Raw genomic sequence first — 72,089 nt, 5'->3', positions numbered from 1 at the left:
CCACCTTATAGTCCATTCATCCAGCCCATACTTCTTTAACTTGCCAGCAAGAATACTCTGGGAGCAGGAGCGCCGCCAGCTTTTCTGCCGCCCTAGGCGGCGGAAGGTCCCGCCCCGAAATGCCGCCCCCCACAGAGGCGGCGGAAGGTCCCGCCGCCGAAATACCGCCGCGGTCGCCGCCCCCCAAATTGTAGTGCCCTAGGTGACTGCCTAGGTCGCCTACTGGGTTGCGCCGGTCCTGTCTGGGAGACCTTATCAAAAGCTTTGCTAAAGTCAAGGAATAACATGTCCACTGCTTTCCCCTCATCCACAGAGCCAGTTATCTCATCATAGAAGGCAATTAGGTTAGTCAGGCATGATTTGCCCCTGGTCAATCCATGCTGACTGTTTCTGATCACTTTCCTCTCCTCTAAGTGCATCAGAATTGATTCCTTGAGGACCTGCTCCATGACTTTTCCAGGGACAGAGGTGAGGCTGACTGGCCTGTAGTTCCCCGGATCCTCCTCCTTCCCTTTTTAAAAGATGGGCACTACATTAGCCTTTTTCCAGTCATCCGGGACCTCCCCCGATCACCATGAGTTTTCAAAGATAATGGCCAATGGCTCTGCAATCACATCCGCTAACTCCTTTAGCACCCTCGGATGCAGCGTATCTGGCCCCATGGACTTGTGCTCATCCGGCTTTTCTAAATAGTCCTGAACCACTTCTTTCTCCACAGAGGGCTGGTCACCTCCTCCCCATACTGTGCTGCCCAGTGCAGTAGTCTGGGAGCTGACCTTGTTCATGAATATAGAGGCAAAAAAAGCACTGAGTACATTAGCTTTTTCCACATCCTCTGTCACTAAGTTGCCTCCCTCATTCAGTAAGGGGCCCACACTTTCCTTGACCTTCTTCTTGTTGCTAACATACCTGAAGAAACCCTTCTTGTTACTCTTAACATCTCTTGCTAGCTGCAACTCCGAGTGTGATTTGGCCTTCCTGATTTCACTCCTGCATGCCTGAGCAATATTTTTATACTCCTCCCTGGTCATTTGTCCAATATTCCACTTCTCGTAAGCGTCTTTTTTGTGTTTAAGATCAGCAAGGATTTCACTGTTAAGCCAAGCTGGTCGCCTGACATATTTACTATTCTTTCTACACATCGGGATGGTTTGTTCCTGCAACCTCAATAAGGATTCTTTAAAATACTGCCAGCTCTCCTAGACTCCTTTCCCCCTCATGTTATTCTCCCAGGGGATCCTGCCCATCAGTTCCCTGAGGGAGTCAAAGTCTGCTTTTCTGAAGTCCAGGGTCCGTATTTTGCTGCTCTCCTTTCTTCCTTGTGTCAGGATCCTGAACTCGACCATCTCATGGTCACTGCCTCCCAGGTTCCCACCCACTTTTGCTTCCCCTACTAATTCTTCCCTGTTTGTGAGCAGCAGGTCAAGAAGAGCTCTGCCCCTAGTTGGTTCCTCCAGCACTTACACCAGGAAATTGTCCCCTACACTTTCCAAAAACTTCCTGGATTGTCTGTGCATTGCTCTCCCAGCAGATATTGAGGTGATTGAAGTCCCCCATGAGAACCAGGGCCTGTGATCTAGTAACTTCTGTTAGGTGCCGGAAGAAAGCCTCGTCCACCTCATCCCCCTGGTCTGGTGGTCTATAGCACACTCCCACCACAACATCACCCTTGTTGCTCACACTTCTAAACTTAATCCAGAGACTCTCAGGTTTTTCTGCAGTTTTATACTGGAGCTCTGAGCAGTTGTACTGCTCTCTTACATACAATGCAACTCCTCCACCTTTTCTGCCCTGCCTGTCCTTCCTGAACAGTTTATATCCATCCATGACAGTACTCCAGTCGTGATTTATCCCACCAGGTTTCTGTTATTCCAATCACATCATAATTCCTTGACTGTGCCAGGACTTCCAGTTCTCCCTGCTTGTTTCCTGGGCTTCTTGCATTTGTGTATAGGCACTTAAGATATTCAAGGGACACCATCATAGGACCTAACCGCATCAGCCATACCATCAGGGGTTCGTTCACCTGCACATCTACCAATGTGATATATGACATTATGTGCCAACAATGCCCCTATGCCATGTACATTGGCCAAACTGGACAGTCTCTACACAAAAGAATAAATGGACACAAATCAGACATCAAGAATTGTAACATTCAAAAACCAGTAGGAGAGCACTTCTATCTCCCTGGACACACAATAACAGACTTAAAAGTGGCAATTCTTCAACAAAAAAGCTTCAAAAACAGACTTCAATGAGAAACTGCATAAATGGAATTAATTTGCAAACTGCACACCGTCAAATTAGGCCTGAATAAAGACTGGGAGTGGATGGGTCACTACAAAAAGTAATTTTCCCTCTGCTGATACTCACACCTTCTTGTCAACTGTTGGAAATGGGCGACGTCCACCTTGATTTCATTGGCCTCGTTAGCACTACAAAAGTAATCAACTGTTGAGAATAGGCCACTTCCACCTTAATTGAATTGGCCTCGTTAGCGCTGACCCCCCCACTTGGTAAGGCAACTCCCATCTTTTCATATATATACTGCTTACTGTGTTTTTCACTGCATGCATCTGATGAAGTGGGTTTTAGCCCACAAAAGCTTATGCCCAATTAAATGTGATAGTTTCTAAAGTGCCACAAGAACTCCTCATTGTTTTTGCAGATACAGACTAATGCGGCTACCACTCTGAAACCTGTCACATTAAACCAGTTTCCAAAAGGGCATGGAAAGATAAACTGGTTAGTTTGCACTTATATGGCAGCTTTCATCAAAAGGATCTCACATCACTTTACAATTAAAGCTGAGCAAAATTTGGAATTTCTATCCCTCAGGAAATTCTGACTGTTCAATATTGTTTTCACCCTAAATTGGGATGAAAAGTTGAAATTTTGCACAGAATGAAAATTCCAAAAATATGTATTTGGAATTATTGAAATGTTTTGTATCAACATTTTTGATCAAAATGAAATATTTTGACATTCCCAGAATTGAAATATTTCATTTTGGTTTGTCCAACCAAAAGGCTTAATTTTGAATCATTTCAACATTAAATTGCATTTTCCTATTATGGCGTGTGGTCTTATAGGCATTGTAGTCTGGCCAGAGAGGCTGGCCCTGAGGCCTGGTCTACACTACGACTTTAATTCGGATTTAGCTGCTTTAATTCGAATTAACGCTTGACCCGTCCACACAACGAAGCCATTTAATTTGAATTAAAGGGCTCTTTAATTCGATTTCTGTACTCCTCCTCGACGAGAGGAGTAGCGTCAAAATCGGTATTGTTAATCCGAATTAAGGTTAGTGTGGCCGCAATTCGATGTTATTGGCAATTCAATGTTATTGGCTACCCATAATGCAACGCTCTGGAAATCGATGCTACTACGGTAGCTTGGACGCACACCACCGAATTAATGGTGCCTAGTGTGGCCGAATACATTCGAATTTATAAAATCGGTTTCCTAAATTCGAATTATATAAATTCGGATTAATCCCATAGTGTAGACATACCCTGAGGAGAATGGGAGCATCAAGTGCTCAAACTAGAACTTCCATAATGCACCTGAGTCATGTGACTCCCATGATGCACTATGTAGTTCAATCAAAGGGAAATCAGTATATTACTTTATGGAAGATGTAGTCCTCCAGGGAACTCAGCCCATTGGGAAAAATGGGAACAAGAACTGCAAATCCCATAAGTAAATGCACCATTTAATATTTTGTTGAATTGATTTAAATAGAATGTTTCAGGTCAGAAAATTGAAATTTTTTGGCAAAAATCTACATTTTCCTGTAGAAATTCAGTTTTGCAGAACTGCATTTTCCACTGGAAAATTGTGATGGAAAATTCCCAACCAGCTTTATTTACACTTATTAAGGGCTAGACTGTACTCTTGTCTTACTTGACCAAGCCCACGAGTAAGGTGGAGTATGTTCAAGCTTGGTGGGTGAAGTAATATCTTTTATTGGATTAACTTCTTTTAGTTAGAGAGACAAGCTTTTGAGCTACACAGATCTCTTCTTCAGGTCTGGGACAGGTATACAGAGTGTCACAGTTAAATACAAAGTCAAACAGATAGTTTAGCATAAGTAGTTAACACATATTGTAAGGGGCCATTCAAGGTAGCATGACCTGTAAAAACTTCTGCAGTCATAGGACAAAAAGAGGGGATTAGTGGGTTACAGATTGTCGTAATAAACCATAAATCCAGTGTCTTATTCATACCATGATATCTAGCGTGTAGAAAAGTTATGAATTTCAGCTCCTATAACTTTGCTAGTTAGTTGTGACACTCTGAGTACCTGTCCCACACCTGAGGAAGAGCTTTGTGTAGCTCAAAAGCTTGTCTCTCACCAATAGAAGTTGGTCCAATAAAATATATTATCTCATCCTCCTTGTCTCCTAATATCCTGGGACAGAGCTACAATAGTACTGCATATGTTTAGGCTTGGCAGAATTAGATTTTTATTTTTTAATAATTGTAATGGATAATATCAATATTCACTTTTAAGCATCTTTTTAGAATTGTGTCTATTTAAATTTTCACAGTTGCATGAAATTGTGGGTTTTAAGCAATTTTGTTATTTTTATCTATTTAAATTTTCAGTCATGGGAAATTATGGTGGGGGGATCAGACATTACTTATTTAATGACAGTAGATGTTGAGATTCAAAATGTTAAAGTTTTATAGCCATTAAAATACAAATGGTCAACATCACATGTCAAAATATATAAAGTAAATATCCTTAATGCAAACTCTAAGAAGTTCTCAAGCAGCATTTTTTTTTAACTTTGCCTATTTGTAAATTTAGATTATTATCAATGGAAATACTTTTTCACTGGTTTGTGTGTGTATGGTGAAATCTATCTTTATTGAGACCTACCGATAAAAATCAAATCCTCCCAAGCCTAAGTATGTTCAGCTCAATAAGATCTATCCAGATATTGAGTCTGGGTCAAGTTCTAGGTCTGAGGTGGAGTACAGCCCTTGTTCTTCCCTCTGGGAGCAAGTGGGGGCAGAGACGGATGGACAGTGGGTACAGCCTTGACTCCAAGCCCACCCTGCCTACTCACTGACCAAAACAACCAGTCAGGCACAAGGGAGGAAATAAACTATGTCCTGAAGTAACATAGCTTCCCCAGGAGCAAGAAGAGACCCAGAGAGAAACTGTATCTCAGGGGAATGTCCCTGAGACAGAGCAGTACCTCTTGGGGCTACTCTTGGGATGATGCAGCTTGCACACCAGCCAGTGTTTAGGGCTGTGCCTAAAGAAACAATCTACCTCTAATTAAATATGCCTCATAAAACTCTTCTGGGGTGGGCACAGTAAGTAGTCCCATTTTATAGACAGGTAAACTGAAATACCGAAAGATTTAATAACTTCCTAAGGATCATACAGTAAGTCAATGGCAGCAAGAATAACACAGGAATCCTGAATAAATAATAATAATGTACTATTTAACAAAAAACAAGAGTGAAGCTGACTATACACGATTTTGTGCAGTCTGAAATATTCTACTTGCAAAAGTGGTTTCCTCACAGGAAGGCAATTTACACTGTTTGTATGGAAAGCTCACTTTGCTATAACTATCTTTGAAGCAAGATTGGTGTAATGAATTGAGTTTTGTTTAACTGCCACCTGGGGAAGATGAAGAGGATGGAATAAAGACCGATGACCAGCAAGATAGCTTTTTGCTGGTGTCATAAATATTACAGATTCCATTTCAAATTTAGTTCTCATATTGTGCTCAGAGGTTGCATAATTCACTAATCAATTATCATATCTATTTATTTCTTTATCTAGGTACTCCTGCTATGATCATGATTGTCATATATGCGTGCCTTACAAAATCCAGATAAGAACAAACCAAATGTGCTGTGAATCCCAGGCATAATAGAGTGAGTTATAGATCTCTGATTTCGTTACTAATGTGAGTACTGTAATCTTTTGAAGTCAATAACCCAAATTCTCCTGACCTGGCAAGTGTACTATGTTGCTGTACCAGCCCAGTCTTACGCCTAAAACAAAGAAGCCTGAAGGCTGCTCTATTTTATACCAATTACCAATACCCTCAGCTGCAGCTCTAGCAGCTGGTGATCAGCTCAGTACTGGGGTGTCCTGGTCATACCCCTATTTTCCCTGGCTACTTTCCTGGGTCTCGGGGGACCAGGTAAGGTGTGACATAGGAATTACTACAGTGGTCTTATGCATGGGGGAAATTCCACTGGACAGTTACTATGCAGAGGGGATGCTCAATTGACCAGTTGCCTACCTTAAGGCAGTTTAGCTCCACTGGTACGGCACAAAGCTGGCTTAATGAGCCCAAGAATCCAGTCCAAGGGAACTAACCTCATGAGTAAGGTGAGGAGTATTTAAGCCTTGTTCTATGGAATTAAGCACTTATTTTAACTCTCTCTCTCTCTCTCTCTCTGTTTCAGTATATTTTGGTTTGGCAGAGTGAAAATGTATTCTTTGAACGATATTCTGCCTTCTATGGGACAATCTTCAAGCCTGATCCTGAAAAGTACTGAGTGCTGTTCTTTCTCATAGAAGTCAATAGGTGCTAAGGGCCCTTGACAGATTGCAGGATCAGGTCCTTATTTACCACTCTGCATGCCAACATTTCATCTGAGAGAGAAATATAAACAAATCAACTTTTCCATTATATACTATTCTAGTCCATTCAGGTTCTTATACCGTGCTCATCACTGTAGTATCTGGGCACCTTCCAGTTATGCATTAAATGATGAGACTAATATCTGTTATGTGTTGTTTGTTCTCTCATCTTCTCCCCAGGGGGAGAAGTGTACACGGAGGAATGTTTTGTTTTGGTAGGTTTTTTATATATATATATATATATATATATATATATATATATATATATATATATATATATATATATATATATATATAATACACATGTTGTTGTGCATTTATGTTAGAGAAAGCTAAATCAAAGAAATGTGCCTTGCACTTGGAGCGGAAGGTGGTGAGGTTTTTGATGGTCCTTAGTTCCCAGGGTTGTCCATAGTCTCCGACTGCCCTGGTGAAGGTTCTATCTCCCACACATTTGTCCTCTACCCTTATTTACTCCTGAGGGGAAAACACCCGCTGCCCCCACAGAATTCCTGTGCTTCCCTGCAGAAAACAGCAGAGAAGCAAATGGAAGGCGTGTGGGGGAGGGGGCGACAATGGCCACAGTTTTTTTGCGGGGGGTTCTCTCCTCCAAACATAGGCAAGGCATTGGGGGCACATGGGGTTACATGCCACTACCCCCCCCCTAATTCTGCAAGTGCAGAGCTTCCCAGCCGAAGGAGGTTGTGCCTTGGCTTCACTGACTTTGCATCTGAACGCCATCTCCTGGGTCCTAGTGCCAGTTGTGCTTCCTTCTGTGTGCTGGGAGCCTTCCTGTTTTCTATTCTGTGCAACAGTGAGTGCCCGCAATGGGGCTGGGTAAGGGGAGGTGGGGGAAATAAGGGAAAGGGGCTGAGGGGGTAGGGGAAGAGGCAGTGGGGAAGGAGGGGGTGGCATAGGACAGGGAGAGGGGAATGTGGGAATGAGGGGAGGGGGATGGAGAAGAAAAGGGGATAGGGGAATCGCAATGGGAAGTGGGAGCCAAGCATGCAGCGTCCCCTCGGCATCAGCTGGGGCTCCCCAGTTAAGCAGGCCCATTGAACCCTCACCCTGACAAGCCCTACCCCCCTACACCTGGACCCCCACCCCCACTGATCCCCAACCAGCTGCACCTGGACCCGCACCCCATCAAGTCCCACTTCCCTGGCACCTGGACCTCCCCACTAAGCCCCTCACACCCAGACCCCCTGCCGAGCCCCCCCGTTGAGCCCCAACCACCTTCACCTGGATCCTCTGCAGAGTCCCATTACCCCTGCATCCAGAACCCACCAACAAACCCCTGTACATCCAGATCTCCCACTGAGCCACCCACACCCAGATTGCCCCACACAGAAACCTCTCATCCCACACCTGGATCCCCCCACACTAAGCCCCTCCACATTTGGATCCTGCTGGACTGAGCCTGCCCACCCACACCTGGTGCACCTAGCGCAGAGGGGCAGGAGTCCGGGATGTTTCTGGGGCAGGTGCAGCCCTTGCACTGTGTCAGGGTCAGGTGCAGCCTCACTGACGAGTCCCTGTACTGGGGGATGTGGGGGCTTCAGGGTGAGCTCCCACCTCAATGCAGCCAGTGGCCTGGCTCCCCACTGCCATGCTGGAGCCACATTTATTTATTGACAAATAAAATTTGAAGAATTTTAAAATATTGTGTGCATAATTTTTAATTTTTTGGTGCAGAATTCCCTCAGGAATACCTTATTGTCGATCCAGAGAAGCAAAGTTGTTGACCGTGTTCTTCATCCCGGAGCTTTTGGCAGTCTTTGAGATATCCTGGGCCCAGGCCTTGGTCCTTATCTTCAAAGCACTCCAAGACCTTGGATTTGATTTGATATTCTGTAGGAAGCCAGCATAATAAGCAGAGTACAGGTTTGATATGCTTGCAGTAACCTGTGTTGCTGTAGAGATCTACTGCAGTTTTCTGTATTAGCAGGAGTTTGGCTTTATGCCCAAGTGCATCACATTGCTGTAGTTCAATCAAGACATGATGAAGATGAGAATGTCTGAGGCCAGATCATCGTCTGCCAGAATGTGGTGGAGTCTCCTAGCCAACTTGAGATGATAGAAAGTGTACTTGCAGATGCTGCTATGTGAGAGTTTAGTGTCAGCAAGGAATCCAAGAATACTCCTAACTTTGGACTGATCTGACCAATTGTGGTTGTGTGCCTTCAAACAAAGATGCTGTACTTTGGCTTCAGAATGCTTTCCTACACCCACCAACATGACCTCTGTCTTGCTTGGGTTCAGCTTCAGCCAGCTGTTCTTCATCCACAAGCTGATTTCAAGCACTGAGGTATCTTGGTGGTAACTGTATGGTCGTATTTGGTGATGGATAGCTACAGCTGTGTGGCATCTGCATATTGCTTGCACTTGAATTTGTTTCATCTGACCATTTCACCTACTGGCTCTATATAGGTGTTGAAAAGTACCGGAGAGAGAATTTATCCTGCGGGACTCCACAAGTGAGGAGGCTAATAGTGGAGTGTGGCAGGGTCCTCGCGGTGCAACCTGGACTGTGGGACCGCTGAACCCTCCAAACCCCCAACCTGGGATGGCCCTCACACTGTGATGCTGCTGTCAAGCTACAAGCCTCTGACAGGTTTTGCATTTACACAGACATCCACAGGCAATGACACACCCAACTGAGTTACATGAATGATCTCCCAGCCACTCATGAACCATCAATAAGGAATCTTCAGCCAATTCCCCCAAGCTTCCCAATCTTGCATCCCAGAATTGTACCATCTTACACTGGTCAGAAGCCTCACCAGTGTAAGCTCGTTACCTAGTTTGCCACTCCCTCAGTGTGGAATAGACATACACTAGCCTTTATAGTCTGAGCTGAGATTTCCCAAGCACTTCAACTAAAACACACTGTTTTAGTAAAATATAAAACAGATTTATTAACTACAGAAAGATAGATTTTAAGTGATTAGAAGTAGCAGGCATAGAGATCAAAGTTGGTTACCTAAGAAACAAAAATAAATCTGCAGCCTAAATTCTAACTTAAACAGACTAAGCAAGATTTGAATCAACTCTCTCACCCTAACAGATGGTACAAGCAGGTTACAGTTCCTCAATACACAGACTGGACCACTTTCCAGCCTGGGACCAAACTTCCCCTGTTCAAAGTCTTTTTCTTGCAGAGGTTCTTCCAGATGTTGAGATGGAGGGCGGGGAGAAAGAGATCAAGTGATGCTGTCACTCTCCCTCTTTTATACTTTCTTCCAGCTGCTAGAAAAATCCGTGCTGAGACGTGGGGGTCAGGCAGTCTCCATTGGTCAAGCCATTTCCCTTTCATGCCTTCTCTAAGGAGTCTCTGGGATAGTGGATTCTTTTCTTGATGGGCCATCAATGCCTGTCTGACCCTCCTTTATTGCAACTGAAAGGCTGGCTGTGGGCATTTCCCAACCTCGCAACATATTTAAGTAGCACATATAGCAATACTTCATAACTTCACACACAATGATAGTACAGTACATACAATCCAAAACATAACTGATTCATGTCTTTCATGATCACACCACTATAGGAGGCTTTGGAAAGGATTAGTCTCATTATTCTTTGGGATACACCCCAAACTCAAGTAACTCGTTTTACAGAAAAATTGTGCCTCTGTGTATGTTGGGATTCTCATTTATATTTTTATTTCCCTCAAACTGAAGTGGAGAAGCTTTGCGGTGCCCAAAAGCCAGTTCCTTCCATTGAGAATGTCCTGCTATTGCCCCCAAAGTACAACTCTAAGTCTATGACTACATTAGGAAAAATAGGTGTGTTTTTCTAATGAGATAGCTAACACGTAAAATCCTAGTGTTCACCTGGACCAGCTATGTCCAAGTTAAACTACAACTGCTCTGTCTAGGATTTTACAAAGTGTTAGCTATCTTGTAAAAATACACCCGTTTGCCTAGAGTAAATATGACCTAAGAACTGTCACTCTGAACACTCTCAGCTGACCTCAACTATCAGATTAACATATTAGGAGAGAAGTGGTTTCTGTGTTCAAGCAAGAAAGGATTTATTAGGTCAAGGCCAACAAGCTGAATTGCATCGAGAAACAAATTGTAAGACTGTTAAATTCTCATTGCTGTTAAATGAGAACCAGTGCAAATGGAACTCAAAGTCCCATTGATACTTTTTCTGCAACTTCTTGAACTCCCAGGGCTAAAATCAGTGGTGACACCAATGGTGGTGCAAGTGAAATACCATTGGTCTAGATTCACTACTCTGTAATTCCAGTTTTATGCTGGTATACGTCAACTGATTTCAATATAGTTGCACCAGCTTAAAAAAGAAGCAATGTAGTGGTGAAACAGGCCAACTAAATCTGCATAAGTGAATGTAGGTTGGTGTAACCTACATTCTGAGGGAGAGGAAGTTCAAGGTTGTAGCAAGAAAAGCAAACAATAGAAGATTTTAGACACTTAAAAGAACTACATACCCTGAAGATGGTGTTGCCTTGCCTGACAGCTCTGTTTGAGCTCAGCTACGGAGAGGAAAGAGATCTATTGGGTGGAAGAATTTGTCACTCTCCCCAAGTAAAATGGTCATTTTTATTTATCTATTTATTTATTTCAATTTTTATCTCCCCCCCCAATACCTTATTCAAAATGACTAAACCAAGGTCTAGGTTCTTCTTTGCAGAAATTTTAAATATAATCATGCTAAGACATACACACGTACTTCACTGATTGAGAAGTTAGTCAGTAATAGCGTGAGGGCACTCCGCAACCTCCAGAGAACGGACACAGAAGTCTTTCCCAACTGCCCTTCTCCAGAGACTAGGAATGCCACTGCAACTGAAGGCTGGTATTTTCTTTTTTAATTAATGAAATGGAAGCTAAGCCTGGGACCTGTTCATCTGTCCCACTAGGGGTATATGCAGTCAGAGTTATTGTAGACCTGATAGCCCCTGTGGAAAGTGTGGCCTCAGTTGGGGCACATGCACAGATTCAGCAAAGATAGTTATTGTGCATGGGAGACATGAACTTTCCTCGCACCCAAGTTGGAATTTATGGGCCAGGTTCGCTGGTATGTTCTGGTTGCTTTTTGCCACTCCAATGATGCAAACAGCCATAAACCTGGCTTAGCCAGAATGTATGAGTGAATCTAGTCCTATTTATTTAGCCATTTCACACAGCTGGTCAGCCTTTTCCCCGAGTAGGTCAGCCCACTTCACAGCCAGCAATTCCCAAGGCCACAAATATTTTCTTCTGAATAGGATCATGGATTGTTTATTAATTATGATTATAGTATTACTCTAATGCAGCAAGTATGGAGCCCTTTAACTTGTGCCTCCGGGCTGGGAATCCCTGTTGGCATTCCATGTTGGGCAAGGACACAGTGACTAGCTTGGAGAGTTCCATGACAGTTGGGAAATGGCAGTTGGGGAGAGGGATTGTATCAGGGTATGTCTGCACTACAAGTGCTCCAGTGACAAAGCTGCAGCTATGCCACTGTAGCGTAGACACTTACTACAGTGATGGAAGGGGTTTTTCCATCATTGTAGTAAATCCACCCCCCCGAGAGGCAATAGCTAGGTCAATGGAAAAATTCTTCCGTTGGCCTACCTGCATCTATAGTGGGGGTTAGGTTGACCTAATTACGTCGCACAGGGCATGAAACTTTTCACAGCCCTGAGCGATTTAGCTAAGTTTACCTATGTTTTAGGTGTAGACCAGGCCAAGATCCAAGGAACCAGGCTTTGTTGTGGCTCCTCTTCCAGGATGTAGGAGCCTTGTTTGAGGCTTAGGAGGGGAGGAAAAGAAAGTGAAGTGGGTAGAGAGATTAGGGGAGGACAAGCTTGAGCAGAGAGAAACAAAGCTATTCAACAAAATTATTGTAACATGGAAACAGAATTTGGTTCCCTGCTCAAGGGTAGTGGAAAGGGAAATGAGAGGAGCCTTTGGAATAAGACAGCTTCAGACACAGGAGTAGTAAAGAGGAATATCATTAGCTCTGGCTACATTAGATATGGGGTAAGTGGGATGTGGGGAGAGAGGATGTGTTTCCAAACACCACAGATGGATTTTGAAAACTGTTTTGAACCCAGTTTGGCCTTATGTATGTCAACAACCAAACCAGCTTCCAAACTTGGGCAGGAGGAAGCCAGGTTTGAAATGTGCTATCTGACAACGTGGGTCTTTTCTACAGTATGGATATGACCAAATATCCCTGGGAAGGGGAGATTTGGTAAAAGGCATCACCTGCAGAGGATTTTGAGAATGAAAGAGGAGAAAAGAACTACAGCTGCCATGGCTGAGGTGGTGGCAGCAGCAGCAGCACCAGCTATGAGAAGGATATCATTGTGCTATCTATCATATACATGGGTGAGTACTGACATAGCTCCTTATTGGCCAGGCATCTGCATCTCTGGTAACATACTTCACCCAACAAACCAGGGATTTGTTAAACCTGTTTTGATTTTCTGAGTGACAGTAAAATATATTGTTAAAATACAGTTATTTTAAGAAATGTTAATGCTTCTGCAGAACAGAGATAGTTATAGTTAAGCTGTGTTATTGGATTCAATAATGAACAAAATGGCCCAGATCCACAGAGGTATTTAGGGTCCTAATTTCCATTTCCATTAGGAAAAAAGTGGCCAGCACATCCCTCGGCCCGCGCCGCTTCCCACATCCCTCGGCCCGCACCGCTTCCCGCAGTCCCCATTGGCCTGGAACGGCAAACCGTGGCCAGTGGGATTTGCGATCGGCCGAACCTGTGGAAGCTGCAGGTAAACAAACCGGCCCGGCCCGCCGGCGGATTTCCCTGACGGGCTGTATGCCAAAGGTTGCCGATCCCTGCCTTAGAATCTGTCATTTTTCCAAGATACCACAGAACTGAGCATTTTTGCTGCAGAATTCATTATTTTGCAGCAGACAGTCATCCAGCATTTTTTTCTGTCTCCCTGCTCTGCTGAGACCTGCCTGCAATTTTCCCACAAATGGAGATTAATTGGTTTAAAGTGGATGCTCTCTCTAGAGTTCTGTTGTATAGAACCTGGCCAAAGATGAATTAGGAAGCTAGAGTCCACTTTGCAGGGAGCAAGGGGAGATGGATGTTAACCCTTGGCAGCTAGGTTGCCTAGAGAGTAGAAGTAGCATCTGAGGCCTGAGGTGCTGAGAAGATGAACCACTGAAACTTACATCCTCCTTCCTTCTCTGGTATGTATGGGATGAAGGAAGGAGATTCTGAACTGTATCACCCAGACAATGGTTTAATTACTGAAGCCCAACTAGCTTGGCTGGCTAGAGAACACATAGAAAAAATACATAATCAGAAATAATCTTTGCTGAAAATAATCATTGACCGATTTTACATCAATGAGTGTTTTCAACTATGAACCATAGTTGTGTGTATGTCTCGCGTGGGAAGAATGGAAATGAAGGGTATCTCATGGAGACATTTAATGGAAAAATAATCATTTAACATTATCACAGAATTTAGGAGTCCTGCAGAATTATAGGGTGCTTGCAGCGGAATTTGGTCCCTTTATGCCATGAAGCACACAGTGTCCTTTTGATAGTTCTTCCATCTTGTCCCAGTTCCCTGGGGGTACTGAGAATTGTTTCCACATTGTAACTTATGTTTGAACCATTTTTTGAACTGTGTTGGGACTTGGCCTATATGGTACAATTAGAGCTATGTGGGAACCAGAATTTCCATTTCATGGGAAATTCCACAATTTCAAAAATTGTTTTTGTTTTGAATCAGAATGAAACGTTGAATTCTGAAATTTCCTGCAAAATTAAATTTTTGAATTATTTTTGTTTTGGGTCAAACAAAATGTTTCATTTCAATGTTGACTTTTTATTATATATTATAATTTATAAAGTAATATAAAATAAATTTGGAATTTGTTTCAAAATTAAAAAATGAACATTCCATTCTGAAAATGTCAAAATGTGATGTTTTCTCATTATCAAAATGCTTCATTTTTTATTTTATTTTTTTTTCAAAAAAAATTTTTTTGTCAAGACTCATATGTTCCCATGGAAAGTTTTGAATTCAATTAAATAGTATTTTCTGACAGAAAAACATTCTGGTTAGTATACGTGGAGGTTATTGTCTTCTATGTATCTGCCTTGCAATACAAACCTTATGTTTCTTCATCCTGGGGTCCATATGTGGCCCTGCCTTGCCTCTCTCTGACTGTTTGTCACCTGTTCAATATTTTCCACCACTCTCCTATCTCCTCTTATAGATTCAAATAGTCTCCACAATTCTCGTGGATGTATGACAATGCATTGTACGATTTCTTTGTTTCCTCCAGAGAATCTATGGAATTATAGTGAGACCTCTTAAGCTTTTAACCTCCAATACTAAGAATACAGTCAATACAGTGCCTTTCTGAATTCAATTGTACTACTACTTCTGAGGACAATGTTAAACTAATTTTCTACTTGAATCCTCTCAGAGTTGGGATGGGGAGTTAGTATTTTCAATTACTGATTTTTCTCATGCTCTCACCTTAACATATGAATATTATTTAGGCAACTATTACATTTAGAATTTGGGCAGTGCTCTGCTTCCCATTCATCAACTAATTAAAATACAACTCCCATTTATTTTGGTTTGCCTATGCTGGAACCTCTTCCTTAGTTTTCATACTTAATGCTACCCTTTTTCAACCCTATCATTTGTGAACTGATCCATTTTGTTGGCTGGGAGATCTGACTTGAGGGCCACTGAATTGTCTTTTATACCAGATTCCTTGATGCTGTTTGAGTTTGCATAATTTAGCTAAATTGATTCTTTTGGACTGAATTTTAATTATTTTGCCTCTTTAATTTTAATTAATTGCCTATTTAAGTATTTTACCTTTTAGTATAAAATGTTTAATACTAAAATGTCTTGTGATAGTGCCCTATAAGCAAAGACTTAAAGCAAAAACTCTGTTCTAGAACACTGTACCATGTGTTGCAGAACTTTGTACTAAAAACATAACTGCATTATAGAAAGTTGGGGGGGGGGGGGAAGAGGAATAGGAGGTTTTTGCAGCTGGGGAGAAGACAATTGGGTTTCTGGCACCTGGGAAGGTCTGGAAGTCAGTTTGGAACAAGCACATTAGTTGGATGTTTCTGCTAAAATGATTACCTTTAGTGTGATATTTGGATGGTCATAGGTGTTATCTACACTACAGACCTGTATCAGTATAACTATGTTGCTCAGGGATGTGAAAAATCCACACCACTGAATGATGTCGTTATACTGACTTAACCCCACCATGCAGATGCTATGTCAGCGAGAGAGCTTCTCCTGCCAACATAGCTACCACCTCTTGGGGAGGTAGATTAACTACACTGTCAGGAAAACTCTCCCATCAGCATCTTCTTTAAAGCGCTGCAGCTGCAATGATGCAGCGTTTTAAAGGCATGTTTACACTTAAAACACTGCAGTGGCTGTGCCGCTACAGCGCTTTAATAAAGATCCTCTAAGCTGTTGTGGTCAAAGACCCCCACACAGTCATTTTAGTTTAAAGACTCAAGCCTGAGGCCAGTTTATTGACATACATACCAGTGCACTGGGGTGCAGTCCGGAGACTGACACCCCGAGCCCCACACACAGGCGGGTTTTTATTTCATTAAACCGCAAGCAAAGCACAAACAATACATCATGAGTTAAGAAACTGGGGTTGGGGTCAGTCATGAGTTGAGGAACTGGGGCCGGGGTTAGTCATGAGCTGGTCATGAGTTAAGAAACTGGGGTTGGGGTCAGCCCCCCCCTCCCCCCCCCCCCCCCGCACCTCCCTCATTATTTTCCGAGAAGTGGTTGTGTATTTCGGTAAAGGGGCGCTTGGCGGTTTTCCGCAGGGGTGGCGCTTGGCCCCAGCTTGGGTACATTTCTCAAGACACGGCACATGTTATTTTCCGGGGGTTTTCGGTGAGGGGTTAAGGGGGGTTTACCAGGGGACGTTTAAAGAAGAGCTATCATTGGTTAATTTTGCAGATAGCTGGAATTGGAAAATGTTGCAAATAGCTGCAGCAGCAAGGATGATTAACTCTCTGCAAAGACAATTTCTTAATGTAAGCGGATATTCTATTTTTCAAGCAGTTTCATAAACTTGCGGTTATCATATTACTAAAGCAGTTTCTTCAGCTTTTAGCATTATTTTGTATTTCTTTCTTCCCCCCCTTTCCCTCCCTCCTCTGTTCATTACTTTTGACCGAGTTTGGCAGAGAATTGTGTTGTTCAGTTTTGTTCAGGCTTTAGGCCTGCCCTACTCTGTGTAAAGGCCATCAGCATAACAGATCTCTGTTGGAGGGTTTATTTCGGGGCCCACAGATTTAAAGCTCTAGCTATCAAAAAGAAGGCCCCCCTGTTCTATTTCCCCACAAAGCCGAGAGGAGAGAGCTTTCCTGTCATAGAATCATAGAATAGAATCAGAATATCAGGGTTGGAAGGGACCTCAGGAGGTCATCTAGGTCAACCCCCTGCTCAAAGCAGGACCAACCTAGCGTGACCAGATGTCCCGATTTTATAGGGACAGTCCCGATTTTTGGGTCTTTTTCTTATATAGGCTACTATTACCCCCCCACCCCATCTCGATTTTTCACATTTGCTGTCTGGTCACCCTAGACCAACCCCAACTAAATCATCCCAGCCAGGGTTTTGTCAAGCCTGACCTTAAAAACCTCTAAGGAAGGAGATTCCACCACCTCTGTAGGTAATCCATTCCAGTGCTTCACCACCCTCCTAGTGTAAAAGTTTTTCCTAATATCCAACCTAAATCTCCCCCACTGCAACTTGAGACCATTACTCCTTGTTCTGTCATCTGGTACCACTGAGAACAGTCTAGATCTATCCTCTTTGGAACCTCCTTTCAGGTAGTTGAAAGCAGCTATCAAATCCCCCCTCATTCTTCTCTTCTGCAGACTAAACAATCCCAGTTCCCTCAGCCTCTCCTCATAAGTCATGTGCTCCAGCCCCCTAATCATTTTTGTTGCCTTCCGCTGGACTCTTTCCAATTTTTCCACATCCTTCTTGTAGTGTGGGGCCCAAAACTGGACACACTACCTCAGATGAGGCCTCACCAATGTTGAATAGAGGGGAATGATCACGTCCCTCGATCTGCTGGCAATACCCCTATTTATACAGCCCAAAATGCCGTTAGCCTTCTTGGCAACAAGGGCACACTGTCGACTCATATCTAGCTTCTTGTCCACTGTAACCCCTACGTCTTTTCTGCAGAACTGCTGCCTAGTAGTCTGTAGCAGTGCATGGGATTCTTATGTCCTAAGTGCAGGACTCTGCACTTGTCCTTGTTGAACCTCACCAGATTTCTTTTGGCCCAATCCTCTAATTTGTCTAGGTCTCTCTGTATCCTATCCCTACCCTCCAGCGTATCTACCACTCCTCCCAGTTTAGTGTCATCTGCAAACTTGCTGAGGGTGCAGTCCACGCCATCCTCCAGATCATTAATGAAGATATTGAACAAAACTGGCCCCAGGACCGACCCTTGGGGCACTCCGCTTGATACCAGCTGCCAACTAGACATGGAGCCATTGATCACTACCCGTCAGCGTAGTTAATCCTCCTCCCCAAGAGGAGATAGTTATGTCCATATGGGGATGTTAGGTTGGTATAACTACATCACCCTGAGTGATGTAGTTATACTGATGTAGGTCTGTAGTGTAGACCAGACCTAAGTGTACACTTGCCCATGATTAAGCAAAGTTAACACCCCACTGCAATGAACCGTGCTATTCAGAGCTATTGTTTCAGGTACAGATGCCAATTTTGGTTGGGACCTCTTCCTGGAGGTTTCATCACTTGACATAATAAAATTAATGTTTAATTCCTAGAGACTCTAGGACAATCCTGGAGGTTTGGCTATGCTTTCAGGCCACATGCAGTATCAAGCAAATTTCACAATATCGGCTTATTTTGGTTTGTTTTCAAGGTTTCCCCCCCACAATTATGAAGTCTAGAAATGATTTTTCCCTGCAAAAGTGTTTAAATTCTGAGCAAAAAACAGAATATGCTACAAATTCAGTGACTATGGTATTGCAGAATAGATAGGGCCCTGACTATTTTACAGGGTGAACTTTAGGTCTGTGACAATAAATATAGCACCCAAATGGAAAGGAATTAAGAAATGCTAGCTCAATTTTGGGTGAGGTTAGAAAAAAAATGCAGCAGGGACTGCTATGAATGCTACAAGACCATTATTATAACCAATATAACCTGTGTTTTCAGATTTGTTAATGATTACTGCCTGTAATGCACACTGAGACCATTGACCCGCACACCCCTCCCTCCCTTCCCCTCTACTGGATTATGGAACCCAGGTAATCTATGTCATTAGAGTGTATGGCTGCGCAGGTATAAACACGCAGGGCGCTCTGTAATTGGCGGTGCATGATGTAAGAGACATGGCAATCATCCCTACTCAGTTCAGCACGTGTGTGACCTTTTCTTTGAATTCCCATTTCACAACAAGCGCAAGTAGCTTAGGCACTCGGGGCAGTGCATTTCGGAGCAATTACCCGCGCCTGGCACACTGTACCGCGGAGGCGGGCGGTGTGTCGCCATCATCGCCCACAATGAGAAGTCAGAGCCCCGCAGGCACCCTTTCTGAAACACAACATGGGGCTCGGGATGCATAGGCCACCCTAGGTGGGCTACAGCTCTATGGGCAGCTCCTGGCTAGTATGGCAACATAAGGAAAAAGAGAGAGTTGCGTTGTCGCGGGTGGGGGGGAGGCAGAGGCTTGCGCTGTGCTCTGGGGGGTGGGGAGCTGCGCTGTGCTCTAGGGTGGGGTGCGCCGCGCGGGGAGGGGGGGAAGGAGGTGCAGGGAGCGCTGACTAGAACCTGACACTCACCAGCTGTTCGGCCTCCCGCTCTCTCTTTCTCTCTCCCTCCCCCGCCCGCTCTACCCCCCTCCCCCTTCGGTGGCTGCCCCGGTGCATTGTGGGAGTAGTCCGTTGTTCATTTGCCATTCGACCTGGGCCGTGGCCTGTCGGGACGGAAGCGCTGCCGAGCCGGATCCATTGTGGGGAGCCTGCGGCGGTACAGGCCAGACCCGGGGCCGGACTCGCCCCTTTGTCTCTCTTTGTTCCCTGGGCAGGCCGGGTCCCAGTTTCCCCGTCAGCGGGCAGAACAGTCGGTCGGGGAGCGGCGGTCGCGAGTCAGAGCGCGAGGCGGGGGGCGCGAGGCGGACGGGGGGCGCGCGCGCGCGCGCCATGTTCGCGGAGATGAACCGCAGGACGCTGGCGTTCCGGGCTGGCGGCCTGGTCACCGCGGCGGCTGCAGCAGCGGCCGGGGGAGCCGCCGGAGGTGGCTCCTCGAACAATAACAACGGGGGTAACCCGGCCGAGGCCTGGGCCCGGCAAGACCCCGAGCAGCTGAATGGGCGGGGGGCGGACGAGGAAGTGGAGCTGGAGGGGCTGGAGGCCGAGGAGCTGGAGGCCGCCGCTGAGGGGAAGGAGTTGCTGTTGTTGCCCCCGCCCCAGGACGCAGTCTCCCCTGCGGCCGCCAGCGGCCCCATGTTCGCCGAGAGGAACCGCAGGACTCTGGCTTTTCGGGGGGGCGGCGGAGGGCTCCTCTCCGGCCCCTCCGCCGCTAACAATGGCTGCGAGGCCCCTGCCTGGCCGCGGAGGCACTTCAATGGGCGGGGGCCGGACGAGGAGCTGGAGTTGGAGGGTGCCGAAGGCCTGGAGCCCGAGGGCCTGCTGGAGGGCAAGGAGCTGGTCCAGGACGGGGGCTCCCTGAGCGACAGCAGTGACGACGAAGAGGACGGCGAGGGGGGCAGCCTGGGCGACGGCAGCGGCGCTGAGGGCGGCAGCTGTAGCAGCAGCAGGCGGTCTGGAGGCGATGGGGGGGACGAGGCGGAGGGCAGCAGCGTGGGCGCGGGGGAGGGGGAGAGCATCAAGCATTTCCCGCTAGCGGCCAGGCCCAAGTCCCTGCTGCAGAAGCTGCACGTCTCCTTCCAGGGCTCCTGGCTCAAGGAGTTCCCATGGCTGCACTACTGCCAGGAGACCGGCCTCATGTCCTGCGCCTGGTGCACCGCCGCCTCCGCCCCCACCGACATCAGTATGGCTGGCGGAGGCGGCGCAGGGGGCCACGACGAGCTCTGCAAGGGCACCCGCAACTACAAACGAGCCCTACTTCTCAGACACCACCTCTCCGCCGAGCACCGCCTCAACGAACCGGTCACTGCAGAGCAGGTACGGCGCCACAAGGGTTGGGGGGGTATTCGGGATTGGGGGTGGTGGCACCCTCCCGGCCAGGGTACTGTTGGGTGGGGGTATCGCAGTTCCCTGGTGGAGACTAACTCTTTCACATGTCTGCATGCCCACGTGTGTAGTTTAAATGGTTTCCTCGGTCTCTCACTGTTCGTAGGGGTGCGGGGCACATTCTGCTCCAGTATGCAGATTACCCTGCGTTCTGTTTCAGGCTGAAGCATCTAATAGGCCTCTCCAGCCGAGGGGTGCTGGAACAATTTTTATAGTGGGGGTGTGGAGAGCCATTGAATCAAACTGTAAACCCAGTATATAATGGAATCCACTTCAAGCCAGGGCCCCTAGTTCCAGCACCTATAGTCCAGACACGTTAGCTGGGGGTGTATATATAATAGTTTTAGTAGTCATATAGTTAGTTGTAGTTATACCTGGTTAACATAACTTAAGTGCTCAGGGATGGGTGACTGCTATTTTCATTTGTTAATTTTGTGATGATAAATTGGTGTCCTTAGGAGAAGAAAATTGTATGCACTTAAATGTGTTAATGCACTGATATAAAAAACTACTTACAGCTTCCTTTTTTTGGGGAAAACTACAAGTGCCCCAAAAACAGCTATGTGCAAAATCCTCTAGACACGAGCACAAAATCTGAGGGAATATTCGTTTTAGTATCTAGGGTGCTCATATACGCTTTCGGATGTAATTCTTTTTTCCCAACATAGGTAACTTAGATTTCATCTGCTACTTTGCATAAAGAGTCTGCAATTGCATCAAGATAAACATGTGGTTTCCTGAAAGCATAGTTAATATGCCATCTAACCCCTTTAATGCTTTGAAACTAGTGAGCTGTGTGCATCCCCAACCACCCTGAAAGCAAAAGCTGTTATATCTCTTATTGGCAAGGCCACTGACAACATTACTCTTTTACTATATCTACCAAGTGTCTAAAGGGTGTTTGAAATGTCAACAAATACATGTGCTTGACATAAAAGCTGTATTTTTTTTTATTGGACCTAGTACTTAATTAACTGTCTACAATGAGAACTTAATTTCCTTTGTCACTATTGGTTTCTGACCGTATCCTACACTGTGGCTAAATTAACAAGATAGTGAAGTAAATTGATCACAAAATGTAAGTCAAGCATAAGGAAAATGGTTTCTATTCTATAGACTTCTCTAAAGGCACATCTGAAAAAATGGAAAGCCTTCAGCTATATTGTTTCTGCCTTTGATCTTGATTAGAGCTCTCAAAGCTAGGCAAGGTTAACTTTGGTCCATAGGTGAATGAGACACTAAAGGAATGCCTAATCCTGCTGAATCACTAACTTCTCTGCAGTACTACTTTTCTACCTGAGTTAGAGCTGAATTGGTTTGATGATTAAAATTTAGCTGACTGCTTAGGCTCTTTAAAGAGCCTGTGGCACTTCTGGCAAGACCAGGTGTTCTAAATTTGGGCAGGATGTCAGGGTTTAAAGACAGGTATGGTAAGCAAATCTAGATGCCCCTGCAGTTTCAGTTGGATAGGATATGCAAGTTTCACTTCAGGTGAAACTTCCTATGCCCTGCTGTTGTGTTGCAGTCCACTTTAGAAGTGGGTAAAGTGACTTCAGTTATCTGAGCATTTTTGAATTATATACTATAAACTTCACCTTTAGTTGAAGTATTTTTTTATCTTCCTAGTAAAAGCATTCTCAGAAACTTGATGCTTTGAGATTGCTAATGTGATCTGTCATGTAATTCTCAAACATACTTTGTTCCTTGTCCTGTAATTTGAGGCTCGTTCCTCTGTCTCCATTGTCTTGTCCTGGTGTGTGTTAAATGACTAAAATTTCTATTTCTTTTCTGACAGTTTCCTTTGCTTTATTTCCTTACTCCTTGTGTTAACCTCTTTAGCAATCCTACAACCATTCCTATCCCTTCTTGTTTATATTTTAAAATTGTTTTTGGATGATTATCTTGTAATGGTAAGTCTGGTGTAATTTATGGAAGTGGTATCTCTGTTCATTCTTGATATGTCACTGGATTTTGCCGCTTTAATATGTTAGGCTTTTTAAATTTTTCATATAAAGGAAAACGTTTCTGCTATTGTCACCTTACCCAGGTGCACATGAAGTATATTTTAAGTAGTCATGTATCTTACAGACTTCTTACTGCTTTACTTCAGATTTGAACACTTTTTCTGTATGCTATAGAAAGACCTTTAAATACTAAGGACAGATCCTCAACTGGTGTAGACTGTCATAGCTTCTGTTGAAGTTCTTTCAAGCTGTTTACACCAGCGAAAGATCTGCACTTCGGTGTGCTGGGGATTTTCATAACATGAATCAGCCTGATCTGTTGTTTCTTCTGTACACGGTCAGTCAGTGCTTGTCCACAAACTCTAAACATGGAGTAGATGGGATACAGTAACACTTCAATATTCTAAATAGAGGGAGCAAACTGATCTTTCAAACACTTCTAAATATAACAAGACCTAAAATAAAAGTAGATTGCTTAATACATTTGAAATCTTCCATGTTCCATACCTCCTCATTCAAATGAAAACACTTGCATTATGGTGTAACATTGGATTTTTCTTCTTTTGTACTATTGCTGAGTAAGTGGGAACCCCTGCAGGGTAGCATTGGGTTAAACTTTCAAATGGAAGGTACTGATCTCTGTATCCTTGAACCACTGTTGTGATTCTCTCCCTTTTTTCTGCTGCAAGTTTTTGACTTGTATGAATGTTCAAAAGAATAAATATGGTTTTACTGGGTAGTCAGATCTCTTAAATCACATTTGCCATTAATCCCAAACTTAATTAACAAACTGTGGGGTTTTTTTCTGTTATGTTTCCATTCCCATGTGTTATCGCATCCCTGTTGTGTTTGCATTTCTCTCCACCTCTAAATTTAATCTGGTAATACCAAAACAATACGCCTTTAAAAAAAATCCCTGATACCAAATTTTTAGAACATTGGAATATTAAGTAGGTAATTTGTGTTCCTTAGCATGTTTTCCCTAAATTTTTGAGGAAACATCATTGGGGGGGGGAGGTGAAGCCTTTTAAGAGTTAGTTAAAAGCTAGGAGAGATCTTTCAGTCATTGTCCTAGAGATAGTACACATGTATTCTTCACTTGACAAGCTTCAACTGCAGGGCATGTTTAACAGCTGCTAATAACAAACACATGGCATAATGCCATTGTTCAAGTGAGAAAAGGAAATTGTGGGTATTAGACACTAAAGCAGTGGAAACATCTATAGATCTGTTGTGCAATAGACTCTCAAATAAGAGCAGTGACTTCAATTTTTAGAGATATACAGTTCACTTGGAATGCCAAAATACATCACAAGTGGTTGTCGCAGCTATAAATTCAAGGGTATTAAGATTAGGCCTCACTAAAAGGCACGGAATCATAAGTCTTTTTTTCCCCCCTTTGTAAACTAGTTTTAAATAGACAGTTACTATAGACCAAAATTATGGCCTGCCTTTAAATTAGAGTATGTGGTAGACCTGGGTGGATTGATCTAAATCAAAGCGATTTAAATCACTAAGTGGGAAGCCTCAAATTAAATAATTGATTTTGATCAGCTTTTCCATTTGTATTTCAATTTTCTATAGAAGAGTGCATTCTCATATAAGCATTAAAACATGTTGATTTACAACTAAATAGAGCCTTTACACTAGATTGGTATATCTTTTTTGCTATTTAGGAGGGTAGGCTGTAACTATACATTTATTTAAGAAATTATGTAGCTTAATATTTTTAGATTCTTATTGTACCTTTGATTATATTAGAAAATAGTGAATGATATATTGCTTGTTTACTAGATAATTACGTTTTTACTCATGATCAGTGTCAAGCTACATTAGGATGGAAACTGAAATTTAATTAAATACACAAACGGCATATAACACTTTAAAACAAGCCCGTAATAAAGTACATGACCTATTTTGTGCCATGTTTATAAAGAAAAAAAGTTAGAATCAGTGGAAATTATCTTTATATAGGAAAGCAATTTTTAACTCAGAGTTTTTAATAGAGGCTCATGGAGTCAGCATTATTTCTTATTTAAATGTTTTAAGAAATTATAAGTTTAGCCCTTAACACATTTTGTATTTGTTTCAGATTTCATTTTAAACAGATTAATAGTTAGAAAGAAAAATGTACTATAATTTAAATAATGAAATAAGTCTGAAATGAAATAAAAAAAATCACTGATTTTTATCTGCCCTGGGGTAGACCGACTGTCTCCAAGTTTTTAAAATTTGGACTCTTGTACTAGGACAGATTTATTTAGTTAATAAGTTTTGCAAAAATGCTATACTGTGGTCTGTGTTTCTTTTGCTGCTGTCAGTAAATGCATGTGGTAGGGGTGCCAGTTTTCTTTCCCCTCCACCTAACACTTTTTAAAGTTAGGGCTTTGCAGGTAACACCGCAAAAGCTCCCTTTCAGTCTGAAATACGTTTTTGGTTAAAGGCAGAAGTTCGCTGAAAGCAGAAGAACAGTTGATGTAGTATAATTCTTCTACATGAACCATAATTGCCTTGGATGTCATGCAGTCATGAATAGGAAGTGGTGTTTCATTCATAAATATGTTTGAGTATCCCTGTTTTAAGGATTACTTCCCTACCTTTACTTGCTGATTTAAAAGTAAGCTCTTTGAAGTAGGGATTGTCTTATATCTTCTATAGCGTTTGCCACTGTAGGGCCCTATTTGATTGTCTGTTCAGCGCTACTGCAATATAAATGTTAAATAATAAGGCAAGGTCTGTGTGTAGGTGATGCTCCAGCTCATGGCAGCTGACAGAAAACATTTCAGAATGTTTTGCTAGAAAACGGTGGCCAGGAAATTACTACTCTCTTACTCTTCTGAAAGGGCTTGTTTACGGGCAGTGTTTACCTGATGGGGAAAGAACTAACTAATTGGATAGAGGAGGAAAGATGCTGCAAGGCAAATGAAGCAACATATGGAGGATTCTGAAAGGATAACTACTTCTCCATTACTCTTCATACACACATGCAAGAAGTGGCGCAAGAGTCTTTGGTTCTTTCCTGCTCCCAGGAGACAGCAGAAACTGATGCCAAACAAGGATCTCTGTGTTAGTTCAAGATCTCTCACTAACTTACTGCATTTTAAGAACATGTTACTTTGGAATTGCAGTCATCTGCATTTTGAGGAGTGGCTGCATGTTAGTTCATCATATCTTATTTTGAATTAATCTGAAATGCCTTTGCATCTTCCTTCATTTTTTTTTTTTATAAACTAATAGATGAATAGAGACCACATTAAGCACAATGTGGTGTGGGTATACATTGTGACAAATGGTTTCTTGACCACCGTTTCTTTGCTGTAACTCCTAGACTCAAAATCCTTTGAGGACTTAGTTGCTGCAAGAAGTTGGGTACTCTGAGTGGGGAGTATGGCATGTTTCTGATAGGTTTTGGGGTATTACTGAGTGGATGTACCAAGGGTGTTCTAAGGTGTGGCTGAGAAAACCACATCCATTTCCAGTTATCACATCCATATTTCACTATTCTGCTTTTCTTTACACATCTTGCATGAGGTCAGCTGTGAGGAGGGTGGTGATTTAGGAAAGTATAGAGTTGGTTGAGTGCTATACCCGCCAGGGAGACAGAGGCCTGACCGCTGCTGCAGATAAATCTTTCTTCCATTTCTGCCCCACTGGGGTAATAGCTGCTACCTAAAGAGAAGCAGCTAAAACTTGATTTATGAGAAGATTTGATCAGTCTTGCAGCCATCCTCTTCATGATCCACATTGGATTGAGTTTGAGAGCTACTAACAAAATACACACGTTATTTTAGTGTTGTGGGAAATGATTTCTTAGTTACGGTGCTAACTGACTATATCTCTTGATGTCTTCCAGGCATCAGTTTTGATTTGAAGATCTGTTTTAGTCAATCACAAGTTATTGGGTTCAATACAGGGGTAACTGGGTGAAATTTGGTATGTGTTGCATAGGTCCAGTCTAGATGATATAATTGTTCCTTCTGGCATTAAAAAGTGTGAATTATAGTTGGCAACGATAGCGTGTTTTTTCTCTTCACACTTTGATTACTGAAATTCTAGCCTGTGGCCTCCTAAACAACTTATCCAGAGTCCAGCCTGTTCTGAAACATCTGTGGCCCTTTCCTAACTGATAAACAGAAATAGAGTTGCATTAACCATGTCCTGAAAGACCATCTCTGACTGATTTGCTACAAAATTTCCGCTGCCTTCTTAGTATTCTTCATGGCAATACTCCATCTAAATTAGTGCCACCCCGAATATTCCAGTCTGCCAACTCTGCCCTTTCCAATTTTCTCTCCAGTTCCTCCTTGTTCAGAGGATACTCCTTTGCCTTTGCCACATCATCTGTTGACTTCACCATCCCTTTTGAAAATTCAGCTCAAAACTCTCCTGTCTGCTACTTACTGGTTTCCACTATCTGCATTGATCTATAGTAGTAATACTTCACTGCCTGGTGCCTCTTTGTCTGTCATTGTTCTTCAGGAATTGTTACAAGCCACTTTGAGATACCCTGATGAAAAATACTATATAAATGCAAAGCATGTAGTAATTCCCTTGATAACACTTGTTACACATTTAAACACTACTATAATGGCAAATCCTTGTGCAACTTTTTTAAGGTGTTTCCTGGTTTAGTAATTCAAGCTTTTGTGGTATTTTAACACTTGCAGTAATCACCTTCAGTACTCTCTCCGCTTGTTTTTCTGAACTAATGTCTAATGGTGAAGGCTGCCACTGTAGAATCATAGGACCGGAAGGGACCTGGAGAGGTCTACTAGTCCAATCCCCTGCACTCATGGTGGGACCAAGTATTATCTAGACTATTCCTGACAGGTGTTTGTCTAACCTTTTAAGAACCTCCAATGATGGAGATTCCACAACCTCCCTAGGCAGTTTATTCCAGGAAGTTTGTCCTAATGTCCAAACTAAACCACCCTTTCTGCAATTTAAGCCCATTGCTGTCCTAGGTTCAGAGGTTTAAAGCAGGGGTGGGCAAACTATGGCCCATGGGCCGTTTTAAGCCGGACTGCGAGCTGCACCACGCGGCTCGGCCCTGCTCCGGCCGGGGCGCTGGGTCAGAGGTTGCACCATGCAGCTAGGACCTGCTCTTATGCTCTGGACAGGGCGCGGGTTGGGGGCTGCACCACACGGCTCCCGCAAGCTGCACCACGCAGCTTCTGCAAGCTGCGGCATGGCCCTGCTCCAGCTCCTACATGCTCCAATGGCCCCCTCTGGTGCTCCAATGGGAGCTGCAGCAGTTGTGCCTGCAGATGGGGCTGAGTGCAGAGCCACCTGGCCACACCTCCGCGTAGGATTTGGGGAAGGGACATGCCACTGCTTCTGGGAGCCACCTGAGGTAAGCGCCGCTTGGAGCCTGCACCCCTGAGCCTCTCCCCACGCCCCTGCCCCAGCCCTGATCCCCCTCCTGCCCTCTGAACCCCTCAGTCCCAGCCCAGAGCACCCTCCTACACCTCAAACTCCTCATCCTTCGCCCCACCCCAGAGCCTGCACCCCAACCCCAATTTTGTGAGCATTCATGGCCTCCCATCCAATTTCTATTCCCCGGTGTGGCCCTCGGGCTAAAAAGTTTGCCCATCCCTGGGTTAAAGAGAATAATTAATTTACCTTCCTCTTCCTTGTAAAAACCGTTTATGTACTTGAACACTGTTACCATGTACTCTCTGCGCCATTATCTAAATAATTGATGAAGAAATTGAATAGAACCAGACCCAGAACTGATCCCTGTGGGACCCCACTTGAATATGCCTTTCCAGCTTAACTACTGTCTGGGAACAGTTTTTTCCAACCAGTTATGCACCCATGTTATAGCACTTCTATCTAGGTTGTATTTCCATAGTTTGTTTTGGAGAAGGTCATGCAAGACATTATCAGGTACCTAACTAAAGTTAAGATATGCCACATCTACTGCTTTTCCCCATCCACAAAGCTAGTTACCCTGTCAAAGAAAGGCATTAGGTTGGTTTGCCATCATTATTTGTTGACAAATCCATGCTGACTGTTACTTATCACCTTATTATCTGCTAGGTGTCTGCAAATTGATTGCTCCATTATCTTTCCAGGTACTGAAGTTCAGGTGACTGGTCTGTAATTTCCTGGGTTGTCCTTATTCCCCTTTTTATAGATTGGCACCGTATTTGCCATTTTCCAGTTCTCTGGAGTCTCACCATGATTTTTTTGAAGATAATCACTAATGGCTCATATCTCTTCAGTCAGCTCCTTGAGTATTCTAGGATGTTTCACCAGGCCCTGGTAACGTGAAAACCTCTAACCTGTCTAACTTGTAACTTTTTCTTTCCCTATTTTAGCATCTGGTCTTACCCTCATTTTCACTGGCATTCACTCTGTTAAATGTCCAATCACTGCTAACCTTTTTGGTGAAAACTGAAACAACACGCCCCCCCCTCGCCCCCCCCCCCCCCTGGTAACATGCTTATCCTGTCTTTGGTCTTTCTAATTTTGTGCCTTGGCCTTTGTCCCTGCATACTTGTTTATATTAATCCTTTGCAGTTTGACCTAGTTTCCGTTTTTTTAGGATTCTTTTTTGAGTTTCAAATAATTGAAGAGCTCCTTGTTAAGACAGGGAGGTCTCTTGCCATACTTCCTGTCTTTCCTACACAGTTGGATAATTTGCTCTTGTGCCCTTAATAATGTCTCTTTGAAAAACTGCCAGCTCTCTTGAACTGTTTTTCCCCTTAGACTTGCTTCCTATGGGATCTTACCTACCACCTCTCTGAGATTGCTGAAGTCTGCCTTCTTGAAATCCTTTACCTTTATTGTGCTGTTTTCCTTCTTACCATTCTGTAGAATCATGAACTCTATCATATCGTGATCACTTTCACCCAAGCTGCCTTCCACTTTCAAATTCTCAACCAGTTCCTCTCTATTTATCAAAATCTATTCTAGAACAGCTTCTCCCCTGATGGCTTTCTCCACTTTCCGAAATAAAAAGTTGTCTCCAATATATTCCAAGAACTTGTTGGATAATCTGTGCCCTGCTGTGTTGTTTTCCCATCACCACCAAGTCTGTGCTTTGGATGATTTTTGTTAGCTCTTTATAAACAAGCCTCATCCATCTCCTCTTCCTGGTTAGGTGGTCTGTAGTAGACCCCTAGCATGACATCACCCTTGCTTTTTACCCCTTTTATCCTTACCCAGAGACTTTCAACAAGTCTGTGTCCTATTTCCCTCTCAACCTCATTTTTGAGATACAAGGCAAGACCTCCTCCCTTTTTTCCCTGCCTGTCCTTCTGGAGCAAGCCGAAACCTTCTATACCAATATTCCAGTCGTGTATTACCCCACCAAGTCTCTCTGATGCCACCTGTCATAGTTGAAAATTAAGTACTTGTTAAAATATTATCTTTAGAGTTTAAAAATATGCCCAGTAGTGCACCAACTTTTATAAATTTTCATTAGAATATAGTTTATTACTAAATGTGATCTGCAAAGGAGGCAGGGTGGCATTTGTATTCATTTTGCTTCCATTTGTTTGTGGAAGGCTGATAAGGAGGGAGGAAGGATATATTGGGAATTTGTTAAAGTCCTGTCTCCCCATTTTTACTTGAGGCCCTCTATGGAAGACCAGAGAAGTGGTGTGAGGGAGTTTTCATAGCTCTTACCTGAACAGGTTGGTGGTTGAATCTTTAATGACAGGTTTCAGAGTAGCAGCCGTGTTAGTCTGTATCCGCAAAAAGAACAGGAGTACTTGTGACACCTTAAAGACTAACGAATTTATTTGAGCATAAGCTTTCGTGGGCTACAGCCTACTTCATCGGATGCATAGAATGGAACACACAGAAAAAAGATATTTATACATACAGAGAACATGAAAAGGTGGGAGTAGCCATACCAACTGTAAAAGGCCAATCAATTGAGATGAGCTATCAGCAGGAGAGAGAAAAATACCTTTGAAGTGATAATCGAGATGACCCATAGAAGGTGTGAGGATATTTTAACATATTTTAACTTGAGGAAATAGATTCAAATAGTGTAATGACCCAACCATTCCCAGTCTGTTCAAACCTAAGTTAATTGTATCTAATTTGCATATTAATTCAAGTTCAGCAGTCTCTCTTTGGAGTCTGTTTTTGAAGTTTTTTTGTTGCAAAATTGCCACCTTCAGGTCTGTCACTGAGTGGTTAGAGAGATTGAAGTGTTCTCCCACTGGTTTTTGAATGTTATGATTCCTGATGTCAGATTTGTGTCCATTTATTCTTTTGTGTAGAGACTGTCCGGTTTGGCCTACGCAAAACAACAAATGGACACAAATCTGACATCAGGAATCATAACATTACACTGATTGAATCTATTTCCTCATGTTAAAATATCCTCACACCTTCTATGGGTCATCTCGATTATCACTTCAAAGGTATTTTTCTCTCTCCTGCTGATGATAGACCAATCAATTGAGATGAGCTCTTACAGTTGGTATGGCTACTCCCACCTTTTCATGTTCTCTGTATGTATAAATATCTTCTTTCTGTGTGTTCCATTCTATGCATCCAATGAAATAGGCTGTAGCCCACGAAAGCTTATGCTCAAATAAATTCATTGGTGTCTAAGGTGCCACAAGTACTCCTGAATCTTTAATGTAAATCTCTTCTAACTTCTAGTTCAGGCATTTGTGTTAACAAAAATGAACACTTTAAACACCCAAACTAAATATCTTTCCATCAGTGGCTTACATTTAACTTCTGTGGTACTTAAAGCTCATCTACCCCCTTTTTCCTGAAACTGGAAAAACAGTAGAACTGGCCTGAGTTTCTAATACACAAGGAAACTTTCTGGAAACTTGTATTTTATGTTGCCTTTATGACATAAACAAAGGATATAAACCCCATTTTCCTCTGTATTACATATTTAACGTAAGTTTATTTTCATATCCTGTTGGCAGCAGTGGGAAAACTAAGAAGGAAACTAACTGAGTTAACTTTTTTTTTCTTTCCTCTAATTGCAGGAGTCAGAAATACCGTCGGAATTGACTAATGAGGGGTACTGCGACTACAACAGTAGGCCAAATGAGAACTCTTATTGCTATCAGCTGCTGCAAGAACTAAATGAACAGAGGAAGAAAGGCATTCTTTGTGATGTCAATATTGTGGTGAGTGGGAGGGTCTTCAGAGCTCATAAGAACATCCTGGTTGCCGGCAGCCGTTTCTTTAAGACTCTGTACTGCTTTACAAACAAAGAAAGCCGTAACCAAACCACTGTTACCTATTTAGATGTTGTTGCTGTTCAAGGTTTTTCTGTCATATTGGACTTCTTATATTCCGGTAACCTTGTCCTTACAAGCCAAAATGCCATTGAAGTGATGTCAGTGGCCAGCTATCTTCAAATGACTGAGGTTGTCCAGTCCTGTCGCAATTTCATTAAAGATGCCTTAAATATAAGCATTAAATCAGAAGCTCCAGAGGCTGTAGTAGTGGATTATAACAGAAGATCTGTTAGTCGGGATGGTCTGCCTTCATCAAGGGATCAGAAAGTTGCCAGTTTCTGGGCAACACGGAATCTTACTAACTTGGCAAGCAGTATAAAAACTGAAAATGATGGTTACTGTATTGATGAGGGCCAAATAGAAAACTATCAAATGAATGACTGTAGTTGGGTCCAGGACAGCTCACCTGAAATGGCTGAAAATGAATCTCAAGGAGAAGGAAAAGTGTTTGTGTGGAATGACATGGCCTCACAGGGACAATCAGTTCAAGAACCAGGAAAAGCAAGAAGGAAAAACCAAACTACAAAGAGATTTATTTATAATATACCACCTAATAATGAAGAGAATTTAGAAGATTGCTCAGTGATGCAGCCGTCAGTCCCATATCCAGAAGATTTGCAGTTTATTAAGGAAGAACCAGGTAAATTATTTCACTAATATATTGGATTATCCAAGTGTTACTGTTGTATCCATTCTAGGATAACTTCACTTCTATAAACATGTATTAGCTAAGATCCTGCAACAAGTAGTAAATCCGTAGACAAAATGAATTGCAAATATCTGACAATGTTGCAGTGATTCTTATCTAATGTAAACATGCCTACTGTTTCTATTAATAAAAAAAAAGGCTGAATGTCTGTTTCGTGTGCAGATGTACACTATTGCCAAAACTGTATTAAAACTTACAGTTCACATTGAATACCTACTTCCTATAATCCTCAAGAGCCAGTTATCAAATAAACCAAACAAGGTAACATCAACTGGTGAAAACTTTCAAAAAATTTTTATTTTGCTTATATAAATGTTTAATTCTCTTGGCTAGCACATTTCAACTATCCACACCATGTGTAACTTAATCTGTACTATGCTTTAAAATCAGCAGTTGGCTTTTAACTTGAAAATAACTGAGTTTAATTGCCTGGCCAGATGCTCTCCTGTGGTGGGAAGGTTGATGTCTGTAAATTTGCGTCTGCTAGTGACTTATCTTTTGAATGATCCATCCCTTTGTTCAGTGTATAGAGAAGCTGCATTTTGACTTCACACCAGTGGTGTTCAACATATGGCCCTTGAAGAGATGTCTCACTTTTATTGTGAATTGAAAGTGTTCCTTGAGCCACACTTGCAGTGTGGGTGGTGTGGTGTGCCAGTCCCATTGGTATGGGCTGGTGTTGGATGGGATCACCTCCAGCTGTGTGCCATTTCTCAGGAGTAGTTGTAATGTGAGCCAGGAGTGCTCTGAACAGCTCCTTAGTAGCTCTCCAGCTGGCTGCCTGCTGTATTACATGAGGGAGGAGAGTTGCTTTGGATGCTCTGTTGTCTGTTTCCTTGTTGAGCTGCAGGTGCTTCATGGTGAACAGGATAGAAACTTGACTGATCCTGCCTAAATTTAAGGGATTGACTTGCAAAAGAGGGCTTCTCCTTCCTCATGCAGCCAGATAGGGCAGCCTAAGAAAAGGGTAAAGAAGCTAAGAATCAGTGAGTTATAGGTCTCCCAGTTGTCTGTCCAGCCCATGGCAGCTCCAATTTGTTTCAGCTAGTAATGGTCCCTAAGCAACCATATGCCAGCTGGGGATAGCTGGAGCACAGCATGCTCAAACTATTCCTCTCCTTGCTCCAACCTATCCTCTGTTCAGGGCACTGCACTGGGGTGTGTAGGAGCCAGTTATGCTGGATCTGTGCTGTTATGGACTGTCCCCATATTAGGATACCCACAAATGCCCTGCTGTGGACGACTTCCATTCCCCTTGTATTGCCGGAATGAGGGAGAACAGCAACATTGCTTGATTAATATTAGGGAATTCAACAAGCACATTTTTATTCTCAATTCTCAGATCCTGCTGAGTCTGCTTTGTAGTGTCACCTTCAGGTAGACCATGCTTACTGACTTCGCTCAGAATGAGAATGGACTCGTGTCAAAATTCCCAGTAGTAACCTATAAAGAGTTGGCTAAGAATGATTTTTCCAGAAAGAGCAGTAGAACCCATGCTACTGAAGGAAGTATGAGTGTGTTTTATTAAAAGTATTTCCTGGCATAAGTTTTCAGTATCTTTCATCCCATTTTTGTGTGTATATACTAATACATATTTTGTTTGCTTTATCAACTGCTGCTGCACAACGAGCAGCCTTTTTTTTTTTTTTTAGCTGCTCACAAGGATGTCTGTCCTTTTTCCTCTCTTCACCCCCACCCTGCCCTGAGTAGTTAGAGATTTCAAATTATTCCACAAATGTGAGGTAATGTGCATTGGAAAAACATTGAATTTGATCTGCCATTATACTACTTACTTATTCAGCCCTTCTAAGTCCCTCTAAAGCCTTCACTAGTCTTAACTGCACTAACCAAAATAACTTAGTCATCTTTAAATGTTTCTACCTCATTGTTTACCCCTCCTTTAGATAATCAATAAATATTTTAAACAATACCAGTCTTAAGACGTCCCAAGGTTGAATATTGCAATTAACCTCTTGCCATGTTGAAAACAAACCATCTACTTATCCTATTTGTTTTTCTCCCAGCTAGTTTTCAGTTCATTTTAGCACTTTGCTCCTTACCCCAATGAGTGCTTAACTTCCTGTGATAGCCTTTTATGAGAAATTTGATAAAATACTAGTTTTTAGGAAAGTCCACATAAACTTCAGCTGTTTCTCCTTTGAACTGGTCAAAGAAATAGTGGATAAAGGATTAATTAATCCAGGGTGATTAAGCCTGTAGGACAGGCATAGACACTTGTGGCCCTTAAGGGCAACTGTTAACAATATACCCGACCCTTGCTAGAAGGTGGGATTTGGGATCCATGCACAGTACTGCGTTAACGCAGGGACCACGTTAAAACTAATTGCAATTAAAGTAATTAAATTTGGAATCCATGGCCGCAACCTCGTTATATGGTAATTCTAGCGGGGGTTGGGTGTATTTGTACTTGATTGTGAGTTGAAAATGTTCCCTGAGCTTCACCCCCACTCTTTAAAACAGAAGTGGTTTTGAATTAGCTTTGTTACAAGGAGGAAGAAAGGAGCACAACTTCCCCCAGTGGCCGCTGCGTGGTATGAGCCAAGAGTGCTCTAAGCAGCTGCTGTCCCGTCTCTTCCGGGCAGTTTCCCTGGTGGCCGTGTGCTCTGTTGCAGTGGAGGGACCAGAGTGCCTGTGGTTTTCCTTTATTTGATTCCCTGCTCAGGCCTGTGGGAGCCTAGGAGAGTGCCCACAGAGACACCTAGGATAGCTCAGAAGAGGAAAGGAGGTAGAGCAGAGAATCATCAACCAGTTGTAGTTCCTTCATCCAGCTTTAAACAGCCAAGGGGCTGCTCTAACTTGTACCAGCTGCAGTGGTCCCATGGATGTCATATCTTAGCTGAAAATAACTGCAGTGTAATGCACTTAAAATACTTTTTCCTTGCTCTTAACTTTCCACATGCTGGCACTACTGCCACATCTCCTCTGGGGATGTACCCAGCAGGGAACTTTAGGGCGACTTCTGTTCCCTTTGTGCTGCTTTGTGGCACGGGACAGTCTGGTCCAAAGCATTATGGGAGGCAGTTCATGGCCAAGCTCCCATATTAAGAGCTGACCTTTCAAAGTGCTCTAAACTCCATATGCATACTCAGTTGTCTTGAAAAGTGGTATGCCTCATTGGGGCGCAAAGTAGGCTTCAGTGGTGCAAATTTGGGATCATTTGATCCCAGCCCAGAGAGAGAGTTCTCAGGAAAAAAGGGCTGGTGAATAGACTTGGACTGTTTTAACTTGTGTGCGCACACCTGATTTAAACTGACACTGCTCTGCACCAAATAGAGCTACCTGCTCCGATTCGACCTGAGCTAGTGTGCAGCAACTGAGTTCTAAGTTGGGAGAGCAATATTTAAAAAGTTGGATTTGATCTCGCTCAGTAAACGGGTACATATAGGGAATCTGCACCAGAGAAAATGACTTTTGTGAACAAAACACTCCACTGCTTACACTTCTCCCTGGGGAGAATTAGTGAACAAACATCATGATGATAGTCATGTTGCTTAGTGCACTACTGAAAGGTACTCAGATACTGTGCTAATGAGCCTGGTATAAAAACTTATATAAAATAGTGTGCTCTGGCAGCCTTTATGCTCGCTGGCCCTAGAGCTGATATAGTACATAACGGTTTTGGGAGGAAAGGTAGCACGGATGACCCATAACCTCATGCACAATCCATTGATCTGATTGTATCAAAGGAGTAGATGAAAGTATCTTCTGCTTAGGAAATCCATCAGCTATACCTTGTGTAAGAAAGCCTGGTGGTGAACGTTGCCATGACCAGAGGCAACATTGGCCAGCCACACCTCTGACTTCATATGCTAGTATATTGTCAGTCAAAAGCAGTGGCAGATTTAGAGTTAGTGGGGCCCTGTGCGCAGCTTCATTTTTGGGGGCCCTCCTCGGGACCCAGCCAAGAAAAAGAGCATTTTCTCTCTTCCCCTTCCCCTCCCCTGTTTTTCATTCTTTTTCTTCCATCTTCCTTCTATATTATAAGTAATGGAACGTAAATGAAAATAGTGAGGTACTTTGATTGGGGTTGGGGTGCAGGCGGCAGGCTATGTGAGGAAGTTTGGATGCGGGCGCTGGGCTGGGGTTGGGGTGAGGAGTGCAGGCTCTCGGAGGAAGTTTGAGTGCAGGGGTGCAGCCTTGGGTTTGGGGTGTGGGAGAGGACGGGGGGGTTGTACTTACCTCGGGTGGCATGGCTCCCAAAGTGACCAGCGCACACACCCCTATGGCAGCGGCTCGGGGGCAGAGGATCTCTGCATGCTGCTGCCCACAGGTGCCGCCTCTCCCGCAGCTCCCATTGGCTGCAGCTCCTGGCCAATGGGAGCTGTAGAGTCGGCGCTGGGGGCAGGGGCAGCGCCTGGAGACACAGGCCCCCTCCGCCCCAGGGGCCACATGGACATGCCAGCTGCTTCTGGGAGTGGTGCAGAAGGAGGGGGGCAGGGAGCTGCCTCAGCATTAGCCCACGCCACTCCCAGAGGTGTCCGGCTGCTGGCACGTCTCTGCGTGCCCATTGAGGGGAGGGGGGCAGCGGGTCTCTGTGAGCTGCCCAGGGGGCAGCAGTACGCAGAGCCGCCTCCCCCCTCCAGGGGCGTGCAGAGACATGCCAGCAGCCGGACGCCTCTGGGAGTGGCGTGGGGCCACCGGCCACAGTATGCCTGACTGAGTCCTGCTGCGCTGCCAGCCTGGACTCAGGGGCAGATTGTCATATATTTGTCCTGCATTTTGGGGGGCCCCTTGTCATTGGGTGGTCCAGTTCCACTGCACTGTTTGTTTCATGGTAAATCCACTCTTTAGTATAACCTTTTGGCCAATCTTTATCTGTCACATATGCCTATTCATGGGTAAATACCAATTCAACTGTAGAAGGACACTTGTGTGGATGATAGTTTCCATAGGGAGCCATGGGTAATTCAACAAGGTAATACATGAGGGTACTGAGGCTGCCAGATGTTGGGCGTAGGTATTAGTTTTAGTAAATGGTAGCAACAGCAGCTCCTCTCTGGCTGTGATGCTGGAAGACACTCGTGACTGCACTGTTCATAAGACCTTCGTAGGGCTCGATAAAAGCATGGCGATTTGCCATGTTATGGGAGATATCATTTTTCTCCCAAAAGAAAAAGGATGGCTTCCCTCAAAGACTAAGAAAATGGAAGCCACTCTTTGTTTCCTTGGGTTTGTTGTCCAGTTATCATTGACCAAAGAGGTTAAATAGTACATCCAGAATCTGGGTGTTTTGCCTTTCTCTTCACACAAGGTCAAGGGACGCAAGCCTCCTAAATACAAACAGCAAAAGCTTCTTGGTCTTCTAAAGGTTTCAGAAAGACTAGCAAGTCTGTGGTGTCTGCCTTAGAGGACCTATCTCTCTTAAAGGGATATTAAGAGTCTTGTACATCAAAAGGCTCTGCGTTGTTGGGATATGGAATCTTGAATTGCCTCCAAAATGGCTCTATAGAGCCCTTCTCAGGGAAGTTCCCAGGTTTACATGCTTTAAAAGAAATCCTTTCTGTCAAAAGCTACACTGACCCATAACTCTGGGCTAGGAAAACTTTATGGTCTAAAAGATGGCTAGGGCATTTGATTTGCCAGGAAAATCTGCATGTTCTGGGTGGTTCTGAATGCACTGAGGAGCTTCAGGTAATCTCAAGGTGGTCCTGATTCAGGTGGACGGTAAGGTCACAGTCTTCTAAATAAATAGACTAACTGTGCCAGAAAGTCTTGAGATTAGGCAGTATTCTGTAGATTTTCCTAGTTTGCTTGACAGCAAAACTTGATCACTGACTGAAGCCAATTTGTGACAGAACTACATGAACCCTCATTTGGGGTAGTGAATCAGTGTTGTGTATGGGGTGTGTGTGCTTTTTTTTTTTTTTTTTTTAATGAATGGGGATACAGTAAAGATTGTTTATAACGGGGGTCAGCAACCTTTCAGAAGTGGTGTGCCAACTCTTCATTTATTTAGGTTTCGCGTGCCAGTAATACATTTTAACGTTTTTAGAAGATCTCTTTCTAGAAGTCTTTAATATATAACTAAACTATTGTATGTAAAGTAAATAAGGTTTTTAAAATGTTTAAGAAGCTTCATTTAAAATTAAATTAAAATGCAGAGCCCCCTGCACCGGTGGCCAGGATCTGGGCAGTGTGAGGTGCCACTGAAAAACAGCTTGCGTGCCGCAGGTTGCCTACTCCTGGTTTATAACAACCTAGAATTGCTCTACACCTGACACCAGAAAGATTGGACTGGCAAGATTCCTTCTGTCAACTAGAGATGGGTTACATACATTCCTTTGCTAAACTACCTCTAGTACAAAAATCCTGACCAACCTCTGAGACAAAGGCTTCATGATCAGAACTAATGTTCCAGCCAAACACCAATGTGACCTCCATTCTTTCCTCTTCTCTTCCCCCCCCTCCCCAACCCCCCATCCATCCAGATCTCTGTCCCTGACAATGCCATTTTATCTGCCACTATAGCATATAACTGGGATGTTTTCAACTCTATGCTTGACACCAAGTCTGCATCAGTAGCTTGCTCTTGGAGTGTTGTGAAGGAACAAAGTTCTGACCCTTTCTGGCATTCGTCATCTAGGAATTTATTTCTTATTTTAACTACAGCAAACTCCTTCTCTCGGGCTTTCCTGACATCCATCTCTCCTCCTTAGGTCTATTCAAAAAGCTGTTGATTAAAAGTAGCTTTCCTGACCCTTTGCTTTTGACCATGTCACCCCTCTTTTTCCAGTATCTCTGACTCTCCCCTGCTCCACTGTATCAAACTTCTGGTCTTTATGCTGTTTAGGCCCTCCAGTTTAGCTGCTACCTATCCTTTCTTTCAGAGGGGTAGCCATGTTAGTCTGTATCAGCAAAAACGAGGAGTCCTTGTGACACCTTAGAGACTAACACATTTATTTGGGCATAAGCTTTCGTGGGCTATAACCCACTTCATCAGATGCATGCAGCGAAAAATACAGTAAGCAGGTATAAATATACAGCACATGAAAAGATGGGAGTATTGAATTGGCCTTGTTAGCACTAAAAAAAGTAATTTCCCCTCTGTTAATATTCACGACTTCTTGTCAACTGTTGGGAATGGGCCACATCGACCCTAATTGAATTGGCCTCGTTAGCACTGATCTCCTCCTCCTCCTCCCCCCCCCCCCCCCACATACTTGGTAAGGCAACTCCCATCTTTTCATGTGCTGTATATTTATACCTGCTTACTGTATTTTCCACTCCATGCATCTGGTGAAGTGAGTTAAAGCCCACGAAAGCTTATGCCCAAATAAATTTTAGTCTCTAAGGTACCACAAGGACTCCTCATTGTTCTATCCTTTCTTGTATCTTTACTGTGTTGTTCTATCAACAAAGCTAGCCTGTCTCCCCTCTCCAAATGGCTTTAATGCATATAATATTCTTACTGACCCTCTCATTAAATTACTTCTAAGTCACTTTCAAAAAGCCACCTCCATGATACCTACAGTAAACTGTAACTGATAGCTGCTAGGTAAGTTGCGTCTTCATTTAACTCAGTTGCTGTTTTCAAGTTAAAATGAACTATGCATAATGGCTGCTCTGGGTGCATAATGTTGCCTGTCTCGCCTTTCTTGTCTGCTGCCCACTTATTTCCTCTTGTGTTAAATGTGATTGTAAAATCTTTGGACAGTTATTCTCCTACTAAATACTTGGTCACACCCTGTACCAAGTGACCCTGTTCCTTGTTGTGTAGGGGCCTGAGCGCTACTGTGTTAGTAGCAGTAAGAATCCTAATTGCTGCTTATTGGCTGAGGCAAAGATAGTTCTCTGTCCTTTCAGTGTTCTGGTTGCCCACTATATCTTCCAAAAGTCTCTCCATATCTGGTGACAGAGAACCATTAAAACTTTCTATAATACAACTGAGAATGTCTCTGTCTATATCAGGGGTCGGCAACCTATGGCACGTGTGCCGATTCTGAGTGGCACGCTGCTGCCCACTGAGAGGAGGGGCGGAGGGGCCGGAATGCACCACGCTGTGGGAAGAAGGGGGAGGGGGAAGCTTGGCTGCCGCAGGATCAAGCTTCTGCCCCCGCAGGGGAGAGGGGTGGGGAGGGAGTCCCGGCCCCCCGCCCCACTCAGCCCCCCTGCCCTCCGCTCTCCCCTGCGGGGGCAGAAGCTTGATCCTGCGGCAGCCAAGCTTCCCCCTCCCCCTTCTTCCCACAGCGTGGTGCATTCCGGCCCCTCCTCCTCCCAGAGGAGCAGAGCTGAGCACAGCGTGCTGGCTGCTCCGTAGAGCAGGCAGAGAGAGGTAGGGACGGGCCTGGGGGAAGGGGGTGGAACAGGTCATATCCCTCCCAGCCCCCTGCCATGAGCCGCTCAGGGCAGGGGGCTGGGAGCACCCCCACGAGCCCAGCACCCCAGCCTTCTGCCCTGCACCTCCCCACCCCAACACACACCCATCCCTCTGCCCTTCATCTCCACACACACCGCAGCCCACTGCCCTGAACCCCCCCTCACCCAGCCTTCTGCCCTGAACCTCCACACCCCCCAGCCCTCTGCCCTGACCTCGAGTTGCCCAACACCCAGCCTTCTGCCCTGCATCTCCACACACACACCCCAGCCCTCTGCCCTGAACCCCCCCCACACCCAGCCTTCTGCCCTGCACCTCCACACCCCCAGCCCTCTGCCCTGACCTCAAGTCCCCCCACACACCCAGCCTTGTGCCCTGCACGTCCCCACACCCCAGCCCTCTGCCCTGACCTTGAGTCCCCCCACACACCCAGCCTTCTGCCCTGCACCCCCCACCCAGCGGGCTGAGCAGGCTGGCGGCGTAAGATCAGCATTTTAATTTAATTTTAAATGAAGCTTCTTAAACATTTTGAAAACCTTGTTTACTTTACATACAACAATAGTTTAGTTATATAATATACACTTAGAGAGACCCCTTCTAAAAAAACGTTAAAATGTATTACCGGCACGCGAAACCTTAAATTAAAGTGAATAAATGAAGACACGGCACACCACTTCTGAAAGGTTGCCTACCCCTGGTCTATATAGAAGATGAAAACTGATAAGTCTGATTTCAAGTTACCCTATCTGCTGCATTTTTTTTAGATAGAATCGTGTCCATCATCCTCAAACCTTTAATCTGCTGCAACACAACTTTAGTCTGTTCTCATCTCTTTGCAAGGCAGTTGTCGTATTCTCTACACACACTTATTGTTTACACTACATCAAGAGACAGGGTTTGATTATCAACATTGCAGATATGGGGGTTTTTTTTGCTTAGGATTGCTAAAAATGTTGACCACAAAGCTTTTTTTGGTGCTTAATCTTTCTCCTTTTTGGATGGCACTGTTGGTTTTCTTTAGTTTTTTCTTGAAGACCAAGAGCATTATAAGAATTATCTCATCCTTTCTGTTTAAAGTGCTTACCTGTCCTCACTATCCAGTCCAGTTCCTTGATTTTTTTATTTATTGTATTTTTTAAATAGAGACCTGGAGATTTTTAATTCCCAAGAGTGGGGTATAACAGATCACCATTCATCCATACTCTTCACCACAAAAGGAGGATTTTGTGTATATACGGGAGTTTGACCTATTCAGAAGGAATAGGCAGTTAGATACCCTATGTGTGTCCCTTGTTTCATTACATTAGCTATTGTGAAATGCCTGTACTGGAATCAACAATATAATCTTCAAGCTGAGGGAGTTCTCGCTAGTTTGTGTGTGGGAGCATGGACATAAGAATGATCTGGTATGATCTAAATAACTCCAAAGAACAACTTCCTTACAGTAACTCTGCCTCCCCCCCCCCCCCCCATTCTTTCTCCACTTAGCTCCCAGGAATCAAAGGAAAGTTAAAATAACAGGATACAGACTAACACGGCTGCTACTCTGAAAGGAAAGTTAGGTTGTCACTTCCTCCCCTCCAACAACCAGGCATAAGAGCTAAAATATTGGAATTCTCCTCTTCTCCCTCTCCTATCCTCTTTTCTCTCTCTCTCTCTCTCTCTCTTCCCCCCCCCTACCCCCCCCAAAAAAAACCAAACAAACCCCAACAACCTTGGAACAAATCCTGTGGGCAGAGGGAGAATAATTTCCTGTTTACTCATTGGGATCTGAGGCTTTGTGATCACTGAGACTGAGCTGCTGAGGGTCAATTGCATGAATGATCCCACATGGACTATAGCTGGCAGCTGGCTACCCAGCTGCGTGACAGTTTTTCCAGACACCTGTTAACTTCATTTGGGCTCCCTTTGAGCTGTCTTCCCATGCAGTTACCACTGCCAACCATAATCCATAATGCTGTTTAAGCAGCAGAGTAAAACTGATGCATACAATCTGATGTTGAGATTTTCACTCTACAATAGTAGTGAAAAATTGATGTACGTTGGATACTTCTGCACATACCTTGCCCAGCAGAAAGGAAGTATACTGTCATTCCGCTGCTGCTGTAGCACTGTCAAAACATGGCATAACTTCTTATATCGTGTGCACTCCCTACCTGCAAATGGATGTGTTAGCTGGAATTTACAAAAGTGCAGACATAAGTCCTGAGCAGAATGGGAATAGCTAACACCTGACAAAAGAGGGTAGGACAGGATTACAAGCCTCCAGATTTAAAACACCCATCACCAGTGAAGAACAGGCACAGGAGAAGGGTAGGAATGATGTGGCTGCCCATCAGAATTCAATCTAAAACATACCTGTTTTTGTGTATCAGAATGGTGTGCAATGCTGCCAGTGCCAACATGATGTGCCCTTAGTAAAAGATTTGTTCCCTTTTATGCCTGACTAAAGAAACGCATAGGCCTTGGCTACACTTGTGTAGTTGGAATGAAAACTACTTGTGTAGTTGCGCCACCAGCGCTGCGAGAGAGCTCTCACAGCGCTGTATGTACTCCCCTTGGAGAGGGTGGAGTAGCTTGCAGCACTGCGAGTGAGTGTGCAGCGCTGCAGGCGCTGATTACACTGGCGCTTTACAGCGCTGCACTCACTGCTCTCGGGGGGGGGGTGTGTTTTTACACCCCTGAGCGCAGGAAGTTGCAGCGCTGTACAGCGCCAGTGTAGCCAAGGCCATAGATAAGGGGCCTGTACCCAGTTAGTTGCTAGAGGATCACCACAATATATGGCTTCTGGGCATGGTGGTTTCTAAGTGTAGTTTTTTCATCATTGGTAGCTAGAAGAAGAATAAAACAAAAAACTAAAGTCAAGCAAGGAGAGAGAGGAGAGGGAGACAACATGAGTTGAATGGGGGAAAGAGAAGAATGAATCAAAGTGCATAAAATTTGTTTTGTGATGGAGACTGTATTTCAAGGCTTTCTCTTACACATTCTGTAGATACTAGGGGTGTGTGTGTGTGAGAGAGAGAGATATATATGGGGGAGGGTTTAGATTTAGGAACCAAAAATAGAATTGCAGTCCTCATTGAGGTTCAACAGAACTGCTCCTTATTTATAACATTTTTAAAGGGAGGTACAACTTTAAAAGTTTTAACCATTCTTAATTACTACAATCTTCAGCTTCTACAGTTACTCCTGGATCTCTTGGTGGGTGGGTAGGTGGATTTAATCAGCTTTTTTAAAAAAAATTCTCTTGTTGCTATATAATAGACATAAGAAAAAGTGGAAACTCATTGGCTAGGGAAACTATGGCACTAATTGCACACAGAATACTGACAAGCCAACAAAAATGGGGCAGTGAGAGGACTTTGTTTGTTTACTTAATAAGTAGTATGAGAATAGGATGAAATTCAAATAAGTGTGTGTTAAGTAGACCATATTCCTTTAAATTAGACTTTTATAAAAAAAATTCCTTATGCAACTTCTTTCACAAACATACAAATTTACAGAGACCGGATGGGACAAAGGGCTGATCAGTTTTTTTTGTATTGCTTTAAGTATGTTTGTTTGAAACTGAGTATAATTAAGGCTGTACAACCCCCAATATGCATGTAGTTATAGTGCAAATAAAGGCACTTATCACAGTAGACTTACAGAAATATTTTACACCTGTTTAAATCACCTTTCTACTGGTATAAGGCATGGTGTGCATTACAGAGTCTTGCCAGCATAGCTATGTTGGCTGGGAATGAGGAAAAAATTGTGCTTTCTGCTCAACATCGGTGTGTTGGCAAAACTGCTCGTGTAGACGCAACTGTGCTGTCAGAAGAGTATTTGTCAGCATAGCTAATGTTATTGAGGGAGATGGTGTAGCTATGTCAGCAGAACAACTTCTGCTGGGAGTTTACACTAAGGTTTTGCTGGCATACAACAATGGAAAAAATAAGAGGGCAGAAAGTGGGGGAATGAGGACCTACATACATAAGCCCCGCGCGGATACAAATTTATATCCACGGATATAAATCGGTATCCGTGGAACCCGCAGGGCTCTCCCGGGAACCGCAGCAGTGAAAGGAGCAAAACGTGGGGCTGCCGCTTCCAGGAGCCAGCGCTCCGTGCCAGCAGTTCCTCTAGCGTAGCTGTAATGCCTCCAGCCTTGTTCCCTGTTTAGGGACGGTTCAGCCGCGCCGGAGGAGGTGCGGGGCGCTGGCTGCTGGGAGTGTCAGACACACGTTCTGCTTCTTTCATCCTTGCGGTTCCGCGGATACCTATTTATATCCGCGCAAGGCTCTATACATACCGTAAAACTTGATCCTTTGGGGTTTTAGTGGCATGAAAAATGTTTTTGCAGAATCGGTCAGTATGGAGAGGATGAAATTGCCCAGGGCTGTAGTCTAAAAATCCCATATTTTGGTGAAATTAGTTAATGTTTACTTATAAGGGACTATCAGAGTAATCAATTCATAAATAAGGCCCTACTTGAATTGCGAGATTGTCAAAAAATTGTGGCTGAGTTGCAGACAAGCTAGGGAAAACTGTGGAAAAGTAATATTGGACATTATTATTTGCAGTAATAAAGTCATTATTACTTTTCAGCAATTTTCTGCTGTCAGCCACTCGGGGCTGAGAATGGGGGTCCCTGTAGTCAAAATTGCAGTGGAAGCCTAATATTGCAGAATCTGCAATTTGCCCAATATCACAAGTTAATTAGTCATAAAACTTCTTAAAAAGTTTGTTTAAAAATATAACTGTTCAGAGAATTCTCTTCTGTAGAATTTTGTGTAAATCAAGTTAAAAGAACATTACTTGTAACAGGTACTTCAAATGACTTCAAGTATGGATTGTTGCCGGGTACTTCAAATGACTTCAAGTATGGACTGTTGCCGGGTACTTCAAATGACTTCAAGTATGGACTGTTGCCGGAATCTTGGCCAAAAGAAGCTTGGGAAAATGGCAAGTAAATTTTTTTCCCCCTTCATAGCCCTCTTTTTTTTGGGTCCAGTTTCCTGTACTATTTAATGGTCGTATAGATTATAAGGCCAGAAGGGACCGCTGTGGTCATCTAGTATGACTTCCTTGAATTTATTCTTGTTATATGAAAAAATTGCTATAACCCAGGATTTTTTTAATCTTTCTCATTGACAATGTCACAGTAGCTTTTCCCAAAACAAACTATAGCCAGTTTGGCTTTTTTTTTAAATATTAGGCTCTTACTATCAATTTAGGATAGATGGATTAGCATACAGATAAACTAGATTTGATCTTCAAATATGTAATGCTTAACTCTGAAAATTGTCACTCTACATATTAAGTTTTGGTTAGCGCAATTCATATTTCCTTTCAGCATGGCTAAAAGCATCTTCTCTTCAGACCCATGTTGGGTGGTCTTGCCCTTCTGGGAGTAACATCTCCCCCCCCCACATTCGCCCCCACTGTATAGATCTAGCTACGGAGTTAGTTGTAGAGAAATTCTCTGAAGATTTTGAGAATATACAAAGAAGCACTGTCATGTAACAAACACATTAATAAGACACACCGCTTCTCAATAAAGCAGCTATATTAGGAACATACAGGAGTGGGTAGTAATATCTAGCCCTTGTATCCCTTATCAAAACTCAAAGTGCTTTATGAAGGAAGGATGATAATATCCTGACACTTATAGGTGGGGAACTGAGGCAAAAGGAGGTGAAATGACATGCCCACGGTCACTTGCCAGCATGCCAGTGGCAGAGCTGGGAAAAGAACCCAGGTCTCTTAAGTCCCAGTCCAGTATTTTATCTACTAGGAGAAACTTCCTCAACATAATACTTCATGCAGGGTCTTAATGTTACGCTTAAGTTTTGTATCTGCGTCTCCCCCTCCCATCCTTGCAGGCATACATAAGTAAGGCTAAGATTTTGTCACTGTTGTTTTTTGTAAAAGTCATGTGCAGGTCACGGGCAATAAACAATAATTCATGGAGCCTGTGACCTATCTGTGACTTTATTAAAAATAGTCGGGGGCAGGGCTAAATAGGGAGGAGAAATGGAGTCCCGAGGGGTGGCGGGGGAGGAGAGAGAATGACATGCCAGAAGCTGCTGCAGCGGGGGGCACAGCCTCGGGGGGTGTACAGCTCCCTGCTCTGGAGATAGATGCAGCTGTGGGATGGGTGCATGGCCCCAGCTGCAGCCGCCCCCCAAGCCTCGGCCGCATCCAGAAGGGGGCGCATGGCCCAGGGATGCTGTGGGGCAGGGGCGCACAGCCCCCGCTGCAGCTCCCGCCATGGGGCTGGGGCATGCAACCCTGGCGGAAGCAGTGGGGCTGGAGGGCAGCAAGGGATGTGCAGCCCCCGCCCTGGAGCTGGCCACAGCCGAGGGTGGTGCACGGTCTTGGGACGCTGCGGGGCAAGGGCACGCAGCTCCCAGCTGCAGCCCCTGGTGGAAGCGCAGCCCCAGCTCTGGAGCTGGCCGTAGAGGGGGGCGCAGAAGGCAGGGCCCTGGGATTCTGTGGGGCAGGGGCGCACAGCCCCTGCTGCAGCTCCTGCCATGGGGCTGGGGCATGAGCGACTCCAGTGGAAGCTGTGGGGCTGGGGCACAGCAGGGGGTGCACAGCCCCCGCTCCAGAGCTGGCTGCAGGACAGGGGTGCACAGCCCCGACTGCAGTCCCTCCACCTCCCACAAACCACAGGGCAGGGGCTGCAGGGTCCTGATTCCAGATATCCAGCTTGCGGTTACGAGCTGTTGCAGCAGGGCAGGGATGCACAGTCCTGCCTCCAGCCCCCGCTTCAGCTGCTGACAGCTGAAGCAGAAGAAGTTGCAGAGGTCCGTGACCTCCGTGATTAAATCATAGCCTTATACATTAGTATTAGATTTTTAAATTGATGGTTTTTGTTGGGGTATTTTTATGGCACTCTTTTCTAAGAGGCTGTCTTTTTGACTTTAAACCTACGATACCTGGATGCAGGGGTAGTCAATTCTTTCTCTGGAGTTAAGACCCTGACAAAAAATATTTGTCACACTACAATAATAATAATAATAATGGTAATAAGTAAATAAAAAGATTTTGCGGTCCATTTAAAAGTGTCTGATGGTCCGAATTTGGTCTGCAGTCCACCTACTGACTACCTCTGCCTGGATGCATAAGAGTACAGGTTCAGTCAGTTCTGGAATAAGATTTCTTAAAGGTAACTAGAATTCAAAGAAGTTAGTTAAGGTTACGAGTCTGTTAGATGCAGCAGATGTGAGTGCTCAGCTATTGAAAGCCAAATTTTTGAAGACTACAAATACTTAAAATCCATGGTACAAATGAATTAAGTCTTTGCCCCAGGGAACAGTAGTACCTTCTGTTCAGACACACACAAGTCTTTGCTTTCTCCTTCCTGACATCGACTCCACAGAATCCATCTTGTGCATAGCCACATGCCCTTAGAAAACCTGTTTTAAAAGTTTTGGTGGCAGTTAGGTCCATGTGCATGTATCTTGTGTTCCTGTTTTCCCTGGGTGAATAGCCATCCCCCATAATGGTTCCTGAGTTCTACTCTGTCCAAGTGCACCATAGTCATAGGACCCATTCCTTTCCTTTTGTCATATAGTAGTATAGTATCTTAACATTTCTTGTAATTTGGGTGTGTGCATGGCAGTTGAGCTCTACCATCCTTGGCCCGTGGGTATAACTAGCTCTCTTACCTCCTGACGATACCTCAGTTCTTCACTACCTCTAGAAGCTGTATCTGAGCTCTGAATTAGAGGGGAAGAAGGGAGGGTAAATGAGGTTCTATGGAGACAATACATAAGGAAATTAATGAAGTTAAGTAACTTTATGATTATTCTAAAATTATAATAAACTCACTATCAATGTAGTGAACCAAAATACCTTCCATATTTTTAACAAATGTATATACAAACCAATAAAAACAGTTTTTTTTCCCCTCCGCTTCAAAGAATTTGGCCTGTCCTTGGGTTCTGGAATTTTTTTGTATGAGAATGAGACTTCATGGGGTGTCTGTATTTACAAGATAGGCACCTACAGTCAAATCCTGCTTACTGGGCCTACTGTATCAGTGGACCCCAGGGCAACACTGTTTTGACCTGGGTAACTTTGACATCTGTATGGTGCAAAAGCCTTTTGCTGTTTCAGCTGTACTAGAATGTGTCAGAGGATAATCTTGTTTTATTTTGTTCCATTACTGAACACCTGGGACTTTTTTTTTTTTTTTTTAGGTGATTCATCTGCTCTAATCATGAACAAACTGAAGTGTCCACACTGTAATTATGTAGCCAAATACAGAAGAACACTAAAGAGACACTTGCTCATTCATACAGGGGTGAGATCTTTTAGCTGTGACATCTGTGGGAAGCTGTTTACTCGAAGAGAGCATGTAAAAAGACATTCCTTGGTAAGTAACATTTTCTGTATATGTCTTTTAAAGCTCTCAAATGTTTCTTAATCTTTGGTAGAAACCGTTTCATAAGAGATTTGACATGTGAATAGTCTGTTTTACCGTGAAGTAACCAAGTTTGAGTCTACTTGGTGCCAGGACAACTATATCTCTCTTTAAATTCCCATCTGGAAATCGCACTATTGTCTGTGAAATTTGTTTCCAAGATCTTCCATGTTGATGGCATGAGTATTTTGGGGCAGATGTTTTAGGAGGATTGAGGAAGTGACAGAAAAATAAGAGCAGAAAGGCATCATTTTACAGGCTTAGTAGACCAGAAGAAGCCTTCCCTTGATGGGGCAGCAGTTGAATAGAATATCCTTTCATTCTGTACTACTACTTCACCATTTTCTGCCCAAACTGACAACCCACTAGTCAATTTCTCCCAAGTGCCTTGTTGAAGTTGAAGGTATGTTCGTCCAAAGGCCATCTGATAGGATGATGTATTATGCACTTTAAAAATCCAAGTTGGGGCGACCAGTGTTTTCAATCTGATGCTGAAAATGAAAACTTGTCTGACACTGATTCCATGTAAAATGCCATTGAACAGTTACTCACGAACGTGCCATATGGGTGTATCTAAATGGCCATAAGAACTCATCTTGAAGTGCTGTGATTATGTGAGAAGCCAGAGATGTGTTTATATTATAAGCATTTTGATTGGTAATTTCTATGTAGTTTATAAAGAATGAGACAGATGAAGTTTCATTTTAATTCTTGGGTTGTATAAACCCTAGGTGCACTAACATTTCAGCTTTAGGGAAGCAATAAAAGCAGGGGTCAAACTGGTAGCAAAAAAGATGGTGGTATTTTTCTAAGTACTACCCTCATGAGACACCACTTGTGGAAGATTGTGTGATTGCATTTTGAACATCTGCAACTTTTCTGGGTGACTTGGGCTTGGCTCCCTCTGTGTGATCTGAATAGATCCACAAGCTCCACTAGGTTGTTTGGGCCTCATTGAGGGGAAACTCAAGCCCATAAGCCCTATTGGGCTTCTTGAATTTGGTGTGGTGTAGTTTCGGTACCACTCCAGATTTTAACTGCAGTGAGCAGCTGTTTCTATTAGTAGTCAGTAAGTAAATTTCATTTGAGGAATGGGTTTTGTTGCCCTAGGTATGGGACAGTACTATGAGTCTGAACTATGAAAACAACAAAATCTAGTGCTGCTTTAACTATACTGATTCTACGCATGGGTTGAAACTCTATCATCTACATGGATTTTTATTTTTCCATCATCCTCTCTGATTGTCTTAGACTAAGTACCAATTTCATTCTTGTCTAGAGAGGAAACTTTTTCAGTATAATCTAAGAAATTAAACAGATCTAGTTATACCAGTATAACCTCCTGTGGGCACATTTGTATTCCAATATAAGATTGGCTTTTTTCTGTTTACGTTGTGTTGCGTGGGAAGGCATTTAAGCTAAACAAAAACCATTCTTCTTATAAATATCATACAGTGGTTATGCTGGTATAGTTATAGCACTGTAACTGTTAACATATTCCCCTATAATCAAGGTCTAAATGTTATATGGTGAAATACCTCCCCTCTGACTAATTTCCATCTGGTTTTAAATTGTGTTTTCAGTGATTTGTTTGTTGAAAAACTATTTTCATATCGTATCCTTAAACAATAATGGAATGGTTACAAAACATATTAATTCAGTTGTATGCATAAGGAGTTCAGTCCCATATACAGGTCTTGAAAATACTCTCCATAGAGAAGTGGGAAGCTTTCCCTAAGGAATGAAGGGGCCTACGCCATTAATTTACGCAGGATTTAAGCTAATTTATTTTTAGTTTCTAGCCCTTAGAATAACAAAGACAGTCTTCGAAAAGAGGACGCAGTGTAACTTTATAGCGTCTTTTTTCAAGTGTCTATACAAAACTCTGTACAGCAGTAAAACGGACAATAATCAAGCCAGTCGTATCCCAACCAGCTGCTAAATCTGTAGGCAGGCAACAGCTAAGGCAGTGAAAATATTGCCTCTCAACCTTCAGAGGCCCTTTCGTCTCAGTTCTCAGCTGTTGCCTAGCAAAGTTTGCATCAAAAACTCTTTTGAGGACCTCAAAACATGAACTGACCTCAAACAATTCATGCAAATTCAGCAAGTTTTTCCAAATGTTGCAAATGTGAGTTTCTTCTAAATAACATTTCTCTTCCTGTTCAGGTGCATAAAAAGGATAAAAAGTACAAGTGTATGGTATGTAAGAAGATCTTCATGCTAGCAGCCAGTGTTGGAATAAGACATGGATCTCGACGCTACGGAGTTTGTGTAGACTGTGCAGATAAATCTCAACCAGGAGGGCAAGAGGGAGTAGACCAGGTGCAGGACACAGACTTCCCTAGGGATGAAGAGTATGAGGAAAATGAAGTCGGAGAAGTGGATGAAGAGTTAGTTGATGATGTAGAAGAACAGAATGACCAGTCTCGATGGGATGAATCTGGGGAAGTCTGTATGCCTTTAGATGACTGAGGGTGTACTGCTTAAGGATGCTGCAGTTGGATACTGTGGATTGACAATTTGAGTTCATGGACTGAAGGCTTGCAAAATATGGTACAGGCTGGATGGTAGTTATGTTGCTGTGAAAACTGTAGGGTCAAAGCCTTATAGCAAAAAAGGATTATTAAATTTTTTATGATATTTGCACAGGACTGTACAGCATACAACCATTTGGTTGAATTATACAGAGTCCTCACATCTAGTCAGTTATCAAAAGAAAATGTATTTTTTATTATTTATAGGATATAGCTACTTGGGTCCTATTCAGACATGGTAACTGTACTTATTATGTTACACATTCATGTATCCTTCAACATGAATGAAGAAAATTACAATCTTGTTATGGAAATACATGACAGCTTCCCCAAATCCAATCATAGTTTCAGCCATAGTAGTGGCTCTTATTTTCAAGAATAGGGCTTTTCCACACCACTCTTGCCTCCCCCTTACCTGTAATGGTCTAAACTCCTCAGTAACTTAAATATGCAGTATAGGTAATACCAACATGCTAATGAAATTGACTTATATCGGTTGGCTTTAAGGCAGCCTGTGGTGTAGGTGACAAGCACTGGAGAAGATAATATTGGCATTAATTTACTGACTTGATTTCTTGACAATTTTTGAATTTGCAAGAAAGCTATTTCTCTTTCAACAAATGCAGAATAATCACACGAGGAAAAATGATTAATAATACTGGGAGGATTGTGATTCAAATATGAGTAACTTTTTCCTTGCCAGTTAGCAAATTGTAGTGTATTAAATACTTTCTGGCATTGCTGCCTGCTTTAGGTATCTTTTTGTTGGCAGCATTCCCTGTTGACCATCTTTTTTTTCCTCCAGTGTATACCTCAGTCCAACACAAAGCTTAAAGAATCCCCAAAATGGAGAAAGTGTCATAGAAATATTATATGACATCTGACTTTGTTTGTTAATTTACAATAAATGTCTGCTTTTGGCTAGTTTTGTTATGCAGTATGAATTAGACACTAGGCTGTTGTGCCCATTGTTATTCATTAAAATGAACACACATGATCTAATTTTTTTTATTCTTTTGTATTTTTCTGGGGTGTTTCTAGTGTTTAATGTTAAATTATGTTTAACTTGGCGGCTTAATTTGATGGAACATTTTTAAAAAACAAAACCAAACCAAAAGCAAAGTGATATTCATTTGAGTTCACCATTTAGAATGCTCCACTCCCAACACTCTTTACTTCAGTTTTTGAGGAGGCATTGAAACTTGAATTTTTGTAGCCTTGGACTTTTTTTTTAAACTTGTGATACTGTACCAATGATTTCAGGCCTCTTTCTGAGGGAGGGGCGGGTATTGCACCTTTAGGTTAAACTCCTTCGCTTCATCTAGCCTAATGAATTAGCTGATCATTGGACACTGCATTTGATGTAATAGTATGTCACAATGAATAAATATGCACAGCATTTATCATAACACATAGCTAGGCCAGTGTGACTGTACTGTATTAAAACAAAAAAAATTGAGGGTCCCCATATTTTCAGCTTTTGTTTTAATTTTAAAATGAGTATATTTTCCTATTTTATATCAGGTAACTAAATTATGCTAGTTGTGTGGAAAACTTTGAACTATGCTTTGACGGACAGAATCTTAATGGTGCTCCATCTGATCAAAGTTGGTATGTATTTAAAGAGACAAGCTTTACTGTTGTCCTTTTATTTCAGTAGAACAGTGATTTAATGTTAGACATTGTTTCTGCAGGATGAAACTGAGAAGTTGAACTACAGTTATATTGGTATTAAAATGCATCTTTTTTTATCATCCAGTTGTTTCATGGGTAGTTTCCACAGCACTATAAACCTGACAGATGACTAGCTTTTTTTTTTTTTTTGCCTTTTTTTTTTTTTTAAACTGAAGAATACATCTTATTCTCATTGTTCTAGACTGAAATGTGTAATTCTGGTGGGGTCCAAAGTAGAAATTAGTTGGGCAAAGATCCTATGAAAAAGTATTTTAAACGTTAAAAGTAATATTCTGCTTTGTGAATATGTAAGTATAGCATAAAGATTTTTCCATCCCATTTATCCCCTTTAAAACCATAGTTTACAATTGGTAGATCTGTCTATATATATATATATATATATATATATATATATATATATATATATATATATATATATATATATATATATATATGAATGAAATTCATATGATATGAAATTCACCTAAATCTGCTTTATTAGACTACAGCTCACTTAATGCTTAGAAACTGGACCTGGCTTTACATTCTTAATGTATTTTACTTTTTTCTCAAGGTATGAACTTATTCTCTTGAAACTGAATCTTCTTTTACTACTTAAATCATTTATGTATATCTGGTAAATTATGACCAAATTTGTTGTTAGATTGCATACAGTAAATTGAAATATACACTTGGTACACTACAGAATTGTTGTGCTTTTGTTCTGGTTATATTTTGAAAAACAGGGTTTAATATAGATTGAGTGTAACTTATAAATATTCAAACATTCTTATAATTGATTGGCCTTAGACTCTTCTGTTGTATTGTGACAATCTTTATATGCTTAGTAACATTTAACTGTTTGGTGTCAGAAATTCTGTTTTCTTAATGTAACACAAGAAGCCCTTTAGTCATCTGGTGTGAAATAGGTAAGTACAGGAGATGCGCTTTTTCAGAACATGGTTTAAAACCTGAATACTCTGAGTTGGTGGTCACTCAATATTTTTCATTTTAAATAAATGATAAAATAATCGGGGGCTGTGATTTAGTAGAACAGTGAGTAGAAAAGCGACACAGTGGGTTTGTTTAGCCACCTTTATATATTATAAAGAAGCAAAAAAAGACACACACCCTTCCTTTTGCAGGCTTCCTGTAGTGCAGAATGGATTTTTTTATTTTGCAAAGCTGTGATGACTGCTCTTTAGAATCTCATGTAGGGCATTTCTTTTGAACCACTTGTTCATGAGGCAGGGTGATAACATTTATAGGATGCAGACACATGATTTTGAGTAGTAATTTCATTCTCTTTATCAAACTTCTAGCTGCACCTAAAATAGATTAAAACATGTCATAAATTACTCAAACGTTTATGTACACACACATTAATAGCATACAGTGCCCCAGGAGCATCTTCTCATTGTAATGTTAAAGGTCTGAAACACACAGATGGGCTTTTTTCCATCACACAAGAAATTCACAGTTAAGAATCTGTTGTAGGAGTTAATCTATCATTTTTTTCCTAAGTGAACTTAGTCTTTGTGTCTGAGTTCTGGAGACTGATACACATGATCCTCAATAGATATAGCACAGGCAGCAGGAGTTGAAGCTACCAGTCACAATAGTAAAACACTTTTTTGCCTCTCTAAATGGATACCATACATCGCAGCTCTGTTTTTATAGCTTGATGTTACCCGAACCTTTTATTTCCATTTTGAGGGGAATGGTTACCAGCCGATAACTTTTTCTTTAAGTCCTGGACACCAGCCTCCAATGAACTTCTTGTCTCCCAACAGCTGGCTTAACTCTGTCCTTCTGAGAAAAGCTTTGATTGTTATTTGACATTGGCTTTAAATTGGTGAGTAGAGATGGCTTTTTTTTTTTTTTTTTTTTTTTTGCTTTTCTTTCAGATTCTTAATTCTGTTCAGCCAGAGTTTGGGGAGGCGCTTTACTACTTAATATGCCTCCAAAGAACTGGTGTTGAATCACTTCTTGCTTCTTTAAGGGCATGGCTACACTTGCAGGTGTAGAGCGCTGGGAGTTAAACCAGCCCTCAGAGACAGCAGCTGGGAAAGCGCTGCTGTGTGTTCACACTGTCAGCTGTGTGTTCACACTGTCAGCTGCAAGCGCAGTGGCGTGGCCACATTTGCGGCACTTGCAGCGGCATTGGGAGCAGTACATTATGGGCAGCCATCCCACAGAATACCTCTTTCTCTTCTGGCGCTGTGGCTTAGGGGGGAGGGGAAGGGGGCGCGCGGTGCATCCTGGGTCCTGTCCCAATGCCCCATGATGGATTGCTTCGCATCCCAGCAATCCCTGTGCTTCCGTCCACATTTGGCGCCATCTTTCAACAGTTTTTGTACTGCACGTTCTGTCTTCCCTTTTGGTCTGCAGGAATAGATCTTGAACTTGTGAGGAATATGCTGATGGGTCTTGCCAGCACATCACAAATTGCAGTCAAGTTACTCCTTAAGCTACAAAGTGACATTGAGGAGTCTGACGATGATGATGACACGCATAATGCATACGACACGAGATTGCTTGTGGCATTCACGGACATGCTCACCACAGTGGAACGCCGTTTTTGGGCTCGGGAAACAAGCACCGAGTGGTGGGATCACATCGTCATGCAAGTCTGGGATGACGAGCAGTGGCTGCAGAACTTTCAGATGAGGAAAGCCACTTTCATGGGACTGTGCTGAGCTCGTCCCCACCCTGCGGCACAAGGACACGAGATTGAGAGCTGCCATGCTGGTGGAGAAGTGTGTGGCTATTGCAATCTGGAAGCTTGCAACTCCACATACCTACCAATTGGTCGCTAACCAGTTCGGAGTGGGAAAATCAATCGTTGAAATCGTGTTGATGCAAGTGTGCAGGGCCATTAATTGAATCCTGCTCAGAAGAACCGTGACTCTGGGTAACATGCATGACATTGTGGCTGGCTTTGCACAAATGGGTTTCCCTAACTGCAGAGGGGCGATGGATGGGACGCATATTCCAATTCTGGCACCAGACCACCTAGCCTCAGAGTACATAAACCGGAAGGGGTATTTCTCGATGTTTTGCCAGACGCTTGTGGATCACCGTGGGCATTTCATGAACCAGAAGGCTGACGCATGCAGCTTTCAGAACACAGGCCTGTTCAGAAAGCTGCAAGCAGGGACTTTCTTCCCAAACCAGAAGATCACCATAGGGGAAGTTGAAATGCCCATTGTGATCCTTGGAGACCCCACTTACCCTTTAATGCCGTGGCTCATGAAACCCTACACAGGGAGCCTTGACAGCAGCAAGGAGCGGTTCAACAACGGGCTGAGTCAGTGCAGAATGACTGGAGTGTGATTTTTGACTGTTTAAAGGGACGCTGGCGCTGTCTATATGAGAAGCTGGACCTGGCCGATGACCACATCCCCATGGTTATAGCCAAGTGCTGTACCCGCCAAAACATTTGTGAAGGGAAGGGTGAAAGCTTCACTCAGGCATGGATCATGGAGGTTCAACACCTGGAGGTTGAATTTGAACAGCCAGAGACCAGGGCTATTAGAGGGGGCCCAGCACGGGGCTGTAAGGATTAGGGATGCCTTGAGGGAGAAATTCGATGCTGAAAGCCACCAGTAATGTTTGGTGCCCTGCACAGGAGTGAAGTGCAGTAGTACCAATGCTAGTAGGCATCTGTTTTTGCTTCTTATGATGCGTTGACTTGCAGTGCCTTTTCCTTTCCTGGGCTATGCTGTCTTTTACTTAATGCAATAAAGAGTTTTCAAAGCCAAAAAATTCATTTATTGAAAAGAAACACAACTTCTGGGGAAACACACATGGCATGATGCGTCTTCTGTTGTGTGGGAGGAGGGAAGGGGGCAGGGTGGGGAACGGGACAATCACAGATTTGAATATGTCCTATTATATTCAGCCTTCCTGTCTGGAGTGCCGTGCAATGAGTGCTGCACTTCAGGCTGGCTAAAATGCATGGTGATGGGGGCTGAGTGCAGTAGGTAAGGGTCGTAGTTTGCAGGGCTGGGTGGTGAAGCTACAGGTGTTGGAGGCAGCTGGTGCCAATAAGAAACCGTATGTTGGGGAAAGTGGGTTGGCGGTGACATGGGGGCACAAGGGAAAGAGTTTTGGGACAAGGACTTGGGGGGGGTGGGGAGCAGGCACGGATCTGCTCCATCTGCAGTGCTATGAGCGCCTGCATTGAGTCCACTTGGCGCTCCATAATGCTTAGGAGCCGCTCCGTGGTTTGTTGCCAGTGATCTGCATTCTCCTGGCGGAGCCTCCTTTCAGTCTCCTACTACTCCTGTACTTTTTTGATTTTCAGTAAGGGACTGCTGCATGACTTTTGTGGATGCTTCCTGATTCTTTGCAGCCTTTCGGCCGTTGATAACCAGGACGGCTGGGATCTCAAGGTTGTATCTGTAAATCCAAAATGCAACATTTAACAGAGGCAGCATTGTTCACACTAGACAGAGCAATGATTCAGCCGAACTTAAAGACAAGCACAGTGCACACAATAGGAGAAAGTGCCTGTCCCACAGCGAGCGCACATAACCCACAAGAACCCCAAAATGGGGAGTAACCACAGGGACAAGGGGGACTGATGGTTTCAGGGCCGTACTGTCCTCTGGGGTTCTGTGCCTTGGGGAGAGCCAACAGCTGCAGGGGGCCCCTATACTGAACAGTGTCCCCATATTTTCCACAGGATGAGTTCTTCCTGGAAGATATCTCACTGCTGAGGGTGACCTGGGAAGCAAGGGAGGCTCTTCTACTACAATGCGGCTTCCGTCCTGGCTCATATGCAGCTTGCCTGTGTGCAGCAATGGTCCCCCCGCCCATCACGGCACAGTGGCGTGGACATGTTAGCCTTACTGGGACAAGGAGCACAGTAGCTCTGCCAAGGAACCTGCGCAGTTTGCCCAATTTCTGCATGAGACCTTCGGTGAGATCACTGAGGCCGATTACCGTGATGTGAGAGAGCACATCACTGCCCTATTCCGCATCTAAGCATGCACGCAGCCCTAACCCTTCTTTCTGCAACCCTCCTCACACCAAGAGCCTGCACCAAACAACTCCCTTCCCAAAATAAAAGCCGCTTACCGGGCACCTCCTCTGCTGTTTGTTCTTCCACAAGCACTGTCCGCTGCGACTGGCTTCCGTCCTCCTGGCTCAAAAACAGCTCCTCGTTGCGTGCATCTAGAGAGGCCGGGCCGTCCTCTGGCTCTGGGCCCCCCTCCTCAGCACCCTCACTCCCGCTTTCCTCCTCCTGCCTTGTTGAACTCTGGGCTGCCACGGCCTCTGAAGTGTCCATGGTGCTCTTTGGAGTGGAGGTGGGGTCGCCCCCAAGCATCTCATCCAGCTCTTTGTAGAAACGGCAGGTCATTGGCGCAGCACCAGAGTGGCGGTTCGTCTCCTGTGCTTTGTAGTAGGCATTCCGCACTTTAACCCTGGTCATGGCTCCTTTTTTATCATGGCCCTTGATATCTGCTCGTAGGTATCGTAATTCCTACAGCTGGAGCGCAGCTGGGACGAGACAAGCTTCCTCCCCCCAAACACTGATGAGGTCCAGCACCTCAACATTGCTCCATACTGGGGATCGCCTGGCACATGGAGGCATGGCCACCTGGAAAGATGCGCTGAGAGCACTACACGCTGCGCTGAGCAAACAGGAAGGAGAATTTCTAAATTCCTAGAGAATTTAAAGGGCAGGTCTGACGATCACATGAGGGCAGGGCAGTAGAGTTCAAAGTGATGACCAGAGTGGCTAGAACAGGCAGTGTGGGATACTGCATGGCAGCCGATCAGAGCGCATTAATAGACCAAGGCGTCTATACTGGCACCGCGATGCTCCAGCTGGGCGCAGCAAGCTTTATGCTTCTCTTGGAGGTGGATTACCAGGGGTGCTCCAGCCATGGAGTCCGGGCGCTTTACATGCCTTGCCAGTGTGGACACCTCTGGAGTTAGGGTGCCCGGGGCTGATTTAATGTGCTCCAACTCGCAAGTGTAGCCAAGGCCTAAGATTCCATCCTCAACAACTCTGCTCGGGGGACATTTTGATAGAAGAACTGCCTCCAAAAGAATGAGAACAGAATACTTGGCACTTCTAAAATGCCTGTCATCTAAGGCTCTTAAAATTCCTTGCAAACATAAAGAAAAGCTTCTGCATCTGTGATTAGATTCTACATAAATAATCTAGATAACAGAACGTCTGCCCAACCTGCTTACCCTGTAATTAGAAGTCTTCTATTTACAGATGGATGAAGATTGTTGTCTATATGACAGCTAGGCAGTTTCCCTCCCTTTCCCACAGCGCTCAAGTGTATTCTACTAGAGACCGGACTACGTCCTGGGAAGAGCCCATACATCTACCAGGGCTTGCAGATCTGCAACGTAGACATCCCTTCGCACATTCTTGCTGCTACAACAAAACATTTGTCTGTACCTTTAGCTTATCTTTAGGAGGTGGAATTTGTGTGTGGTGATTTGTTAGCAATAAGATATCATAGCACCCGGTGGTGTTTTGGGAGTTCTATTCAGACTGACTAGGAGTGATAGGAGGAAAAAATACTTGCTAATTGCCAGTTTTTCATCAAGTCTCTAATTGGGCCAGTCTAGGGCCTTGTCAACCTAACGCTGTAGTGTAGACATAAATCACCTTGCGTCAACCTATTTATGCATGATCTGCCCTTAGATTACGTTCAGATTTGTCTCAGGACGATGTAAGCACCCTCTTACGAGGCAGACCCCCCCCCCGCCCCACCACCACCTCCCTGAACAGCGTAGAGCCATGGTCGACCTACTGAAGTCAATGAAGTGAGACTGTAGACACTGCATGACCCATGTCTGCCCAAACAGTCCTCCAGCAGCTGTCCCATTCCCTGTGATTGTGACTGTTTTGGTCACAATTGTAAAGTCACATTGTGCAGAGGTCACAGAGACCAGAAACCACCTCCCTTACCGAGCCTGGGAGTGAACCTGGAAGGTTGGGTGTGGGTGGGAAAAGTATGGAACAGGGGCTTGGGGGGAGGAGGGGCAAGACAGGTGGAGGGGAGGGATTGTTAGGGAGCCTCTCCCATGCTGACCCCTAGACTCTCCTAATTAGTCAGGCACAGCTGCTTCTGTCCCCATGTGTCCCTGCACCCCAACTCAGCTGCAGCCCACCCCCCATCTGCCTCTACATAACACATGCTGGGAGACAGGATGATGAGGATGAGAAAGAGGACTAGGCAGGGCATGTTCCGAGAGATCCTGCATGCCAGTGCTGCATTGGACCATGAACAAAAGGCTTGAAGGGCTAATATGACCAACAGCATGGATAAGGAAAGAGGACAGGCAAAAGGCCCAAGAGTCCCAGGAAAGGGAAATGCACCACCACCTCAGGCAGCAAACCCAAATGCTACAAAGCTTGGTTGGGTCCCAAACCCCCAAACTCTTGACCCTTTGCAGGCCTTGGAGAACTCCATGGTTACTGCTTACTACACCCCCTGCAACATTCCTAGTGGCATTGTGGGCTGCATTCTTACCTTGAGCACTCCATGCTGGGAGACAGGAAGGAAAACCAGTTTCACATACACTGACCTGTGTGTACCACAGTTGGTGCATGTGTAGCCACAACAGACTACTTTTGTGCACTCAAACTGACATAAATATTTACTCCCTTTCTGGTTTAATAAATTAACAGTGAAACTTTAAAACTGGAATAATATAAAAGATATGAGAGATACCCATCTCATAGAACTGGAAGGGACCCCGAAAGGTCATCGAGTCCAGCCCCCTGCCTTCACTAGCAGGACCAAGTACTGATTTTTGCCCCAGCTTCCTAAGTGGCCCCCTCAAGGATTGAACTCACAACCCTGGATTTAGCAGGCCAATGCTCAAACCACTGAGCTATCCATCTCCTATTGCCTATGGTTATTTTGCATATTGTTTTTCTGCAAAGTTTTTGCTGGTCAAAGTTCTATTTTTGGAGAATCAAATTATCTTTATTCAGAACAAATATTGCATGCATAAGGAAAAGAGGACAGGAAAGAGGTCGCATGATCCAATGCTTTGCATGAGCATGGAAACGTATCCCTTTCTGTTGATGTACTCTGTGGCAAGATGAGTTGGTCCCAAAAGAGGGATGTGCATGCTTATCTATTGCCCCACTGCAGTTCAGGAACCCCATTATTGCAAATCCATCCACTATTCTTGCACGTTGCTGAGAGTCCCAGTCCTGCGTAGCCCTACACACTTGCATGACAACTGCCCCCACTGCAGATTTTTCAGCTCCAAAATTATTTCCTGCTGGCCAGTAGCAATTTGGTGTTGCAAGCTTCCACAGTGCGATTGCCCACTCACTTCTCCGCTGTCAACACAGCTCTCATTCTGCTGTCCCTATGCTGGAGGGGTAGGGCAACCTTGGCACACAGATTGAGGAATGTGGCTTTTTGCATCCAAAAGTTCTGCAGCCGCTACTCATCCTAAACCTGCATTACAATGCAAGCCCACCAAGCCGTGCTACTTTCTTGGTCCCAGAAATGCACCATCTGCAGCTGCTCTGGGAATGCCCCCAACAGCCTTAAATTGTGTTTTTGCTATATTCCTTGGCAGACTGTCCTTGAAGAAATTGTCATGTCCTCCATGGTTGTGGTATTTCCTGCAGGTCTGCAAATGCAGGAGGATCGTGTGTCCTGTATTTGCAACGTTCATAAGAATAGTGCAGAGCTCTGCAGGCTCCATGCTTCTGTCAGAGATGGTGGAGATGGAAAAGCGCTGCATGAGTTTGTGGATTTTTTTTTTTTTTAAAAGGCATGAAAATTATGAGATGGATAGATTATGGGATGGAGAAAGTTGCATGCTGGGAACTTGATGCCTAGCTCCCAGAGATCACTGGGCAACTCATTTTTATCCAACACATTCAAGAACTTCCCAAAAAGAATTACCCAGTTTGCCACATACCATTGTCTGGTGCATCTACCCCTGGTGCACAGCACTTCTGCATAGACACAAGTGCTCCTGTTGTGTGTCCAGCACCAATGCAAGCAGACAGGTCTGTACGTGCCCAAGTGATCTACAAACTTTGACCTCTGTATGCTAATGGAATTTGCATTGACCATGGTTTGTAGAGTAGATATGGCCTCTGTATTACCCCTGACCGTGGCTTAGTAGTAAAGACGTCCCATAGTTGAGGTTTTAAGAAACCTTTTAACCAAAATCTTAAAACTTCTAAAGTAGTTAAGCTTATGGGTCTGTCCTACCTTGTTAGGGTAAGGGGCAACTGCTCTTCCATGTTAGTCAGCAAAACAGGTTTCCCATCTTACCTAAAAATTTTCTAGTGTGGTGCCTAGGGACCTCAAACAGGGAGTTAGGGCCTCATGGTATTGAGCACTGCCAACAAGTTGCATTTCTCATTTTGTAAGAATAGTCAGTTTTTGGTTAATCATTTTATTATTTTTAAAAGGCTTAGGAAGTTTGACAATGGAAATCTGATGAGAAATAAATATGGGATAAACTGGTTATCTTCTTTGAGAGCTTTTTTGTGCCAAGAGGAAATGAAGAGACGAGAACCTGATAGATCAATCAATGGAGACAGTAATGTTCTGGTGGAAAAAGCAGTTGGATTTGTGGAAAATTTGAATACCTCTTGTGATGAAGACCTTTTTGTGTTAGATGCTCTCCTCTTGAATATATTGGCCAGTTTACTGGGTTTAAGACTAACAACTTGGTGCTACCACTCTGGAAAACCCAAGAAATCTACTACATTTTTTCAATCCCTGGGAGGTGGGCTCAAATTTTGTTGAGGTGCAGTGCCAATTATGTTTTGTTAGTCACTATGTATTGTAGTCTCTCATGGCAACCTATTAGCTCGTTTAAAAAAATCCAGCACTTTTTCCTTTACTTCATGCTAATTTATTTTTATTGCCTCCTTTTTAGCAAGATTATATGCTGTTTGGGACTGAGACTGTCTTCTGTACGTTTGGTGCTACAGAAAACTTGATCAAGATTAGATACCAATGTACTAAATAAAAATAGTTCAGGAGTTTGGCTGTAGCATACAGAATTTTATTTACAAACCTGTGTCTTTGTAATAAAGGCAATAGGAGTTTGACAGAAGTCTGCGGTCCTAATAACTCCAAGGTAGAAAAAAAAACTTGGCACTCATATGAAGAGAGGAGTACTTCTGCAGACCACAGTAGCACTCTTAGATAGGGCCCAGCAGAGAATATTAAAAACTTAGTTTTTATATGTGGGAAAGTAGTAGCAGAACAAACTCTTCCAATATACTTTTTACTGACATCAAGCAGGAAGTTTCATGCAGGTTGGAGAATAAAATGTACAGTAGTGAATAACTAAATTTACTTGATTTTAGGTACATTGTGTTTTATAGCAATCTGAACCCAATATTTGCTTGGCATTTGCTTTCATTAAGATTTCCAGCTATGTGAAACATTTTTCCTGTTATGAATTTGATTTATATCTGTCAAAATTCAAGCAGCAAACAATCACTAGCACACTTGTAGTATAAAAATATAAAATTTCAAGGTTCATAACATTAGTAAGTAAAAATTCTAAATGCAGACATCTACATTAATGCAGCATTGAGTTAGAAATTTAGCTGCACAGGTCATTTTACAGTTGATTTTGAGAAAGTTTTAAGGTTTGCACTGTGCTTTAAACATGTGAGTTAAGTGCCACGTAGTAGTCATGCTGTTAAATTTTGTTGCTGCTAATTATTTGTATCACTCTAACACCTAGGAGCACCAGTCATGGACCAGGACCCCATTGTGCTAGGTGCTGTACAAACACAGATTGCCAGCTAATGCCAAGCAAATATTGGCTGAATATAAAAGATAAGAGCCAACAGATAGCTGCAGATGGGGAGTACGAGGAAACAATGAGACAACAGAGGTTGGCATGATGCACAGTGGTCTCAGCACACCCATTGCCTAATTGCTGTCAAGTTTTTTTTGGTAAGTATGGAAAAGGAGTTGTTTAGTGAGGGATTTGAAGAAGGGTAGTGAGTGAGTTTTGCAGACGTTTACTTGGAGCTCCTCCCAAACGTGTGGGACAGTATGGGAGAGAAAACACATAATTTGAGTTTGAGAATTTAACAAGTGGGCAATGGAGGCTGGCAGCATGGACTCATCAGAAGCAGGAGCTGACCTCTTGATAGGGAATGAGAGATGATGGGTAGAGTGGGGATAGGTTCTGAAGGGCCTTGAAAGTAAAGACAAATAATTTGTTTGATGCGTTAGAGAAGGGGGGGCAGAGGAGCCATGCAGAGAGGTGATGGGTGGGGGTCAAAGTGAAGGGCTAGAAAAATATTTGCAGCAGCATTCTGAATGGATATATGCAGAGCAAGGTTGTATCTGAGGCCAGAGATTTACATTCTTAACTGCAGTTTGGCTGAACTAATACTGCTGTAGAAACTGTTAACTTTTTTGAATTTCCCTGCCTTTTCAAAAGGACAGATCTATAACTGTGTAGAGCTGAGAGTCTGATGCTTTAAACTGAAGCAGTTTTCAAATTAAGTGCAAACATGTTTTGTTTTTCTTATGGAAACTTTTCTACTCCTCTGAAAAGGGCTAAATGGATTTTGTTCAAAACTTCCAAAATGGTCACCTTCATTTTGAGACCTAGTTTAATTTACTTTGAGCCAAAAAGAATTTTTTTGAGAGCTAAGAATGGATTTGACATTTCTTCCTTAATTTCTGAGTTGATATAGGTGATATAATACTAGATTAGTTCAACAAAGAATTTTTCCTGTTGATCTTGAATGCCGAAAGCTCACTAACTTTTAATTCTCAGGCTTTCAAGAAGGTTGCTATAATGAACTTCAGAAATTTAGTACAGTTTTATAAGTATTGATGCATTTGCTTTTGATAGAGGATGTTAGTGTTTGTATGCCAAGAACATTCATTTAAACAATTACTTTTTAAAGCTCTCTTCAAATAATTAAAAATTAAATAGAAAATCCATTACTGTTAATGTTAAATTCAGGAAGCATGTTTGTCCCTTCAAGGGCTCATGTGATAAAAGAAGGGGGAGGGAGTAGCTCCCTTTTATGGACACCCAGCCAGCCAGTTAGCTATAAAGTCCCTCTTGGTACCTGTTCTCTACTTGCTTTACCTGTTCTCTACTTGCTTTACCTGTAAAGGGTTAAAAAAGTTCAGGTAAAAGGAAGGGAGTGGGCACCTGACCAAAAGAGCCAATGGGAAGCTAGAACTTTTTAAAATTGGGGGGGGAAAGCTTTCCCTTTGTGTGTTGCTGCTGTTCTCCTGGAAAAAGGGGAACAGGGAGCAGTTATGATGTGAGTAGCTGATGACCATATATGAAAATCATCAGATCATATATAGAACTTCTTATTGAACATGCTAATAGATCAGGAATGTTTAGAAAGACGTGATTAGGTTTATTTGTTTATTTCTTATTGGCTTGTGGGACTCCTCTGTGCTAACCCCAAATGCTTTTTGTTTTGCTTGTAACCTTTAAGATGGTCCTCAAGAAGGTTATTCTTGATGTTTAATTTTTATAAGTGGGTTTTTTTTTTTTTTTTAAATCTAGCAAAAGCCTAAGTTCCAGATGTATTTTCTTTCTTTTTTGTTTTTAATAAAATTTACCTTTTTAAAGAACAGGATAGGATTTTTGGAATCCTAAGAGGTTTGTGCATATGTTTAATTAGCTGGGGGTAACAGCTAATTTCCTTTGTTTTCTTTCTCATCTCTTCACTGGAGGCGAGGTGAAAGGGATTGAGGGTACCCCACAGGAAGGAATTCCATTTGGGTGGTGGCAGCATCTACCCATCCAAGGTCAGGGAGAAGCTGTAACCTTGGGAGTTTAATACAAGCCTGGAGTGGCCAGTATTAATTTTTAGATTCCTTGCGGGCCCCCGCTTTCTGCACTCGAAGTGCCAGAGTGGGGAATCAGCCTTGACTGCTCGTGACAGAGCCTGCCACCTTGGTTAGGACAGGAGTGATGACTGCATGGGACTACCTTTGCAAAAACACCACTCCTTGAAGTGGCCAAATGGGTTGCTTTTTAATTAATTTGAAGCCAGCTTCACAAGGGATGAGCATGCTGCCTCCCCCAGTGTTCTTAGCCCATTTCCCCAGGTTCCAAGTGATTCTGATAGGATCTAGTTTCATTTGTTACGTAGAAATGCAGAATACTACATACTCTGGGGGGAGGGATAGCTCAGTGGTTTGAGCATTGGCCTGCTAAACCCCCAGGGTTGTGAGTTCAATCCTTGAGGGGGCCATTTAGGGAACTGGGGTAAAAATGTGTCTGGGGATTGGCCCTGCTTCGAGCAGGGGGTTGGACTAGATGATCTCCTGAGGTCCTTTCCAACCCTAATAGTCTATGAAGAGCAGTATACCTTATATAGGTGCATCAGGACACACTTTTTTTTTTTTACAATGGGAATTTAAGGAACTAATTGTTAGTATCAGTTTCATTTTTAAAATTATTAGGTTAGCTCACTTTAAGTAACTACTTCCCTAAATAGAGCTCATTTAGCAGGTGACTTGTATGCTGTTAGAATATTGGAGAACTCTTTCCATCTTTCTCTCTGCAAGCTATGTTCTGTTTCCACTTGAGATTTCAGACTAGTCAAGTCATAGGACATAGTATTAACATGTTCATGCATGCGACGGATTTCATCTTCTTTCTCAGAAATCTAGGTAAAGGAAAAATACATTAGCGTTTAATTCTATATAATACAATTTAAGGCCTAGGAAGACACCTTGCCCTAAAACTTTATTCTAGGGTGAAATTTGATTTACAACAATACATAAACTGAACTAGTGTAAATGTTAATGGTTCCTAAAATTACATCAACTAAGCCATAACACTTAACCCTACTTGTGTCAAACTTTGAGTAATTTTTCCTTTCAAGCTGCTGAAAAGGACGTATCTATAATGGATCCCTTATTTTGTATATTGGCCTTTTGGTTTACATGCTTATGTAAAGCGGATATAGAGTAAGACAACACTCCAATGGCAAGTAAAGGAGTTATGTACAGAACTACACAATAAAACGTATCACTTTGCCCAGCTTCTTCCTTGAATTTGATCTTTATTTTGAATGAGGTAAAAGGGCATGGAATGTATATGGGATGTGAAAACTAGAGCCTTGCTTATCAGTAAGTCTCTGAACCATAAATCCTGTTAGAAGCAGACTTTCTTCCTTGGATTTCTTGTACTTTTCGAAGTATCTCAAAGCTAGAGAAAAAATACTGGACTAGACTAACCACTGGTCTGATTTGGTAATGGCAGTTACTGTTGGTACATTGCATAGTGTACATGTTGTGACAGACTGATAACCCAGCAACCATAAGGGCTAACGTTGCATTTATAAATCTGATTTTTGGCTTTGGGTAATGGCTTGGTTCAAACGAAAACAGGTGTCCTATTATCACAAGGAACAACTAACCTTATTTAAACTTTATAGACAGTCTTCAAAACATTTCAGGTACATCCCTGATAGGGTGAGACATGGCCCTTGCCAGGTTGTATGTCCCTACTGCAAAGCATGGAGGCACTAGAGCTTCTCAACTAAACAATTGTTTTTCCCATGTTAAATTTTTACAGCGGTGTTTCCCAACCTCGTTCTGAAAAGCACTTGGGCTGGTTTTGCTGAAATTTTCCCCAAAAAATTCAGCTTGAGTAGACACCATCAGAAAACCCACAATGTTAGTTTGGTGAAATTATAAGCAACTGAAAACAGCCTGGAGGTTTCCATAATACCCTATCTTGTAACTACAGGTGTTGCTACCTGCATTGCTTACAATAAGAGGCCATGCACTCAATACTCCAGATTTACACCAGTGTAAATAAGAAATGCTGGGAGTTATTTTACTTACTTTGACATAAGCCTGGAAAAAAGAATTTTGGCTGTCTGTAACTAAGTGTGGTTTAAAATTACCACTTCATATTTTTCTATAATTAATGAGGGTGACTCACTTCTAGGGTAATTTTCCTACCCCCCCCCCCTTTTTTTAAGAAGCAGTGAATTTATTTACCTGTTTATGTAACTGAGAAATATGTTCTACTAAATGAGTTTTTTCTGTTCGCAGTTTTGAATTTTCCAGTTGAGCTCTTGACCATCTCCTTTCTAAATCTTTTAGCTGGCTCTGAAGTGACTGTCCATTTAGATTTACAGATTTCCTTTCTTGCTGGAGACGTAGTACCTATTGATGCAATGAATGGACTTACTTTGCATTTAAACTTGCAAAGCATTGTAAGAAGAACGAGGAGTACTTATGGCACCTTAGAGACGAACAAATTTATTTGAGCATAAGCTTTCGTGGGCTAAAACCCACTTCATCAGAAGCATGCAGTGGAAAATACAGTAGGAAGATATATATAAACCGAACATGAAAAAATGGGTGTTGCCATACCATCTGTAATGAGAGTAATTAAGATGAGCTATAGAAGCAATAACAAACTGATATTTCATTTCCTGTGGCTTCAGATTGCTCAGCAATCTAATTTAATGGTGGCTGTCACCTTCTTTCTGTAGGAGGGTAGAGGCAATCTTAATATTTTGCATTCGGAATAATGTAACGACCATCTACAATCAATGCAAGAATTTAAAACTTATATGGTAGAAAGTCAACAGCCAGTGGGAAAAAACCCATTATTGCCATATACCAAAAAATTTCCCTGAAAGAATCTTCTTGAGGTCTCCCAGGGAATTTTTGCCTGTCTTAGAGTGTAAATGCAGTGAGGCAACGTTCATTTGTTTTTTACAGGCCTAAGAACATTGTCTTTGCCAGGGGGTTTCGACCTTTTTCTTTCTGACACCCCCCACCCCCCATGCTATTAAAAACTCCACAGCCCACCTGTGCCACAACAACTAGTTTTCTGCATATAAAAGCCAGGGCCGACATTAGGGGGTAGCAAGCAGGGCAATTGCCTGGGGCCCCATGCCACAGGGGCCCTCAGGAAGCTAAGTTTCTCAGGCTTTGGCTTCAGTCTCAGGTGGAAGGGCCCAGGGCCCTGGGCTTCCACCCCATGTGGTGGGACTTCAGCTTTCTGCCCTGGGCCCCAGCAAGTCTAACACCAGCCCTGCTTGGTGGCCCCCCTGAAACCTCACGGCCCCCCAGGGACCTCCTGACCCCTGGTTGCGAACCACTGGTCTATGCTCAACAAATAAGCTTCCTTTTTTAGGGAGATCAGAGGGCTATCTTGTACTGTCCAGTCACCTTTGCATTACCTAGGGTTTTTTTAAATTTAGATTTATAAAATAAGCTATTTAAAGGTGCTGGATAGACAACAGAATTGTCAGAAGCTAGACATAGTGCAATCCTTATTTAATAACTTCCCCACAAAAATTCAGACAGTTTTGTATGATGTATTAGTGTTTCTGTGCTGTTTGTGAATGTCTTTTTTTCTATGTGTGGGAGAACTTAAACCTTTGACTTTACCTGCAATTCAAATGATTTTCAAAATGACAGTCTCAGAATTGTACATAGATGTCTAATTCATACATTAGTATGATTACATGTGCAAATAAAGATGTTTGAATGCACAGTGAGTTCTGATTTGTATCCAGTTGCAGTAACTGAAGACAACTGCATACACATTTGTGCAGGTGCAGTTATGAAAATCAGCTCCATAATATTCAAACTGAGCTGATAGTGGCAAAACTTATACTAATGAGTATGCAAATATGATTAGACTAATCTAGAGTTAGTCAAATAACTGAAGACAGACTTGTAAATATTTTTGAGCATATATTGCTCTTATTTGACTTACTCTTAACTTGAGGACACTGCTGATATTCATGAAAATATTTGTCTTGGTTTCTCATTTGTATCAAGACTGTTACAATCACTCATAGAAAATACTAGTGAATAGCTGGAGACAGTTTTTGGACTAAACTTTCAGGGAACAAGTTGCAGGTTGTTTTGCAAATTATTCAGTGAATACTTTTGAGTGCCAAATTAATTCACAGAGCTCAGAATGGCAAACCAAAAAATACCTACCTTGATGGAATTTTTGGTTTGAATTCTGTTTTGGAACAGCTTTCTCAAACAGTGGGACTATAGTATTTTTCGTATTCCATACATTCATATATTTTTGTAGTACAGTTGCACTAATTTCATATGCTATAATTGCAAATGAAATTTTGTATTTCTTTAATTTGTACAACTTCCTTTCATACCAAAGGATCCCAAAGTATTTACAGAATGTGCATGTAGATTATCTACTTTGGAAGGCTAAGGGATTGAGTGAGCCTTGTTGGAATTTGAACTTTTGTGCTTGGGAGCTCTATACAACTCCACCACCCATTCTAAGATTATACAAGAGCTATTTTAATGCAATGTAACCCTAAACTGGCAGCCTGTTACCAATTACATAGGTTAGGTTTTGACTTTTTTTTAAGCTCCTTTTTGAGCTCAGAATTTTTGTTGAAAATATTAATCAGAAATCTAACAAGGGAGGAAATTAATCTTTTACTTGAACTTCAGCTCTTTAAAGGTGTTCAGATGCCATTGGATGAGTATTATATTTAGCGCAATTAATTTGAAAATCTCAAAACAAATATGTAATACCTGCTCTTGTGCAGTAAGAGCCTTCTGTCTTTCATCCTGCAATAGTCTCTTCACGTAAGTGAGCTCCATCTCAAGTTGTCGTTCTTTCTCCTTTTCACAGGCTAGCTCAGAAATCCTCCTTGTACGGCAGGTGCTTTCCTCCTCTCTCAGCTGCCTCTCCTGTAGCAAATCATGCATAAGTCTTTTATACCTTGGATGACTTGTGCAGAAGTTAGAACTTACTCTCACAAACCCATTTTTACAGATGTGCTTGCAGATGATAATGCTTGAAAACGTCATGAAAACATTTTGCATGTACACAAATGGAGGACACTTCTGAGGAGTTTGGCCTTTTTACAGTCAAGATGGTAAGAGTAACATCTTATTAACATTTGTTAATGTTGAGGACACTTTGCTTTGAAGCAGAGCTGAATCTTGAAAGGGGCCAAATGTAGGCCTACCTGAACATAAGTAACTGGCCTCATTTCTTAGTGGGCATGATGGGGAAGGTGCATGGAAGATTGAGTTGTAAATAGCAATTTAACAAGCAGTATGCTGGAGTCAGGATGCTGTGGTAGCTAAGATAAGTAGGAACACTCAGTGCTTGGAACAATGGACAAGAGAAACCTGCAATGTAAAGATCAGGTTATATATGAAGGGAGCATGCTGTACAGGGATGTCACAAAGTAACCAAACCAATCCCAAAATGTGTGATGCAATTTACAATAAATGCAATGCGATGTGTAAATGTATATAAAGGAAGAGGTTTTCTGTGTAAGTTTGGATGTGTGGTACACCCTATATCTACCCTGTACGCTTGAGTCTGATCAACTCAGCATAGCT

General features: G+C 43.0%; 1 protein-coding gene across 1 annotated transcript; it reads left to right on the top strand.

The window, feature by feature from the left end:
* Positions 1–19,827: 19,827 nt before the first annotated feature.
* Positions 19,828–52,172, top strand: ZBTB10 (zinc finger and BTB domain containing 10). Its single transcript, XM_065398948.1, has 5 exons — positions 19,828–20,811; positions 31,817–32,714; positions 45,928–46,065; positions 49,311–49,486; positions 51,701–52,172. The coding sequence occupies exons 1-5, from the start codon at positions 19,828–19,830 to the stop codon at positions 52,004–52,006; spliced, it is 2,502 nt and encodes an 833-aa protein (XP_065255020.1). The 3' UTR covers positions 52,007–52,172.
* The last annotated feature ends 19,917 nt before the right edge of the window (positions 52,173–72,089 follow it).

Source organism: Emys orbicularis, chromosome 2 (genome assembly GCF_028017835.1).
Source record: "Emys orbicularis isolate rEmyOrb1 chromosome 2, rEmyOrb1.hap1, whole genome shotgun sequence".
Classification (NCBI taxonomy): domain Eukaryota; kingdom Metazoa; phylum Chordata; order Testudines; family Emydidae; genus Emys; species Emys orbicularis.
The sequence above is the reverse complement of the archived record's forward strand: the minus strand, read 5'-3'. Positions and strand labels throughout refer to the sequence as shown.

Bases quoted from the DNA above. Each gene is read 5' to 3' on its own strand.
- ZBTB10 (XM_065398948.1), top strand. From the start codon at position 19,828: ATGTTCGCGGAGATGAACCGCAGGACGCTGGCGTTCCGGGCTGGCGGC. The intron at 20,812-31,816 runs GTACGGCGCCAC...CTCTAATTGCAG, and splicing joins AACCGGTCACTGCAGAGCAG to GAGTCAGAAATACCGTCGGA. The intron at 32,715-45,927 runs GTAAATTATTTC...TACTTGTAACAG, and splicing joins GTTTATTAAGGAAGAACCAG to GTACTTCAAATGACTTCAAG.